The sequence below is a fragment of the Solanum lycopersicum genome, chromosome 4 (assembly GCF_036512215.1).
Source record: "Solanum lycopersicum chromosome 4, SLM_r2.1".
NCBI classification, from domain to species: Eukaryota; Viridiplantae; Streptophyta; class Magnoliopsida; order Solanales; family Solanaceae; genus Solanum; species Solanum lycopersicum.
In genome coordinates, this window is record NC_090803.1 from 62,236,433 (window position 1) to 62,288,982 (window position 52,550).

Here is a 52,550-nt window from a genome sequence, read left to right on the forward strand (position 1 = left end):
GAATAGGTGGATGAGAAGAGTATTTTGGAGCCAATAGGTAGATGGAGGATAGTTTTATACCATTTCTGATATTTTAAAGGTATTTTAGGCCCTTTTCCGTTTTTAATACAATAGACATATTAAAGTGAAGGAAGGAATGATAAACTAATCTTTTTATGTCATCGTTCAAGTCAAGATGGTGGAGTATAAATAATAAAACTCATAAACAAATCATTAAACTTGTTGGATTTTTTTCTTCAGATACCTCAACCATGTCATTTTCCTATTAAATCATTGAACAATCCATAATTTATTCCTTTTAAACATTGTTGGTTGATTTTGATCGGATTTTTCTATTGCAAGTGTCTTCAATTATGTTCAAATGGTAATAATTTTGATTGAAGGAATAAAGACAAACTTTGTGTTGGTCTCATTTGTTTTCTAACGTGTTCAAATGACTTGAAATATAACACAATTGTTTCTCAAACAATTTCATTATTTATTGGATTAATGAGTTCTGAAACAATAGATTTATCCTCTATCAATATTCCTCACAAAATTTGATTCCACATTAGCCAACGATGTTTAAAAGGAACAAATTATAGGGTGGTTCAATGATTCAGTAGGAAAATAGCATATTTGAGGTACCTAAGGAGAAAAACCCAACAAATTTAGAGATATGTTTAAGTATTTGGCCTAAATATTATAAATGCAATTCTTAATATATCCTCATATTACCGATTAAATTTTAATAGTATAAAAGTATATAATTTGAATTCTTTATTTAATTTAAAGTGATGGAGCAATTATTACGATAACAAAAACATTTTTTAGCGACAATTAATATATATATTTATAAAGAGTGCTTAAAAAAATCTATCGGCACAAAAGCTGCTAATTGAAATTATAAATATATATATTTAGTTACAATTAAGTTACTGTCTTTAATTGATTTTCGCTAATTATTCTTGATGTAATGTATTTTTACTATAAGCAAAGTTGTAGACTTGTAACAATAAACTCAAGAAGATCAATAGCCTCAAAAGTAGCTCATCCAAAAAGTTGAGGGAAAGTTCAGCCCACCCTAGTAACACTTTATTGGAAAAATTAGTAAGCTAGTCAAAATAAATAACATATTAAGTATAAATATTAGCAATAATGTCAAAAATGTCATTATTTAAAAAATTTATGTGTCCCAATTTTCTTCCTATTTTATCTCTCTTTTTCAATTAATTCTTATGATTCTCTCTCATATTTATCTTTTCAAATTGTTAATTCTCTCTCTCATTTAATTTTTTTTCTCTCTCGTGGTTATCTTTTCTGATTTTCCTCCAACATTCAAGTTGCAAATATTTTTTTGTCATATATTTTGGTTGTTTTTTTAATCCAAAATTGAGTCAACAAGAATCTCTTTGATTAAGGTATCTCTAATCTTTATCCTATTTTCAGATTTCTTTTCTAATTTTATTTTTGTTTAAATCTTAAAAAATGTTGTTTGTATTTTTCAATTTCCGTTATGATTTACTCTTCAATGGCTGAATCCAAGAGGCTTACTAGAGGTATTCATTTTAATCAACCAATTTCTAGTGATTTTTCATCCTTTAATTTATTTATTACTTAACAAATAGTGTATAATGTATGATCCGCTGCTAAAATGAGGGAAGAAAGAGGGTAAGAACATTTACAAGACTCATTGGTGTGCAAAACCTTCCTCAACTTTAGAACGCAAATGTAGAATCTTTGTCTACTCATGAGGATCTTGAAAAAGATGACGAAGATCGGATAGTTGTCGAACAATTTTCTATTAGTTTGTTTTGTATTTATAGTTCTTTTTTAGAATTTGGTATGCTTTCTTAATTTGTATTTAAATCACTATGTATACTATCAATATTTGTATTTATTAAAAATTTCATGTTGCATGGTTTATGAATCTTGTATTTGTCCCTAATTTGTATTCATCCAAATGTATGTCAACTAGTTATGTATTTTATTTATAAGAAGAACAACTTTCTATTAGTTTATTTGTATTCGAATACAAATACAAATACATATTGGAATGAATACGACTTAGAAAAGGAAACAAGATTTTGAAAAGAAAAATAAATACACAGTGAAAATATATACGAATAAAAATGTATTTCTTAAATAGCTACATTTTATTTGACATACATATTGGAATGAATACAAACTAATAAAGGTATGTCAACTGAATTTGACATTTTTTTCTAATTTGTATTTATTCTAAAGGTATGTCAACTAGTTATGTATTTTATTTAAGAATGAGTACACAAAATATTCAATTATTTCTTTTCAATTTTATATTTCATTCACTTTTTCATCATACTAATTTTATGTATTTTATATATTATTATACAAAATTCTAAATAAAAACTAGAATAAATAGAAATACATATTGAAATGAATACATACTGGATTTTTGAAGAAAAAAAAACTATATAGGGAAAATATATATGAAAATACAAATATATTTCTTAAATGACTATATAGATAAATTCGACATACCTATTGGAATGAATACAAACTAATAAAAAACTATAATAAATATAAATAGAATATATTGTGGAATGAATATATTAAGGATGCTTGCCTTTTTTTGAAATATTCCCCCCTTAATTTTCTCCTTTTTGTTATTAAATAATTATATTCTTTAAATAAAAATAAATAATAAAAACATAAATAAGATACATAACAAACTAAAATGACATTTTTACTAAATATTGAAATTGTTGCTAATGAGTCCTCTTAAATGCTAAAATATTGACATTTTAAAAAATTCCCATTTTTATTTTTTGAAATCTGTAAATAAAAATTCTAGTCTCTACATCTATTCTTTGAATTTTCTGATTGAAAATGTTAGATTCTACGTATTAGAGTAGACAAATGTTCCTAAATACAAATATATATATCTATAGGAAGAATATTAGTATAAATTGACTTATTAATCTGAAATGTTCTCCCTTACTCACAAAACACCTCCACCTGTTACCATCTTTTCGAACTAGCTATTGTATATTCATATATATATTATATGTATTTAAGTATACTAGCTACTATCCCACGGTTTCAACCTAAAAATGTGCAATTTGCTCATTAATATTCTTTAGGTCAACTATTCAATCGTCATATTTTTCATACTTATTTTATCAGGCCCCCAACATGCTCGTCACCCCTATTCAACAATACCAAATCTTCCCCTTTTATTTTATCGACTTTCTTAGCACTTTCTCTCAACCTTCCCTCATATATATAGAGAGACGTAATTCAATATAATTGTCAAACTCACAACACAAAATAATCCTCTTACAATATTCTTATCAATGGAATCCTCTAAGCCTATCGTAACTATTTTCATCTTATTATTTTCACTCTTTGTTCTTTTCCCTAATCCTTCTTTAGCCAATTCAAGAATACTTGCTCTAGTTAAAGAAAAGCCCCTTGTCCTAAAATACCATAAAGGGGCTCTATTAAAAGGAAACGTTACGATTAATCTTATATGGTACGGAAAATTCACTTCCGTACAGCGTTCGATTATCGTCGATTTCATCCGATCTCTTAGCCCTAAGACCAAGAAAATTAAGTCACCACCTTCCGTTGCGTCGTGGTGGAGCACCACCGAAGCGTACAAAGGTGGTGCGTCGGTTATTTCCCTAGGAAAACAAATTTTCGACGAAAAATATTCTCTAGGGAAATATCTGAAAGACCCTCAACTCGAATCTTTGGCTTCTAAGGCTACTCGGGTCAACTCCATTGCTGTCATATTGACGGCGACGGATGTGGGGGTCGACGACTTTTGCATGAACCGATGTGGCATGCACGGGTCGACCCGGTTGAAGAAAGCGGGTAAATTTGCTTATGCATGGGTGGGTAACTCGGCGAGTCAGTGTCCGGGTCAATGCGCGTGGCCATTCCAAAAGCCGATTGTGGGACCACAGATTACGCCGTTAGTTGCACCTAACGGAGACGTGGGAGTTGACGGAATGATTATTAACTTGGCGACTGTTTTAGCGGGTACCGTTACGAATCCGTTTGATGGCGGGTATTTTCAAGGCCCAGGTAACGCGCCTTTAGAAGCTGTGTCTGCTTGCACCGGGATATTCGGGTCGGGTGCATTTCCTGGATATCCGGGTATGGTTTTGCTGGATAAAAAAACGGGTGGTAGCTATAATGCGCCGGGTATGAATGGGCGAAAGTATCTGCTTCCTGCTATGTGGGACCCGAAAACATCAAAGTGCAAGACACTCGTGTGAAATTACATATATTTGCCATAAAAGAAAAAGAAAAGTAAAGATATTGTAATATTTATTTGTTTATTCGATTTTGGAAATTGTGTGTTTTACAATACTATACTAATATAAAATTATAAAATTTTATCAAATACGTTTATAAAAAAGAAAGAGAAGTACAAGAAAGAAAAAGAAAAGTAAATATATTGTAATATTTATTTGTTTATTCGATTTGGAAATTGTGTGTTTTACAATACTATACTAATATAAAATTATAAATTTTTATTAAATACGTTTAAGAAAAAAAGAGAAGTACAAGATAAATGGATATTATATATGTTTTTTCAAAATGAATAAATTGGTGATTGTTATTATTTAAATTTTATACTTAAAATGTAAAATATGTGAAATCTGAAAAATATGTTACAATAAACTTTAATTACATTATTGTATCTCGGTTCAATTTCAACTTCTAAATACCTTAATATGGATCGAAAGGAATATCAATCGAAAAAATACCTTAATATGAATCGAAAGAAATATCAATAGAAAAAATACCTTCATATGGATCGAAAAGAATCAGTCGAAAAAATAAAAAATGTCTGAGCCCGGGTTCGAACCGGGGACCTCTAGTGTGTGAGACTAGCGTGATAACCGACTACACCACCCAGACATTCTGTCCTCGAATTGGCAATTTATGCATACAAAAAAATCAATGATAATAATAAAAAAAAGAATGAAACATATGTTAAAACTTATTAAGAAAAAGATTACTCATATTCCAGTTTGCTTTGCTTTATATGAGTGGAGTCGATCGAAAATAACTCCTTTATATTCAGATTGTATGAATAAAATTGCATACACATAAATCACATTATTATCAGATCACGCTTATAAAATTACATTAAATATATTATTATATATTAATTTTTTCCTAGTTAATTGGCCATTTAACTAAATTTACAATTGATATGTTCTATCTAGTACTAGTTAATCAAATCATATTACTCGAAAAGTACACCTATAATGCTTTATTATTTTCTAATTATTGAATAAATGTAAAAAATATTCATATGGTATTAATTCTAGCTGACCAACCAAATAATTATCTAAAATGACGTAAGAGTAAAGTTTGCGAAAGTGAAAAAAATGTGCAAAAAAAACTCGTCTCTTCTTTAATTTACACACGAGTCTAATATATTACAGAATTCTTTTTTTTATTTTAATTAATTCTAGAATCAGTCAAATCTTATCATATAAAAATTTGGGACGGATAGTACTGCTTAGGAAATCACACATTTTTTTTTTCATATATTGTTTAGATAACAAACAACAATTGACAGTTCTGTCACGATCATAAATAAGTTGTGATCGATTAAATGAATCTTCACTGATCATTTTTTTCTATTTAATTTCATTTATTTATTATTTAAATGATTGAAATCAAGACACTGTGATTTCTGAAACTTTTGTGTAGATTCTAATTATATGCATATTATTTGTTTGAAAAAAAAATCAATCTTCGATTTATGATTAAAAATTGAAAGGTGGAAGTTCTTTATTAATTAAGAACAAAGCGTCTAAGTATGTGATTTTGGGCTTCGAAATCCCAAAAAGTTCATAAACAATGGGCCATAATGGGCATGTTCAGTGGACGATTGTCAAAGATCCGGAGATTGGGCCATTTCTACTTTTGCTCTTATTTTGTGTGATCTTTAATTTTTTGTTTCTCGATGTACTTAATGTTTTTGCAAGATATAAGTTTATATTTTCGTATTATAATAATATATCAGACTTTATGGATCTACATTGTTAAAGATTATATTTTCGTTTTATAATAATATATCAGACTTTATGGATCCACATTCTTAAAGAACTTATGTCCACCTAGGCGCGGATAATTTTGCTTAACAGTTTGATCTATTATATATCAAGTTCTAAATTTATTAATCTGCTAGTCAACCTATGAAATATTGGTTGATTCTATAACGAATTAACAATTATCGAACGGTCATCGAATTGTTTATTAGCCAATCTCTGACATTTTTTCTCCATGAACGTAACTTTAAAAATAACTTTTTTCATTATTTTGAATGGAATTAAATTATAAAATTCTTCTTTATTACAAAATAAATATGGATTAACAGTATTATAATAGTTAATAACGGAAAAGTAAGCTTTTAGACTTTGGGACTAACAGTATAGAATTATTCATGAAAAAATTTTAAATGATGTAAATATATCTAAGTTAGAATTGTAAGTATGGTAACTTTTAATAAAATAATGATTTATCCGATAAGAAAATTGAATAATCCACACCATACTAAGAAACCATTAAATATAAAAAGTTTAATCATTTTATCAACTATTTATTCGATAATCTAATACTAATGAACTAATAAGACAATTTTGCAATTGACTTATCGACTGCGGTTTGATATCAAACATCCCTATTGCTAAGGGCAAATTATAGAACAACTTAAAGAGAAAACCATGAATTAAACACTAGGAATTAGTTTACGTGAATAGTTGATAATGGGCTTATGCTAATTGAGATATTATTTTTAATTGATATTTGATAAGTTCGATCTAGCACTATAAAATATATATCATACCATTTGCATCTACAAAGCTATAAAAGAGAAAAAGACTTCTCGTAATCTTTTTATCTCTAATTCTCTGTCGATCTTATAGTAAACTATCAAAATAGAAATTGTGTCAATTTATTGTTTGAACTATCACCTTGTTAGTGAAAACTCAATTTACCTTCCGTAAATTTTTTTAAGAAAAAAACTTTAAAACTTTTACATCAACTTTTCTAGACCTTTTACTTCTTAACTTGTTTAAATTGAGTATCGCCTCTACAAACACAACACGACATGCACATATTTTTTTAAAAGAATAAAAATAAAAATCTAGCACGTGAACTATAAAAAACTTGTATTTTCCTTTTCCATTCACATTTTTAATATTAACAAATTACTACCACAATGGTTTTAGTGTAATTAGGTTCGACGCCTGGACCCACGTATATATTTGAATATTTGATTTCTTGTTCTGTGACTGATATTTAATATTTATATTAAAAATCAAATATTTAGCACACAAAATATATAAAGCACTATGATGAAGTTTGACGTAAAATTTTATCAAATTTTAAAAATATAATTTTTAAGTATTTCAAATTTTTTAAAAGTTAGTGCACATCAGTTTTTGAATTAAAGACTTTCATAATAAAAATATCAAATATTCTTTAAATAAAATATATATTTAAACATAATTTCAGTTTTAAAATTTATGACGAAACGGTGCTAACCTCTGCTCTTCTAGGTTTGATGTTACATTCTTAGCACCTTTTTTTGATATTTTTTTTAAATTTCTTTTAACCTTTTTAAAAACGTGATGATTAAGTGCCTTTAATTTTTTTTCTCTCTTATTGGAGGTTCTTAGCACCATCATTTTAGTTGGTGGGTCTTTTTGTATTTACATTATCATAGGCGGCTAAAGGATAAAAAAAACAGCATAAACAACTATTCTATCAAATTGGCATATTTTTAAGGGAAAATTTCAAATGACAATTTTATTTGATTAAATAACATTATATGGATATAGTTTATCTAATTATATTTTATAGATATAGTTTAGTTATTTTAGGTATTTTTAATTTTGTATATAAGGTTTTTTTTGTTTTTTATTTATGTAATTTTATTTTAAAAAGTGGTTTGTAATTGAAGCGTTAAATATGCTAACAATAAATATAGACAATGACATAATTTAAGCTAAACGTTCAAAATTGTCAACAAAATTGACATGCAATAGAATACCTCGGATAATCCTCATAGATGAACCAACCCCATTGAAAACGATTGTAAATTGTCAACAAAATTGACATGCAATAGAATACCTCTGATAATCCTCATAGATGAAGATGATTCATTCTGTGACTAATTTGAGATCTAATAAGAACAAACAATCGATTATTTCATAAGGAAAAAAAAAGAAAACGATTAAAATTTAGGAGTACCTATTAAAATTGAATTCAACTTCGGGAGGGAGTAATTGAATTTTGGACAATTTGAAATTCAATCGGATAGAAGTATTAATTGTGGGAGGAAAAGATGGAATATCAATAGGAGAGATAATATTGTTTTGTGTAAAATTATATACAAAATAAAAAAAAAGTTTTTTAATTATTGGTTATATAATAGGTGGTGGACCCCATTAATTATAGCAAAAAAAAACTATAATTATAAAAAGTAAATAAATTAAACTATACCCCGATCATATAATTACTTAGTAATGTTTGTCATTCGATATAATTTTCCCTAATTTAAATTGACATGTGCACTTTAAGAAGAAAACGAAAAATTATACAACTTGTGATTATATTATAATAGTCGTATGGTTATAAAATTTTCTAACTAACTAAAAATATAAAACAACAAAGGTAAAATTAATTATTTTACAAATTTAGAGATACGTTATTATTTTTTTTAAAGAAAATGATTTAAAAAAACATGTCATAATTAAACAAAAAAAATTAACAGAGTAAAGTGTCTTACGATAGATTTGAACAATTCAAACGGTACGAAAATGTTTTTGTTTCCTTGTTTAGTTATAAAAGTCTCACGCCTCAATTTGTAATCGACTTATGATGAACATTCAATGATTTAACTTGACCGAGTAGGCCATTTTGATTTTCTCTTGCATCTTAAAAAGAATTGTATTGAACATATTGTATATAACCCCAATACAATTCTTTTTTTTTTAAAAAAAAACCTTAAATATAATTTGATAAAAGTATGAAATAATTCTAAAACTTCTCAATCTATGTTTAATGTATTGATACACCCTTCATTTCAAATTAATTAAATTGTTGAGACATTTTCCAAATTAACTTAGTTGTTTGATTTTCAAGATTCCTTTTAGAGTATTTTTCTATTTTATCCTTTGTTAGTTAGTATTGAAATTAATGATTAATTAATATTTAGTTATTTTAATTATAAATTTGACAATAATTAATAAGGATAAAAATAAAAAGTTATGTTCAATTTATGTCTTAATCTTCTTTTCTTAAAGGGTGTGAAACACCTCAACAATTCAATTAATTTGAAATGGAGGGAGGAACAATTTATGTTAAAATAATAATAAAGTAATTCTTTAAAAAAACAAATTTTAGAAATAGCAAACATATTTTAGATATAATAAGGCTTTATATTTATAGTTTCCATAATTATCCTCCATGGATATAGGTTTGTTTACTATGGAGGCCCTGATTTGTATATTAGCGTGGTTTATCTTTCGCTTGCCCGTTTTTATTTCGCTTGCGGATATACAAATAGTGTTAGCAAATATATTTCGTATTTATACATTTAGGAATATGGCGAAATGATCTGGAAGACCCTTGTACTTAACTTTATTTGTAAGTTGGATCCTTCTACTTAATGATTTGTCAACTGAACCCCTAAAATCATCAGAACATAAAATATTTAACCCATTTGACCAATGACCGAACTTATGTATCATTGATAATGCTGAGTTGAAAATTTACGTGACAACAAACGTTTGACAGCGAATGAAAAAGTTATTTTATACTAAAATATTTAAATCTTTCGCTTGCCCGTTTTTATTTCGCTTGCGGATATACAAATAGTGTTAGCAAATATATTTCATATTTATACATTTAGGAATTTGGCGAAATGATCTGGAAGACCCTTGTACTTAACTCTATTTGTAAGTTGGATCCTTCTACTTAACGATTTGTCAACTGAACCCCTAAAATCATCAGAACATAATATATTAAACCCATTTAACCAATGACCGAACTTATGTATCATTGATAATGCTGAGTTGGAAATTTATGTGACAACAAACGTTTGACAGCGAATGAAACTTTTACATTAAAATATTTAAATTAAAATAATAATTATCAAAAAAATTAAAAACCCATCTTCCTCAACCATCCCTCTCCCCCCCCCCCCCCCCTCCTCCCTTTCTCTCTTCTTCTTCTTCATGAAATTTCATCTGCTTGCACAAAGTTCTTTTCATTCCATCCTTCAAATATAATCTAATTTCCATTAGCTCACCTCAAATGCATTGCTATTTTCTCTGATTCATCTTGTATGCTACAGGGCATTTCTATGAAGAGGCCTCTGGAGATTGGAAGAGCACACCATGGACTCTACTTTCTGTGCTCAACATGTTTACAAAAGAAGTCTTAGCAACTAATTAGCCTGTCTCTTCTTTAGCAACTAATAGTCACTCTTTTTCTAGCAATGCAATAGGTTGTCAATATTAAAACATTTCTATTCATGTTCATGTACTCATTTACCATTCATTACTCCATGTATTTCTTTTTCAACTGTAATGAATACCATTCATAATAATAAAATGTTGTTTCTATTTCTGTGGCATCACCACTGTCTCAGAATGTTAACACATATCTATTGTGGCATTACAGACTTGGACATGTACCATTTGTCAAAATGAAAAATATATCCACTATTCATGTGAAGTTTGGTTCAAAACAACCATTCTGTAGTGGACAAACTAGGTTACCTTTCCCATCAAAATCTCACAACACTACGAAAATATTTGAACTGCTTCATGTTAACCTTTTGGGATCCTATCATGTAACAACCCATGACAATTTCAAATATTTCCTAACCTTAGTGGATGATTTCAGTAGGTCTACTTGGACACATTTGTTGAGTTGCAAAAGTAATGTTTTGCACATTCTCAAGGCTTTTGTCCAAATGGTTGAAAATCAGTACAAAACCACCATTCAAACAATCAGATCAGATAATGGTTTAGAATTCACCAACTATGAATCTACTCTTTTCTTCCAGTCCAAAGGCATACTCCACCAAAAGTCATGTCCATACACACCACAACAAAATGGTGTGGTAGAAAGAAAGCACAAATACCTCTTAGAAACAGCTAGGGCCTTGCTGTTTCAATCCAAACTACCTATGAAATACTGGGGCGAGTGTGTCCTAACAGCAGCATTTATCATTAATAAAGTTCCATCTACTAATCTCCACAACAAAACTCCTTTCACATTCCTAAATAACCATGAACCTCATTATTCCCATATGAAAAGCTTTGGTTGTTTATGCTATCCAATCACTTCAATACACCATAGAATCAAATTTGATCCAAAAAGTAGCCCACATGTATTTGTAGGATACCCTTTGGGTACCAAGGGTTATAATGTACTCAATCTCACCACTCACAAGATTCATGTATTCTCTATGATTGATAAATCTCATTCAAACACATTGAATTCTTCACCATCTTTTGTATTTGATTACTCTCTTGTTCCTACAGTTGAACCTTTTGTTGATTTGCCTATCATTCCTCCTATGAACAATGTGCATAATGGTCTTGAAACGACAGAGGTCACATTTTTAGTTATGTCAGCAGATCATTCCAATTTTACTAATCACCAATCCAACGATCATGTGCCCTCATTAAGAAGATCTACTAGAATTCCCAAGACCATAGCCTATCTCAATGACTATGTTTATACTGGACATCAACCTACCACATCAGAACCTTATGTTTCCCTTCATACCTCATTTTCTAATCATCATCATGTGGGATCTAAAACCTTATATCCTGATAGTCAGTTTTTTGTTTTGAATGTTTCTAATGATTGTGAGTCATTTTCATATGAGGATGCAGCTATGATATAGACTATACAATAACTTTTTTTTTCTGTTATTAAAATGACAACTGTGAGGGCTTTGATTGCTATTGCTGTGAAAAGACATTGAAACATCTACCAACTTGATGTTAATAATGCTTTTCTTCATGGTGATCTACATGAAGAAGTTTATATGCAACCATTTCCAGATCTTGAACTTCCTGAATATGTGTTAGTGTGCAAGTTGAACAAGTCCTTGTATGGACTGAAACATGCCATTAAACAACGGTATGTCAAGTTGTCTGATGCACTTAGATCAAGGGGCTACACTCATTCTCTGATTGATTATTTTTTGTTCTTCAGAAAGAAATAATCTTCCACTGTTTTTATAGTTGTGTATGTAGATGACATATTGCTCACAGGTACTGATATTGAAGAGATAAACAACTTGAAGGAGCTCTTACACAATCAGTTTAAGATTAAGGATCAAGGAAAGCTACATTACTTCTTAGGTCTAAAAATTTTGTATACTGCAATGGGAGTTATCATTTCACAAAGGAAATTCGCCTTAGATGTTCTAAAAGAGTACCAGCGCACTCAATTTTCCAGCTTTACTTCACCACTTGATGCAACTATTAAACTTAGAGATAATGAGGGTAAACTTCTATCAAATCCTAGATCCTACAGAAAACTGATTGGGAAGCTTAATTTCTCACTAATACTACGTTGGATATTGCCCATGGAGTCCTACATCTTAGCCAATTTATGCAGCATCCTAGAGAGTCACACATGCAAGCTGCTTACCACATGCTATGCTCAGGTATCCTAAAAAGGATCCAACACTGGGCTTACTTATGACATCTACTGATGATTTACAAGGTGCAAGTTTTTTGTAATTTTGACTGGGCTACATGTCCTGATTCGAGGAAGTCAGTCATTGGATATATTGTGCTATTAGGCTCTAGTCCTATTAGTTGGAAATTCAAAAAGCAAGAAAACATTTTACTTTATTCAGCTAAAGCAGAATACAGGTCCCTACAAAAGGTAGTTGGAGAGTTGACTTGGTTGGATCGACTGTTTAATGAACTCACCATTTCTAGAAATAGACCTTTCCCAGTTTATTGTGATAGCCAATCTGCTCTGTATATTGCTCGAAATCTAGTTTTCATGAACATACAAAGCATATTGAGGTCGACTGTCATTTTGTATGAACCAAGCTTCACAAAGGCCTTATTTCTTTACATCACATTGGCACGGGTGACCAGCTCGCTGACATGCTCACTAAGGCCCTTACTGGAATTAAACATACCACTCTACTGGACAAGTTGGCTGTTTTGATATCAACTCCAACTTGAGAGGGGGTATTAAGATATTGATCAGTCATATTAGTCATTTCCATTTAATTGTTATTCCAATTGTTAGTTAGTCCACATTACTATAGTCAGTAGAATTGGTTAGAACTTTGTTAGTGTATTATCTGCAACTTTCATGAAGTAGTTAGATTGCTTATTTTTCATTTATCTGTTTAGTTTTATAAATAGATTAGATCACAAGCTGTAAAGTTCAAGTTGATCAAAGCAATACGCATTCTTTTCTCTCTATCAGTCTTCACATGTTTCTTCTCCAATGAGCAGTATTCACCATTATAGGTAAATGCTTAATTGATTCAAATTTACAAATCATATACATATAACTAGAATAAGCTATACAAATTATAGATTTATACAATTAAATATCGAATCATACATAATTCTAATTACATATTAAGCAAATATAGCAAGATTTAAAAAATTATAACTGCAAATCACAATATTACAAAAACAGTGGCCAACATTCACTATAATTTAAATATTTGCTATTCTCCATGATTTTTCCATTTTTTTGGGGGGCAAAATCTATTACAAACGTGGAAATCATAATTCAATTGGCACTTGCCTATAAAGTCTTTAGCAAGAAAATGATAAGACACATTAATTACAATATCCGCTCATAATTATCATGGATCTTCAAATTTATTTATTTATTTTTAAAAAAATAAAATAAAAATCTTAGCCGATGCCTAGTACTCCCTTTGTTCGAATTTACTTGTCAAATATTAATTTAACACATTAAAAAATAATAATTAGTATATTAAATTTATCATTTTATTCTCATTAAATAATAAGACTCCAACATATTAACTCACTATATTTTTAAAATATATTGAAGCAATATAAATAAATTGAGAATATAATAAAAAAAATATATATTTTCTTAATTCGTCTAAAAAGACAAAAAGAATATAAAATCAAATTAAAAAATATTTAACTCGTAAAAATAAATTATAAGAGTGACAGAAACTTAATTACACCAAAGGCTCAAGTCCTACATTGTGTGAAAAAAAATTTCTGTACAAAAATAATTTCATCCCAAAAATTCAAATTCAAAAACTAACTTATCGCTAAAAAATATCAAAAGTTCAAATTCAAAAGCTAACTTATTGCTAAAAAATAAAAAAAATATTTATCGTTACCTCAGAACTACCGCAACCCTTTTAATTGATAAGTTTTTCCTGCCATTAACTAGGAAATTACAAGTGGACGGATACCAGCTTGTAAAAGTTTTAACGACGATTTTCTTTTTTCCCACACATCTCCTTCTTTATAGTTTATTTAGTACATAAATGTGGTTCTATTCGTTTGCGATTCCTAAGGCTTTTCTGTTTAATTTATATGATTTTTTTTTAATTAATTAAAAAATAATATATTTTTATGAATTTTATAATATTTATTTTAAAAATGATTAATTTATTGTGATACAAATATCTATAATTTATTCATTTTTACTTGTTCTTATTTTTAAAATAAATTTTTATTTTTACTTATCACTTTATGAGTTATGACATATCAAGAAAAGACAATATTTTTTTTCATATTTTACCTCAACATTAAATATTTATTTTCAAATTATTTTTCAATACATCATTTAATAGAGAATAATTTAATAAAATACCTATATAATTAATTATTTTTTTAATGGGTATATCAAATCAAACTAGTTGGCAAGTAAAAGAAAGTGAACACAAAAAGTATTTACGATCAAATATTTCAATTTTTTTTAAAAAAAAATTCTATGTCAAACCACAAAAATATCTAATTTTCACTCCATGACAAAAGGCTTTGCTTATATTGACTTGTTTAGGAGGCTTTTGTAACACCTTAACAAATGATACAATTCTCATTAGGGTAGCTCCCCAACTCCCACCCCCACCTCACACACCTACTTATTTGTAATAATCACATGGGTTCAGTCAAGTTCTATAAATTTCATTTAATTGCATAAAAAATATCATTAAATATGTATAAATATTTAATTCAAAACTTAACTTTCTTTTATTATTTAAACTTATCTTTATTAATTTTAAATTTATAAAATTGAAATCCTAATTCGCGTTTGCTTTTATGCAAAGTTTGGAAACGAGTTCAATACAGTTTTGAAATTTGACCATTATTTAATAATGGAGAAGATAAGCTATCTCATTAGAAAGAGGACCAACAAATAGTTGGTAAAGTTGCCAAATATAATGGATATTATACATTACTATTAATAATAAAGGAAGATATAATATAATACAAAGAAAGAAAATGGGGTTGGTGAATTGAAGACTATATAGATCCTTTTGTTGTTGTTAGTCAAGAGATACATAAGTTGGTGAAGTTGATGAAGACATTGTGACATCAACAATTTACCAAAATATAATTATGTACAAGAAAATAATAGTGACATCGCTAGAAAAACAATTTTTTTTTTTCAAAAAATAAAGAGAGGTTCAACGTATAAGGTTGGTCAAAATTTTCGACTTCCTATGTCACTTTGGACATTAATATCTTAAGCATAGAACTTTAAAGATCATTATTATAAAAAAAGTTTTAGGCAAAGCAAATAAATTAATTCACTCAATAATAGTCTCTTTATATATAGTGTACATATAAAGTGGAGCATAATGGTGAAAACTAAAAAATAAAAAATAAAAAGAGGTTTTGGGTATCCTATCCATAAGATGAAAGAAAAAGGTTAAAAAGAAGAGGAAATAGAGTTGGTAAATCATTAAATTACCAACTTTGATTACAATTTTTTTCGTAAACAAAGATAATATATTACTCCCTTCTTTTCATATTAAATTGAATTATTGAGATATTTTTTATTTTTAAAAGGAACTTAATTGTTTAATTTTGAAGACTATTTTTAGAATGCTTTTTAAATTTTATCCTTCATTAGTTAGTATTGAAATTAGTTATTTTTTTATGTTTAGTTATTTTAATATAAATTTGATAATAATTAATAAGTATTAAAAATGAAAAGTTAAACCTAATTTATATCTTAATTTTTTCTTTTTTTAAACGATGTGAAATACATTAACAATTCTTAATATGAAATGGTAATAGTAGTTGGATTTAACTTAATAGGCGTTATTAGATATAAAATGAATAGGCACTGCTAGCTTTGTTCATATTAAATTATCAACTTTAATTACATATGATTAAGTTTCAAATTGTAAATGCATATTAATATTACGTGAGTTAGTGCTTATTCACCTAATAAACTCACAAGTGGCTCTTATGTTTTTTTTTTTTAAAAAAAGTAAATTAAATCATAAGCTGGCATTCACATATTGATTACTCCTCTAATCCTCTAAGTTAAACATGTATGTTAAGGGACCACAACCCCACCCCTTTTAAATTCGAAGGGTGGAACACACACTAATACATAATATACAAATTATAAACAAAAGTTAAAGGAAGAAGTATAATATGGTTCATCCGAAATTCATTTGATTAAATACAAATACACACTCTCACGAACACTCACTATCTTTTCTTTTAATTTTTGCGTAGCAAAATTAATATAATTTATATAAAAAGTACGTAAGTCACAATTTTAATATTATAAAAATCATTTTTTATCTTCAAATAATAGCAACTAAAACACATTATAGGCAGGAAAAAATATAAATATTTGAATTTCTTTAGCTTTCTCACCTTTTTTCGTTTTTAGTTTTGGTCAAAATTAATTGATAATTTCAAGTGTTCAGAAAGATTCTCAATTATTATAAACTATTGTTATTCATCTCGTATTCATAAAACACTTCAAATAAAAATTTTGAAAATTTTAATAAGAAATTACAAAATTTAAAGAGTATTTTCAGAATTAGAAAATTAAAACAAGCAGAGAAAATGAGTAATCAGAAACATATTAGAAACAATATAGTACAAAATATTTTTCTCAAAGAAAGAAAATTGAAGTACATTATATGCACAATGTTCCATAAAGATTTTATTCCCTCAAGTACTCGAGGTTAATGAAATATATCCTCCCAAGATAGAACGATCTTACTCACCGGTGTATCGATAGCTAAAACCAAGATACCATCAAACCACTCAACGACATTAAAATATACCTAGAATAGTAGATTAGTAATAATATGGGAAGTCCCAATTTTTTTTTCACTCAATTTATAATAAACAAATGATAGTGTGAAAATGTTTTAATTATGCCTTACCGGAAAGGCCACAATTCTTTGAAAAAATCACAATATTTCAAAAAGATCACAACCTTACATAAAAATCATAACTCTTGATAAAAGTCGAAACTTTTTTTTAAAAAAAAATCACAACTCTTCATTTTTCATTCACACGTTTTAAAACTCAATCATAACATTTCATAAAAATTACAATTTTAAATTCTTAATTTTAGCATTGAATTCCATGCATACACCATATCTATTTTTCGTACATTGATCGAACAAATATTCAATCCACTATTAACTTTTTAAATCATGTTTTATAAGAAAGCATTGAAAGAAAGAAAATACTTATTCTAAATGATGGTATTTCACTTTGTTAAGTTTAATTACTATACATATTATTATAAATAAAAATTAGATTTTTAAGTAGGTGTGGTGTACATAGACTTTGTAGCAGTCCAAATTGAGTAACACATATTTTTCCTAAAATACCCTTTACCTAACTATTGTCCACTTGTACCATTTTCTTCGACCACTTCCCCATACACAAAAACCTCCTTATAAAACCCCATTCCATTTGCTTCCTCTTCTTCAGGTACCCATCCATCCATCTCTCTCCATAACACAAGGTGCCCAAACAAGAAAATTACACTTCATAAATACTCACATTTTGTGTTGTTTTTCTTCACAAAATAGCAATGGCTCTTTCAACTAATACCACTACCAACTCTCTTCTTTCCAACAAATCTTTGCTTCAAAATCAACCCCTTTTGTCTTCTCCTTCAAAGAATGCATTTTTCTCCAACAAATCAACCAAAACGGTTAGATTTGTTCAACCTATCGCAGCGGTTCATTCGTCTGATTCAAACAAAAACCCCATTGTTTCCGATAAGCCCACCAAGTCTTCTCCACCGGCGGCCACTGCAACCACGGCTCCGGCTCCGGCTGTGACCAAAACTGAATGGGCGGTGGATAGCTGGAAGTCTAAGAAGGCGCTTCAGCTACCGGAATACCCAGATCAAGAGGAGCTTAGATCTGTTCTTAAGACGATCGATGAGTTCCCTCCTATCGTCTTTGCTGGTGAGGCTAGAAGCCTTGAAGAACGACTTGGTGAGGCTGCTATGGGAAGGGCGTTTTTGTTACAAGGAGGAGATTGTGCCGAGAGTTTCAAGGAATTCAATGCTAATAATATTAGGGATACTTTCAGAATCCTTCTTCAAATGGGTGCTGTTCTTATGTTTGGTGGTCAGATGCCTGTGATCAAGGTTAAATCTTTTTTTCTCTTCTACTTTTTTTTTTTTTGGCTTTTCTGTCTCTCTCTCTGTGTTTTAATTTCATACCCTATTTATATATTAGATTCTTGCTTGTTTGTTGTTCCTGTAAGCTTTTAACTTTATATGTACTTTTTAGACCTTAAATTAAGTGGAATTTTGGTAACATGAATATATATGGTAAGGTACCTTTTACAATTGTAGTATCTAATCTAAAATCCTGCTGGAAATGAATCTAACTTGATTCCTGGCATCGACTGTTTTTATCGTTTACTTATTTGTAGATTTCCATGTTTTTAAGTATATGCTTGTATTAAGCAAGGTTCTTCCTTGGGTATAGGTTGGAAGAATGGCTGGGCAATTTGCAAAGCCGAGATCAGATTCATTTGAGGAGAAGGATGGTGTAAAGCTGCCGAGTTACAGGGGAGACAATGTGAATGGAGATGCATTTGATGTCAAGTCCAGGACTCCTGACCCTCAGAGGCTGATCAGGGCCTATTGCCAATCTGCAGCTACTTTGAATCTGTTGAGGGCTTTTGCTACTGGAGGATATGCTGCCATGCAGAGGATCAATCAGTGGAACTTGGATTTCACAGAGCATAGTGAGCAGGGTGATAGGTATGCTCCTCTGAATTTTTCCTATCACTTACAAATACATCACTAATGTGAAGAAGTATATTTTATGACATACTTAGTAAATTCTAAAGAGCTTAGTACCATATTGGCTATAAAAGGTGCTCTTTTGTGCATGCTATTCAGGACTAGCTAACAATTGATCTCCATTTTCTAACTAAGATAGTTCTTGTTGAGTGGTTAGTTTTGTGGGCTAATAATGCAACTTTTGACATGGTAGGTACCGTGAACTAGCTAGTAGAGTGGATGAGGCCCTTGGTTTCATGACTGCAGCTGGACTTACAATGGACCATCCTATTATGAAAACCACTGAGTTCTGGACATCTCATGAGTGCTTACTTTTGCCCTATGAACAGTCACTAACACGCCGGGATTCAACTTCTGGCCTTCACTATGATTGCTCTGCTCATTTCCTTTGGGTTGGAGAGAGAACCAGGCAGTTGGATGGTGCCCATGTTGAGTTCTTGAGAGGAATTGCCAACCCTCTCGGTATTAAGGTGACTGCAGTGCTGTACTTTAAATCTTCTGTAATTTCTCTTTTTTCTTTCTTTGAATGTTGAATTTGGGGGCTTATGAGACTTGGTGTTGCAGGTGAGTGACAAGATGGACCCAAGTGCATTGGTCAAGCTCATTGAGATTTTGAACCCACAAAACAAAGCTGGAAGGATTACAATAATTACCAGAATGGGAGCAGAAAACATGAGGGTTAAGCTTCCTCATCTTATCAGGGCAGTCCGAAGAGCAGGACAAATTGTGACTTGGGTATCTGATCCTATGCACGGAAATACCATCAAAGCTCCATGCGGTCTAAAAACTCGACCTTTTGATTCCATCAGGGTAAGTACTCGCGCCAGGTTCAGAAATACCTTATTTGTCATATCCTTATTATCAGTTTTCTTAGTTCAATAAGATAAGCATAATTAAAGAGGCGACTCTTAATGGACAACCCTTAAATTCATAAAATAGTTCTTTAAGTAAATTGCATAGTTCGTCTGTACTGATCAATCATTGCATCCAATTAAGTGGTGCACTCTCATAAATCATTGAAAGGGTCACTCAGAAAATCAAAGTATAAGTTCTAGTATGATAACATTCATTGCACTGGGGGTTGCTCAATGGGTCCACTCCCTTGAACTACTCTCATCATTTGATAAGCTAATGATATGGATCTTCCAACCATATATGGTGACACAGTAGGTAGTTAATAGAATGCAAGACTAGGACTAAAAACTAACAACAAAAAACAAAAACTGTGTAATCCCACATGTGGGGTCTAGACTAAAAACTAGTAGTCCTTTAATAAGGTTTTCTCATTGTGATACAAAATGGACCAGTTGACCATCAATGATGAGAACATGGGTAGCTGTTAGGAAGAAGTGTTGTCATTTCGTGGCAAGATCATGATTAAGAAATTGAGCATAGTGGGTTGGTGGAGCTTGGAAAGGGTTTCTTCAGTGATACAGTCAACAGAATATATATATTTTCTATACTGATGGTGGATTTAGAAAATGTATGCAACTACTTTAGTAGGTTTGGTTGTTGTCTGTCCCTTTCGATGAGTTTGATTATCGGGCCCCTATTTTTTTTTTTAAATGAAAAGCTTTTCCATTGCTACATCCCCCAAAAAATAGATTGGAAGTTTGAGATCCTATGTTACAGTTGCGAAAACAGTACATTATAAAACAAAGCACATATCTCACATGACTCTTTCTTGCAACAGGCTGAGGTAAGAGCATTCTTTGATGTTCATGATCAAGAAGGAAGCCACCCAGGAGGAGTTCATCTTGAGATGACAGGCCAAAACGTCACAGAGTGCATTGGTGGATCACGAACTGTGACCTTTGATGATCTGAGCTCACGTTACCACACTCACTGTGATCCTAGGCTCAATGCATCTCAATCCCTTGAGCTCTCATTCATTATCGCAGAACGTTTGAGGAAAAGGAGGCTCGGATCGCAAAGCACATTAGGGCAATAGATATTTGGAAATGTTCAAGTACTGCCTTTTTTTATTTACTTCTTCACTTATATTATGAATGTTTGTATTAAAAAAAATTGTATTTTCTTAAATCCTATTTGGAGGATATATGTTATGTTTACCCTACGTGCATACTGAAATTGTTTTAATGTAATGAGAGTTTGGTGAGACTAAGCAATAAAGCAAGGAAGTTACTCTATATATGTCTACTAAATTTATTTTTGGCCTTTATTTTCATTTGACAAGTGTGTGTATACCATCTACTTGATATTTCTTTAGTACTTATATATTTCTAATTGGAAATTTTTTCTATTTTTTGTTGGTGGGTTTGGTTGTTGGCATAGTTATAGATCAAACGAGAATATGCCTTCCAATTATACCTTGGATTTGGCCACCTACCACTCAATTAAACATATTTTATATTGAGATATAGTGGTAGTAATCTATTTTATATTCTTTACCTGTTTTCCAACTATGCAAGTCAAGATTTTAGATCTGGAAATTCAAGTTTCCTTTTTTATTCCCTCTCTAACAACTCACACTCTTTTTATCCTCTTTTACTTATTCGAACTAACAACCTAGAGACTGATAGTGCTTATCGGTCCGAGCAACCCCAATTTAAATCAAGTGAGTAGTGAAAAAACTAATTTTGCTTCAAGTTCTAGAGCGGCTAAACCTATAAATATTTATATACGATTATTGGTCCGAGCATTTACAACTTCTCATTTAATAAACATTCCCTTCAGCTATTTGTAATAATAATGTTTAATGCATTTATATGCAAAAACACGGTGAGGAGCTATTCAATTACAAGTTAAGCCAAAAAAATTGACTATAAATTAGGAGCAAGATGTCTTGAATCAAATTATCAAAAAATAACCACTAGTACAAATAAAGTTGTGAATAATATGTCATCATTTATAGATGTTGTATAAAATTTGGGATAATGCACAAGTATCCGCTCAATTTATATCTGAAATTTCAGGGACACACTTATGCTTATATTAAAGTCTTATTTCCTCTAAAATTATTTTATTAATAATTTTCTACCCCTTTCGGCCTACATGACACTATCTTGTGAGTCCAATGTTGATTGAATTTTTTTTTAAGCTAGTACCACATAGGCCAAAAAGAGATAGAAAATTACTTATAAAAATAAATTTAGAAAGTAATAGAACCTTAATATAGTATAAGTATGTCTCCATGAAGCATAGATTGAGTGGCTATTTCCATTTTTTTTTCCTAGAAAATTTAGATAACACGTGAAATTTTTAGTTTCAACACAAATAAAAGTGCTACTGCTAAGGTTGTCTTTTTCTTTACTTTTGTTGACCTACTTAGATATACTCCAGTTGCCAATCTGAGTGTAATCAGACATTAGTATTTGGACAATTTTTAGGAAAATGAATCCTATAAATATCAAGTGGTCATTGTCAAAAATAATACTCCCTTCCTCTTCCAATTCATATCACGCTTTTGAAATTTTGAGATTCAAACAAATTTTTTTATTATTATTATATATTTTAAGAATATTTGAAATTATCAATTATTATGACTTAGAATAGTTTTAACATAGTTTATAAATATGTAAATTTTATTTTAAAAAATTAAAAATTTCATATGCAAATTCTCAATTAAACTTATATTATTTGAATCTTGTATATTAAAAATAATAATTATATTTTATATTTTTCTCTCGATATTAATAACTTATTTTTCAGATCATTCTTAAAAGTTAAAGTTAAAATTATATATCAATTAATATGAAAATTATAATAAAACACTCATATTAATCATTGTTTCTTCATAAACATTTAAAATAGACAAATAAAAATTAACGGAAAAAAAAAACATTCAGATATATCCAAATTTATATAAACATATGAAACAACTTGCCCATACTGCCAAACACACGGAATAAATATCTGTATGTACCATCTACAAGTACAACAATAACATCACATGTTTTCTCAACAAATTAAATTCTGAAAAATTAAAATTATTTATTTTCTTATTATTCGAGAAATAACATACTAATATATGCTTAAAGTTATTTTAAATAGAGGGGTGATAATTAATCACCTTTTAAAAGTTATTTTTAAGTAGAGGGGTAATAATTAATCACCTTTTAAACTTATTGTATATATATGTATATGTCAAATATAATAATTGTTTAAGCTATACAATCGATAAAAAAAAAAAAAAGTAATATAAGAAGTTGTCTCAAATTTTTTACAAACATTTTTAAATATAAAATATTCTATTACTCTCTTAAATAATGTATATTATTACATCATTTTTTGTTCAGAGTGTATGCATTCTCTTAAAGATAGTGAACAACCTAAAATGATAAATATGATTTTATTTTTATGAGTATTTTATTATAAAATATATTTCTTATATTTTAAAAAATTATTTTAACTTTCTTTTTCTTATTACTTTCTCTTTTTATTCTTCAAAAATTCATTGCCTTCTCTGTTGAAATTCCTCATTTTTAATGTCACCATTTTTAGCATAACTCTACCCTCTTTCTTTTATAACTATTAGTTTAACTCTCTTCACTTTTAAAACTTTATCTAGATATATTTTTACATTGTGAACTATTTAATATATCCATTAAATTTTAAGATGATCAGGATGTATCATTTTATTTTTATCTGAATTTCAATCAAGCTTCTTTCAAATTTTGGTGAATTCATTAGTTCTTACAAGTTTCAAGATTATCATTTCTAATTTTTTGTTAGTGAAGAAGAAGAAAAAAGAAAAGAAATAGGAGGAGGTTAGCTTAAACGTTGAAGTGAGAGGTGAAGTGAAATTTAATGTGAATTCAAAATTAAAGTAAAAAAAAAAGTCAAAAAGTAATAGAGAGAAAAATACAAAAATAAAATAATAAAAAAATATATAAAATGAAAAAAATATATATATTTAAAATTAAATTAACACATGTCATCCATTGATGCCTTATAGCATATGTTTTTCTAAAATTTGAAACTAGTCAAAAAATAAAGCAATAATATTACTTTATAATTATATAATAAGTATTTTTAAAAAAATTTACAACAATTATATCTTTCTAGATACAATTTTCTTAGAAATAAAATAATATATTCAATTCAAAGGACGTAAAACACGTAAAATGCATAAGCTAAAAGAGAAAACATATACATATATATATGTTGGTGTCTTCGTAACATGAGAATATATATATATATATATATATATATATATATATATATATATATATATATATATATATATGAGAATTTAATGAATTATATACATTGAAAAAAAATGTAAGAAACTTTTAAATTACCAAATATATTTTAATTTGTTATGTACTTATGTCCTTAAATAAAAATAATAACATATTATCAATACACTAAATTCGTACTATATTTATTTCATTCTGCCAAATCTTGTTCTAAAGCTTGATAGGTTTGAATTCTTGCCGTTACAGAAACTCAAGACAGATTTTTTTAAATTTTTTTTATATTAAGCATGTAAAATTTTCTAATTACTAAAATTGGATAACACAACAATTTTGTTGAATGTGACACGTTTTTGCCACGCATAAGAAATCGAAAAAGTTAGCAAAAAGAAGAAAGGAATAATCTAACGCGCTCGGCTTGTTGCTTAAGTTTTACGCGGCAGATTTAACAAACTATCGTATCGAATACTGGAAAATCTAAGTAGAAGAAAAATCCCCAATTGCAAATGCGACCAGAGTCATCCCCGATGGAAATTGACCAAATTGATCGGAGGCCGGCGGCTCTCGGAGACCTCCGCATTCTTCCTGACGAAATCCTCTGCTCTATACTGACTTATCTCACTCCTCGCGATGTCGCTCGACTTTCCTGTGTTAGCAGGTTCTTTCAATTCTCCAACTGATACTTGTTGCCAAAAACTTAGTCTTGTGTATTTTTCTTTTTATGTTTTTGAATGTGCAATTTGTAATATAGTTGTAAATATAAGGTTGCTCAATAAGTTATTTGGATTGGAGCTCAATTTCTGCTAATTATATGTTGATAGGGATGAGTGTTAATTTTGAATTTAGCTAAGCTTTTATTCATTCAATTGCATGATTTGTTGCTTCTTCTGAAGTATTGCTTTTTGTTTAGTTTTTATTTGATTCCTCTGAATTAGTGGGATGTTGATCTTGTGTGCGCCTGATGCATTTCTTTTTTGCATACTAAATTAGTTTAGGAGAGAATTTTGGTTATAGCATTAGAGACTTGCTAAATTAACTAGTAGCTGACAAAAGAACAGGTATTTTTTCCTTGTTCTTACATAGGTGTGTTTAATATTTATTGGGATAATGCCCAAATACCCCTTCAACCTATGCCCAAATTTTCAGAGACACACTTATAGTATACTAAGGTCCTTCCTATTAACCCCCTGAACTTATTTTATTAATAATTTTTTACCCCTTTTTAGCCTACGTGGCACTATCTTGTGTGCTCAACGATGGTTGACTTTTTTTTTCAAACTAGTGCCGCGTAGGCTAAAAAGGGGTAGAAAATTACTTATTAAATAAGTTCAGGGGGGGTGATAGGACCTTAGTATAGTATAAGTGTGTCTCTGGGATTTCGGCACAGGTTGAGGGGGTACTTGTGCATTTTCCCATATTTATTTGATTTCTACAATATAGTAGAATGTGCATTTTGTGTTGTTTTCATGCAGCTTAGGCTTCTCGATGTGTTTGTGTGTGCGTATTTCTTTTTCAAGCAGAAAATCTGTTCAATAGGGATTGCTAGTAATGAACGTAGGAAATTTTCAAATTTTAAATTATAGATGATAGATGACTGATTACGCTGTTTCTGTCTTCTCATTTTCGGTTATCATTGGTCTGTGGACGGGTTGATGCAGATAGTTTGCTTATTTCATATTGTGTGATCAAATTTCCAGGGATTTACTTGTAAGCATGTTTGTAGAAATATGATTTAGTACTTAGATTATCTGCTTAACAAAGCTACAGATGATAATGACGAAGTTACTACTTCTAATGGTTGTGCCACCTATACCTGTTAATCACTCTTAGAGTCAATAGGCCGAGCTTATTGATTGGATATGATTTCCTGAGATACAGCTCCTTATTTGAAGTTCTGTCAGTGCCTTCCATTTTCCTGAGTAAGCTTAACGGAAAACTCAGTGACTTTTTCCGATACCTTCTTCAAATACTTACTGTTTTGCAGTGTGATGTATATATTATGCAACGAGGAGCCCCTATGGATGAGCTTATGCATTGATATTGCTGATCGTCAACTTCAGTATAAAGGCTCTTGGAAAAGAACAGCCCTGGATCAGTATGGTTATTCATAGTATTTTCTTCTGCAATGAAGTTATCCTTCATTGACTAGATTCAAGTTCTCTGTCAGTCAATTCATTGTATTTTACCTGTTGATGTAGATTGAATGTGACTTTCGAAAATAAGGAATCCTGCCAGAAACCGCTATACTTCAATGGTAATATATATTGTTATTGGTTTGTTGGATATTCTTCAACTCCGCAATGCTACTGTACATGATATGCTAATGGAAGCTTAACTTTGCAGGATTCAACTCTTTATTCCTTTATCGTAGATTATACCGGTGTCATACATCATTGAATGGATTTTATTATGATTCCGGAAATGTTGAAAGAGCAAAGAACCTTTCTGTAGATGAGTTTCGTGATAAGTATGATGGACAGAAACCGGTATGCTGTTTGCAACTTATAAATGCTTTTGAAGCACATGGAGTTGTTGTTAGATTGTTGATAATTTGTTAGATTGTCTTTGTATTTGCTATCTTTTGTCAAATAAAATATGTGATAAATTATGTTTTAGTGTGCTTCATTTCAAGTTATTTTTCCTCCTTCCCTTTGAATATACTGCCTTTCTCAAACTACGTCATATATTCTCTTCTCTATGTCGCCCCACAATTGTGTCTATTTTGCTTGAAAGGACACCGTTACTCTATTATCTTATCTCTTAGTATCAGAACTCGAAAACTGACTAAAATGTTCAAGTTCTTGCAAAGTTAGTTTTATGCTAAGTTGCATAGATTCTTCACTTTCAATGCCGCACCCGTGTTGGAATCTCCAAAAATACACTAATTTTATTCTTCACTTTTGATGCCGCATCCGTGTCGGATTCTCCAAAAATACTCTATTTTTTTTGTAGAATCCGCACGCACCCATTGACATTTTAAAGAGTCCGAGCAACATAGGTTTTATGTAACTTTTGGACCCATTTCTACTTAACTACTTTAACATGTCAAGTGTTACTTAATAGTTGTTCCCAAGTCAAAGCAGAGACTTGAATAGATGAAGGTAGAATCTACTGTCTTGTAATTATTAGTTTTACATGTGTACCAGAAAACAAATCACTTACTGATTCTTACTTATCAAAAGAAAATTATATGGCGATTCTTGCTGCTGCTTCTTGTTATTTTTTTCTCTTCTCCTTTATTTTTGCTGTCTTTCCCTTCCTTTTCTTTCTTATATACATTGAGTTCATCAACTTATCCCGAGGATTTATATAGCTAGATGCCAACTAGCTTAGGAATATGAGGGTGAGTTGATTGATTGATATACACTGGATCTTTCTCTTTAAGTCTACTTGGCATTTCTAGCATTTGACCAATGTCGTTCATATGTAATTCTTGAAAAAGGGGCAAATGAATGGGCTTAATCTGTCTGGACCTTTTTTATGTGCTGATAGCTTATGTGCATGATTTTCTTCATAGACAGTCATATGAATATGTCATGATGTTTTTCAAAAAAATGAATACGTTATGATCTTCAACAAGCTTATTGCTTACACTATCACAGGTTTTAATTGGTGGATTGGCCGACACTTGGCCTGCAAGGACTACATGGACAACGGAGGGGCTTTTAAAAAATTATGGAGATACAGCATTTAAATTATCTCAAAGAAGTCGTCACAAAATTAGGATGAAACTGAAGGACTATGTGGCATATATGAAAGTTCAGCATGACGAGGATCCTCTTTACATTTTTGACGAGAAGGTTCCTTTCCAATCCTGCTGCCCTCTCTGTACAGTTCTCCGACAATAGAATGTTCTAATTTGAATTACTTTCTCTCAGTTTGGGGAAGCTGCACCAGAGTTGTTGAAGGAGTACACTGTTCCAAATATGTTCAAAGAGGACTTCTTTGATGTGCTGGACATGGACCAGCGACCTTCCTTCAGATGGCTCATTATGGGACCAGAGAGGTCTGGTGCCTCTTGGCATGTTGATCCATCCCTAACTAGTGCTTGGAATACACTTCTATATGGCCGTAAAAGGTATGTTATGAGAACCAGTCTATCACTTGCCAGTCATCTTGTCTCAGGATCTTGCTGAATGCTTCACTTGATGCATGCTTTGTTTGATAATATGACCGATCAAACTCATCCTCATTACTGCCTGAGTGCCTGCTGATAAATTCCCTTATCGGTAATGAAGTTGTGGTAGAAACCGATGGAAGTACTTCTGGTTCGCTCAGTTCTGGGTGGAGATAGTTGGGTTGATCAGAAAACAGCTGCCAGATTGTTGAAGAAAAGAAGTCAAAGATACAAAAGAACAACCAAAATAAGAATTCATTTAGAAAACATACTTTTGAACGATGCATTCTTAAGCTCTCTCTTCCCTTCTGGGTCTATAAGTAGCGGGAATGAGCTAAAAAGAAACTCACCAAAGAAGTGGATGGTGAAAAACATAGATTCTGGTTCGCTGCTGGGAGTCTTGCTTAGAGAACTAAATTGATGTTGTTTGCTCAAAGTTCTACAATGTTAAGACATGGTGCTAGGTTGTCTACTTCTTGAGTTGTGACTCCTCCCACCAAAGGTGGAAAGGAAAGAAGGAATTTTTTTTTATAGCATGTAATAAATATCATTAGGAGCTTTTGATATATTTTGGTGTATTCTCATTTTACACTGTCCAAGAATTTTTCTTCTCCTGTAGTTTGAAAGAAGTGATCAATCACCATTGTGATACTTGTTGGGAGACAAAAAAAAAGGCCCTTATTCATATTTATTTTGCAGGTGGGCATTATATCCCCCTGGAAGAGTACCATTAGGAGTAACAGTGCATGTAAATGAAGAAGATGGTGATGTCAATATTGACAGTCCATCATCTTTGCAGGTATTAATGATTTGGAGATGCAAATAGTTTGCTTCTATATTGTCAAATATTGTTATAGGTCTTCATTTATTTGAACCATGTGTTATTTTCTGTCGTGTTCATCTAGTGGTGGCTGGACTTCTACCCTCTTCTTGCTGAGGAAGACAAACCAATAGAGTGCACTCAACTGCCTGGGGAGACAATATTTGTTCCAAGTGGATGGTGGCATTGCGTGCTAAATTTAGAGACTACTGTTGCTGTGACACAGAATTTTGTGAACTCCAAGAACTTTGAATTTGTGTGTCTGGATATGGCTCCTGGTTATAGACATAAAGGAGTAGTCCGTGCTGGGCTTCTTGCTTTAGATGACATCGGCATTGAGGATGTCAAGAAAAATATGTTGTCCTTAGAAAGTGGTTTGAGCTACTCTGACCTGTCAAGGAAAGATAAGAGGATTAGAGTTGACCAGCCTAGAAGTTCAGAAGATGGCATAAATTCGACAGAGTTGGAATTTTCTTATGACATAAATTTCCTAGCTATGTTTTTGGATAAAGAGCAAGATCACTACACTTCGTTATGGAGCTCAAGCAACTCCATAGGGCAGCGAGAAATGAGAGAGTGGTTATCAAAGCTCTGGGTTGAAAAACCAGAGACTAGAGACCTTATATGGAAGGTATTTATATGTCATTTCTCTGCTTGTTTATGGTTAGTGTTTTCTTCTCTTTTTATTTTTTATCAATCAAACTTTTCGTCTCAATTCATGGCTCTAATTTCACGAAAAAGAAAATCCTGTTATTTGTATCAACCATCATATGATGTAGAGCGGGATAGGGATATCAAGAGTTATAGTAAAGCGATAAGGAATTTAGAATAGAGCCCACTAGAAAGCAATTATTAGAACATTCAGTTACAAATGAACACTCTATTATGCAAACAAAAAAAAACTAAACTAATGAGCTACTTCAAGTGGGAAATTTTTACTCGGAAACACCCATTGCAAGTTCAGATCAACCATGGCATACAACCATCACCTCTAAAGAGAAATCTCATGTTCAGAGTTAGCTACCTAAAAATGGAAAGGAAGGGACTATTTACACTAGGTCTTTTCTTAGTATTATAAATACCTATGAGTCCCTTGACATAAGGGTAGAACGGAATTCAGATGAAATTGCAGAAATTGGCCAATTGCAGAATATAACTTACAGGACATGATATTGATCTGGGACCCGCGATCGCAGCCTTCATGATGCTGCCTTCTTCATGATTGGGTCTTCACTGTAGTAAAAATTGCAGCTTCTATATTTTTGACCTTCTAATTGCTTTGGTGCTTGGCGCCCTTCCTTCAAATATCCACTTGAGCATACTTTAGACCTTGAGGCCATGCTTCCTCCAAATCCTCCAAGCTCATGGTGGATGGAAGAATGCACCAAAATCCTTGATCTACATCATATGAGACATCACGGCCTATGAATTTATATGTGCCTAAGGCAAGAACCTTGACCTTTTTCATCTGCACAGCTGATCACACGTAGTCGCAGGTTATAATTGTTCTGCATAATGAGGTGTTAGATGATTAATTGTTCATCTCTCATCGGGTCACCTTTTGTGTAATTTAAGCTTCAGTTATTGCTTATGACCTTAGATTCACTTCTGCTAGGGAGCCTGTCTGGCGCTGAATGCTGATAGATGGTATGCACGCGCGACAGAAATTTGTACCTTCCATGGGTTGCCGTTGCCTACAGATGATGAGAGGCTTCCTGTTGGAACAGGCAGCAATCCGGTAAGTCTTTGTGCTTAGTTGATCTTCTACTTATGTGGTTATTTCATTAGTGTCACATTTTTATCATGACTGAAGTTGAAGGAAACTATTAGTTATTTTTGGCGCCTGACACCATTACCTTTGTGATAGCGTTGAGGTTTTTATTCATCACTACTCAAGTAGGTTTTTCTCATCTCAATGAGTTAATGGTAAAGTTGAGATTCTTAAGAAAGGGTGGAAGATCAATTTTTCTATTACAAAGATGTTTTGTAATCACTAACCTAATAAGTGGTAATACCTGTGTACAGGTTTATCTAGTTGGGGACAATGTTATAAAAATACTTGTTGAAGAGGGATTAGAAGTTTGTCTTCATTCTTTGGGCACTGAGGTATATCTGTCCTTCTGACAGTTATTTTTCCAGCTGATATATTTCTTTGTACTTTATTCATTCAGTTTGGTTTGATCTTTTGTAGCTCGAGTTTTACAGTTCACTCCAGAAAATGAACTCCCCTTTGAGGAATCACATTCCTAATGTTTTATCCAGTGGGATTCTCTATATTGAAAATGGCTTGTGTAAGGTTCAGTGTTGGGATGGCAAAGGAATTCCAGAGGTGATTGCTAATTTTAGACCCATTGTGGAACATGGGGAAGCTGATTATCCATTTGGCTTATGGAGTAAAAGGCAGCTTGATTATACAAAAGCCGGGATGTCATTAGCCGAACTAGTAAGCACTGGCAGTGGCACAACAATATGGCCATATGTTATAACACAGAGATGCAAAGGGAAAATATATGCTCAAATGTTAGTGAAATCGATTTCTACAATTGCGTGTATCATTTATATGAAGTACTTGCTGTTGTTTCTTGATGTACTGCTCCTCTTTTTCATTTAGCTTGTGTTTGCTTGCAGAAGAGATTCCATCTCATGGGAAGACACTCTAAATTTGGCCTCGTTCCTGGGAGAACAAATGCGCAACCTTCATCTTGTGCCGTGCCCAGCTTTGAATGATTTAACGTTATTGGAAACCCAGCAGAAAGCAGTACCCACTGCTAATGGGAATCTCGAGGATGACAAGGACAAGATTTGTGTCCCTTCAGAGTGGAATTTATTCCTGAAAACTCTGAACAGAAAAAAGAAGGATGTTTGTGACCGCTTGACCAAATGGTAAGCATTTAACAACAGAATACTTTATTGATCATAAAGCAGCATTCTAAAGTCTCAATATTATGTAGCAAATGTTCTCCACTGTGATGCTTGAGACCATGTGTCTTAAGGGGCGTTTGGTATGCTGGACAAGCATAGATGGTCCTGGGATTAGTAATTAGTACTGGGATATCCCTGCTGCGGGGGAATCTCAGTAGCTCAGTTGGTTGAATATTTGAATTTTCACCTTGTTGGTGAGGGTTCTAATCCCCACCCTGTAATCCCCTTCCCCTTCCCCTACCCCTACCCCTACCCCAATTTTGAAAAGAAAAAAAAAAGTTATTCCTGCCAGAGGGTGGAAAAATAGTACAGGAAATAGTTATCCCAGGATTAAACATTGAAAATGACAAAAATTACCCCTGAGGTCCCTCAAACCTAAATAAGGTGAAAGGCATTTTTGTAAACAAACAACTTCTTTGTTAGAAATTTTGCAATGCATGTTAATATTTAATACAACAAGCCGAAGAGTCAATAAGAAATAATACCAACATAACTTGTCTTCAAGCCAAACGGCTCATTAGAGAATTTCTTGGGTTGATTGGCATTACATCAATGTAAATTATATGTCAGGAATTATATGATTTTTTGGGGGGAATCTTGGTTGTATCTTCATTTGGTGTCAGATCAGCCTATATGTTACTCTGTGACCAGAGCCTTAGCTTGAGATCCACTTTTATTTCAGATAATCTTCAAAGTCTCGAAAAAGTTCCTTTCTTGTTTGACTGATTTTGATCGAAATATAGTAAGTTTCAACTCTATTAATAATACACACACACACGTGTACACACAAACATATAATATGATTCAACTCATCCTTAATAGTAGTGGTGAGATAATTTATAAAGATGAACCAATTTAAAATTCCGTGTGATACCTAAATCTGGACAAAGAAAGTACCTTGTAAAGTCATTTCTTGATTTGAGAAGATAAAATCCTTAACGACTAATTTACTACTTATATATTGCATAACCAAGATGGTAGAGGAGGCATATTAGCGTAGCTTAACTCCCAATATACACCACATTAAGGACATGATATATTCAGTTCTTATTTAGAATTGGGAAAGAATTATATTTAGTCAAACACTTCCTATTAATCTGTTTGTTGGATTTTGGACTGCTTGTTTTCTACTGGATTAATGTTCAACTCTCTTGCTAAGCTCATCAAAAAGTTCTTTGTTCCTTAGTAAAACAAAATCTATTTAGAGAATTCTTTTGCCTGTTAATGTGTATGTGTTGGGTACTGCTCTATTTATACATGAGTTTTTTCCTGTGCATTTACATATGCTGGCACAAGCACCGTAGATTTGAGCTGCTACTGCATAGTTGTATCTGAGACTTTTCTGTTTCAATCTGTAGGGGCGATCCAATTCCTAGAGAGCTGATTGAGAAAGTCAAGGAATACATCCCTGATGACCTCCAAAAGGTTCTTATATTTAAAGATGAAGTTGATTAGACTTCCTTCAGTTGGCTAGATACTCCATAGTTTTTTTATCCTTTTTCCTTCCTGCTAGTGACAATGGAACTTATGTTCACTTTCTGATGAAAATGCATTTCTCTGATTCTTGTTTATGGTCTCCTATTTAAGGTTGACATGGGAGTCAGATCTTGTACCTGGATACACTCTGATGTGATGGATGACAATATCCACATGGAACCGTGTTCCCTCGCTTCTCGCTCTGGAGGGACTACTGATGATCCCCAGTCAATTGACAATGTTTCTGCAAATGGATCTAATTTGAGTGAGCCTATACGTGCATGGAGACCTACTCATATACTCGATTTCAGTGGTCTATCTGTTGGTGAGTTATTGAGCAACTATTAACTTGCTTTTTTGTGCTTGGTCTGCTGGTTGTTTTTTATTTCTTTTCCTGATGGATGAACCATGTTCTTATATGAACTGTATTAGTCTTCTACTACTTGTCCCTAAATAATATATAATTTGTAGAAGTTAAGATATGTCTACGAATGGAACTGTTTTATTATTGTTCATGTCATATGAATCTGGTTAAGTTTATGGTGCATATTAGATGGATGTCAATGATTATTTAGCACAAAAAGAAATAGCTAAAGAAAAGAAAATGGAAATTAATATGGAACTGAATTGGATCTTAGAGTTTGGCACCAGTTTAACAGGTAGGCTTTGCCTATTTAAACAAATAAGTAAATAAACAAAAAGAACAAAAAAGAGAAGTTTCAGAGTCATAATCGTAGGTACTTCAAATTTACTGCTTATTAAGTACAATTTGTGAACTATTTTCTTTTATTTTAATGTTACCAGTTCTCAAAAAAAACTATTTTCTTTTATTTTCTTGTATGTTTGGCACACCGATTCTAATGTACAGTTGAATATTGCCCTCCTTAAATTTTGAAGATTAGCTTTGCTTACTTAAACGCGAGTGCTAATCAACAAATCTTAAGGACTTAGTGGGTCTGTTTTTTTAAAAAGGTTTTACCTTATTTTGGGTGGTTTGTCTGACTTTTGACAAGAGAAGCTTTTTGGTGTATATTAAATTGGCAGTCTTGTGTGAAAATACTACACTCGCCATCACTTAACTTCAAGTAGATCACTCGAGTTAGCACAGTAATCCGGTCCTAATCCCTGCATCACTAAAAACCTCATATGCGGAAAGTTGTAAAATGCTGATTCCTTGCATTTTATTTTTCAAACATTGGAGTTTCTGTGATTAGTAACCAGTTATTTTTTTCAGGGGACCCGATTGCTGACTTAATCCCAATACACCTGGATATCTTTAGAGGAGATCCGCATTTACTGAAGCAGTTTCTGGATAGCTATCAACTTCCATTTATTAAAACAGAGGTGAATGCATCAGCTAAAATCAATGGATTTCAGAGACTTTCTTACCGAGCCATGTGAGTACATATGTTCTCATGTCATATTTCTTCTATATTGTTGTCATTGGTTTTCATTAAACAATTGGAGACATTTTTTTCTTCAAAGTTAATTGCACTACCAGAGCTTATACAATATCCGACCATATGAAGATAGTAATACGTGTTTTGATGACATATAAACTCGTGCCTTAGAATCCATAACCCTCGACCTTCACCAAATCCATGCATAATTTGTCATTTCCCGAATTGTTGATTCTCTACCAATATCATATTCTCAATCTGACCCCTAAATCACTTTCAAATTCATTAGATACGCTGCATTACTGTTTAACGTGCTGAATACACTAGGTTTGAACTTAAGATCATTCAGTGGAGGTTTTAGTCAATTATTAGAACTAGAGTCCAGATGTTCTGTGTTAGCGGCCAACATGAGCTTTGTGGATGAAGATAGAACAGATTGGAACCTCATCCTCCTTGACTCTTTACAACCGTTGTTTCTATCCACTATTATCTAATCAAGTTTCTATCTCACACTTTATTCGTACATGGAGTGGTGGTTTGAACTCACTTTGAATGACTTTTATCTGTACAGGTGCTACTGTATTTTGCATGACGAAAACGTTCTGGGAGCAATTTTCAGTACTTGGAAGAAACTAAAGATGGCTAAATCATGGGAAGAAGTCGAGGAAGCTGTATGGGGAGATCTTAATAGTTACACAGGCTCCTGTTGAACTTTCTTTTGTTCTTTTTAATTTTTGTCTCTCAGTTTTATAGATGAATATTGAATAAGAGTCCAATCGCGTGTACAATAACATTTGTTTGATGTAATTTATTGATCTTTTCCCCTTTTTCCTAGTGATCATTCCTTCAGAACTTTCACAAATTTATTATCTACCATAATCTGGAAACAATATTGTGGAGTGAGTACATGGGTTTAGGCTTGATGGTTGTTCTTACAACCTCTTATTAAACTCATCAATCGTTCCTGCCTTCGAAAACAGCTCATCTATGCAACTATACTGAGAACTTGGTGCTAATAGCAACTTCTGTCAATCCCTCTTATTTTATTCACCAATGTAGAAAACTGCTAATACTAGTTCTACACGGTGTGAAAAGGATGTAATTCCAGAATCTAAGCAAAACTGTTGTTATCTTGTGTTACAAGCATGTGTTTCTAAAGACCAGATTTCCACTAAGCGAAGATTTCAAAAGTAGTAAACACCTTTTAGTCGAAATGAAGAAAAAAAAACTATCAGCAAATCATTGGGTGATCTTGAGTGTCTACTCAGGATATTACAGCACTTGCCAATTGTTCTCTTCTTTCACCCTAATGGTAATTACAGCATTGTGTAACACATCACAGTAGACCAGCAAAATCAGCACTTGTTTCGATTACATCTTCAATATCAGCTTCATCCAGTTCATCCAGTTCCATACTGCCCCCGAAAGAATGTGTTCCAACCTGCAGAGGAACTCTAGCCTCTTGTATTATTGCCAAAACTTCTTCCATGCTCTGGGATGGGTTATTTACATCGACACATTGGTAACTTCCTCCTTCCATCAGTTCCACTGGTAAGTTCTTTAAAAACCAGGGATGCATTTTAATTTCTGGAATAGTTATTCTCTGCAAAAGATAATCAAAATGCATTTATGGTTTTGGCACATTCGCAATATAACATAAAACAAGAAACATGAAAGCAAGTTTATGTAAGGCCTTTGGTGGGAATGAACCTTGCACCTAAGCAGAATATATATATATGTACATCGAGAAAATGAGATAATTACTGATAATGATATTTTCACTTGGACACGACGCAGGAACTATTCTATGATCAGCAGAAGAGCATACCTTTTCAGGGTCTGCTACAAAAATCCTGGTTATGAGATGGCGGCATTCAAGGGAAATTTGGATTTGCTCAGGAATTGAGTAGCGAGCAGTGAGTATTTTCTGTCATGGAAACTAGCCAATCATAATGCTGCAGTAAATTTTTCAATGCTTCACACTTGCATGAACAATAAATCTAGCAAACTGATAAACTAAATTCAGAGTAAAGCAGGCTTCTTTTTCATCTACAAGAAATCTGATTATGTTGTCATCACTCACAGAAATAGTCTTCTTAATGTTTTTGGGATCACTTGAATCTTGAAATGGATAAGCTCCAACCAGCATTACATATAAGGTGACTCCACAGGACCAAACATCTGCAAGCTATAGTTTCAAGAATTAACACGAGGAGAAATGAGTGAACACGACAAATATTATGACAATTTCAGCAAGGAAGAAGAAAGATATAGCACCTTTCCATCATATTCTTTCCTTGTTAGGACCTCTGGTGCTACATAAGCAGGTGTCCCCACAGTGGACTTAGGTTGAGAATGAAAGACGGATGACTGCAAACAAATGTAGCAATTTTATATGAACTTAAATCTCGAATAGATGTAAGAATCAATAAGACCTCAAGAAAAGATCAGTAACCTTGGAGTATCCAAAATCACATATTTTGACACGTGGTGCAGCACTTCCATCAAGTAACGTGTTTTCCAATTTGAGATCTCTATGACAGATTTGCTGCAACGGAAGACCAAAGATACACTAAGTCCCAAAAGGAGGACAGAACGAAGTTCACAGCAAGACAAGTATTGATGTTGTACCATGAAATGGCAGTAGCTAACCCCAGATATCAGTTGTTGAAAGAAGAACCTTGCCTGAGTAAAAAATAAACATAATCGCATTGAGATGATTTAAACTAGAAAAGAGTCTGCTCGGAAGAGCTGACATAAACACACGGAGATAGTTAACTGATAACATTTTTAAAGGGACACTTCTCATTGCATATCACTCTGTGCTTTCAACTTATAAGATGGCATTCTTGGAAATTGCCCCCGTCCACCGGAACTGGGTTTGTTTGGCAACAACCAAGCACTAACATCTGAAAAGGACGAAGAACAGACTCGCTCAACCACCGGAAGAAGGAAATAGGGAGAACAACATTGATTGAGAGGGAGGACAACCCTTTCTTGATTAGCTAGGAATAGAATCGAGATTCACCTACGAAAGAAAGATTCTTAAGTGCTAACGTAACTCCCCGGGTATAGAATAGAGGTTTGGTTGCTCACCAAAAGTCCGGGCCGGGTCCAAACCAAATTGTGCAAGACCCCATTTCCCTTATGTCACTCGGGAATGGGGAAACTTATGTGAAACTCCCCCCCCCCCCCCCCCAACCTTAAATAATCATATATTGAGATCTCATATTCGATCAATAACGAACGAGAACTAGCTCACCAGTAAAGGAGAGGGGCGGACTAACTTGAACGGTAGAAGGTGAGAATAGTCAATAAATAGGTGTGTTCGAAGGTCAATTGTGTTGTAGCTGTTAAAGGCTACTTCATTATTGGTCAAGAACTAATATCTTGTTATAGTCTCTAGTTCTATCCCAATATCGATTATCCTTCCCAGAAGCTTCGGCTAATGGAAAAGATAATCTTTAAAGGAATAAAACCCCTGGTCCGACAGGGAGAGTGGAAAGCCTTAGTGGGATCATCGAAACACACAATTAAGAGTATAGTTTCACTCATCTACAGAGCCCATGACTTGGTAGACTACTACCCAGCGGACTTCCCACATCAAAGGACCATATGAATGTCATGGTAGACTTCTACTTTACCATGAGTATAAAAGGCATATTACCCAACCCAACCAAGTAAAGAGGCAACATAGATCTCTCTATCATAAGCACAGGTTATAAAATCAAATGAAAATACACAGTTTGTTTGTTCTAAGCCAAGACTAATTGCGGGATCTGGTGTAAGTATCATTCTTACCTCATCTTCATTAAATCTTCCAGCATTACAGATCCTCGCAAAGAGCTCTCCTCCCGCAGCATACTCCATTACTATTGCTAGATGAGTAGGTGTAAGCAAGACCTGGAAGTGTCAAGTCCATTCATGAAAAAAAAAAAAATATAAACAAAATTGACAAGTCTGTTAGCCATTTCGCTACTACTTTGGTCAGCCACTGTAATCCCACTAATTGTAAATTGCTATCATCAAACACAAAATATAATATGCAAATCATCAAATTACAGATATCGTCCAGAATAGTTGATAGATTTCAATCCATTACATTAGATACCGAAGATTGCATTTAATTGCGAGCAGCAGAGTCCTTCAAAAAGAAATCACAACATAACACAGTTGTTATAGATCAAACAGGAGAGGCCAACCAAAAAGACTAATCTGATAGGTGGGAAGCCCATTTCGCCTATACACTCATTAGCATTTCTCATTTCTCTTTTATCCCATGAGGGACAATTGGCACATAACAATAAAAATCTTGTCACTGTCATTACATTACCAACCAGATCTTCTGTTCTAGTAATTAAACCCATTAACATTTTTCATCATATCATTATGTGAAGCTATCTCCATATCAAAAAAAGAAATCTTTAACTTAATGAAAGTTCCTTATAAGCCTAATGACAGCAATAACCAGAATCTCAACAGGTATCAAAGCAGATTATAAGAATAAAGAAAAAGGAAGATTCTTTCTAGCAGAAAAAAGCAGAGCATACCTCTTTAAACCTCACTATATTTGGATGTTTCAATGATCTATGATTCATAATTTCCCTTTGCACATGTTCATCTATCTACAAACAACCTCAAAACATCAAAACAAATAAATATACAACTAAAAATACCGTAGATGGATTAAAGACATCAAATTTAAGTTGATCAAAGGTGAAACCTTTTGGCCTCTTTCAATAAACTTAACAGCAAAGAGTTCTTTAGTGTTCTTATCACAAACAAGCTTTGCTACTCCAAAATTACCAGAACCCAACTCCTTCACTATCTCATAACGCTCCATCATCAAGAAACAAAAGGGGTTTCAGATTCTTCAGAAAGAATCAAACTTTTTTTCTCCACTACTGTTATTGACTTACAGAATTGACAATTTTCAACAGTAAAAGCAAAAGGGGTTCAAAATATTCATAGGTTTACTAACTGAGAGTTTATTGGACACATATTCTTGGCAGGTACTACGTTTGTTCAACTATTGTCGTCAATAATTAGCTCAAGTGGGTTGGAAGAATTTTTACTTTTTATCTTTAATTGGTGAATTTCAATAAGAATTTACCCATAGGAATCAAAAGCTTAGTCCAGATTACATATTTTTATATGTAAAAAAGGAGAAGAAAAGTCTGGTCACGTCTGTAAGATTTGCAGAAAAAGTTGCCACTAGTTGTGATTAGATTGGACAAATTGATTAGAGTTGTACAAGTTGGTCCTGCTCCTTTGAATGTGGGCTCTTTGATCAAACTGGAATACAATTTTAGATAACTAGTCATTCGTAATCGACTCAAATAAAATGAAAAAAGTTTATCATTTTCCTTTCTAATTTTTTTTTCTCATCTTCTTTTCATTCTACTTAACAATCTTGAACTAATCGAAAATTTCTCTAATATATTTTCTTGTGCTATTTCCTTCCGTTATAATAGTTTGAGTAGTAATTGTATAAGGTGAGTTATATGGATGGTTGTGGGTTTTTTTGGGTGGTGATCTAGTGGTAAAATTATTAAATACCATATGTATGTCATTATATATTATATTTATCTTGTGCATATGTCAATTATATGCCATATGAATTACTGTATATCTAGTGAAATATACATGACATACAAATGATATACATGTCAATACATATCATTATATACTCACGTAAAAGAATGCTAAAATTGTTAACCACATATGAAAGCTAGTTTAAATTCATTACAGTCGCAACTTTTTCATGTGGAAAATTGAGACTAAAGAATTAAATGAAAAATGACTTTTTTGTTAGATGTACTGAAAATTAAAGTAAACAATAATAATTGGAACGGATGAGCTACTATTTAGGACCTAAATGAGACCCTCTAAAATATGGGTCAGATCACCAAAAAAAATGGAGGAGGCCCATTATAATGGACAGCTTGAATTAGGAAACTAACGAGGAAAAATTACGCGAAATGACAAACATCTAAAGTATATTATATAATATAATTATGGTTTTGATTATTTTTAGTCTTCAACTAAAATTTCACATAATTTTTTTATTCGATATCTTGATTGCTTAAATTCAGAATTTGTATGATTCAGACTCTGATCGTATTAATCCATAATTTATATATGTTTATCCTAGTTATTTATATACGGAGTATGAAAATTTCATAATAAATTTCCCTTGTTTGTTTATTAGCAAGCGAAATATATAAATGGAGCTTTGAGAAAATAATGTATAAATACATAATTAATGCATACTTACCTTGTTTGTATAATCGCAAGCAAAAAATACAAACGAACAGTGAAAGTAAAATGTATAAACCGCAATCTCCATTTGTATATATTTATCATGTTTGTATATTTTCAAGTTAAGTATACAAACCGGCAAGCAAAATATACAAGTTGCAACCTCCATAACAAATATAACTACCTATTGAGTATAATTATCTAAACTGTAGCTATAAAGCGTCTATTATCTTTGCTACTTCCGAAATTTTTTCAATGAACATTTGAACATATACTAATACGATAGGCATACAATTATTTTGTGTCGTACATTGACTGGTTGACTAGAATTTTTATTCAGGGAGTTTGAAAAATAAAAGTATAAACGTGTAAATAAGCTAATAATTTTTTTTTCAAGAAATGTGACCCTTGAATTCTTTTGAATTTAAAATCACACTTTTAGCATGTTTTATACATATAAAAACGTAAAAAAGTAAGAAAGTCAAATGTTAGGCAAGAGATTCAAATTGTGGACGTCCGACATAGTTGCAAGGGAATCTGCCGCTATCTCATTTTCCTTGTCAATGAGAGAGTTCAAAATATATCTATTCACATAAATACAGAAAAATTTCCTTATATATACGGCGTAATTTTTATCAAAGAAGATTCGGACGAACCTTACATATCGCTCCGCCCCAATTGGAGAGTCTTGATTAAGTTCATATGACTATCCTCAATATGAGTCGTACATTCAAAAGCAACAAGCCTCATTCTTTCCTAGGCATCTTGTCTAATGATTAAATTAGGAAGTACACTTTATTTATAGCTTTATACTTCTTCTTTCCTTTTTTTTAAAGGGTTGGCAGTGTATCAAAAATTGCTATAAATGATCGAATTCATTTAGACAATCAAGTATGATTGGACTTCTAGATACATAATTAAAAAAATTGATAAACAATTTAAACTTTAAAAAGTTTTAAATCTATACCTAAAATATCTCATATTCTTATTATAAATATTTTAAAAATAATAATAAAAGATAGACAATCTATTCCAATATCAATACATATTAAAATTTATAAAAATATAAAAACCACATGTAGTGGACCGAACAAACTCGCACCGTCCATGCCCATCACCCGCTACATTCGCCTATAATGGCGGGGACCTTCCCATTTGACCCCACTCCACTTTTTTTCTCCTTCTAATATTAAAATATGAAAAGCATAATTTCCTATATACTATATGATTCTCACTTAACTAATATTATATAATATAATATATTAAAATACAGATGAATTCTTATATTGAATGAGGTTTTCAAAACTATCTTTGATAGTTTAAGCGTTTATCTGTACAAATCGTTAAATTGAAAAATATTTATGTATTTAAGTCAACATAATTTTATGCACGAATAGGCACGTTTTAGGGACACTAACATTCCCCATCTCTTTCTTCATTCCCTTTGATTATTTTTTTTGTATAGCTCTAAGCCAATAAAGTTGGAGGCACATGGATATAAATATTCAATATGAATAAATATTTATGGAGAAAATGTTGATAACATTGAGGGTAGGCAAACTTGACCACTTAGAAACAAAAGTTTTGTTCCATGCCCTCAATATTCCCGCTGAATAAATTAGAATTTCGTCTCAAACTTCACTAATACTGTTCTAGAAAGTTAGTAATAGTATCTATTACTTTTTTCTTTTTCTTTTTTTTTTTCAATTCAAACTTTAGAATCAGATCTCTAGGATAACTTTTGGAACATACAAAGATCTATTTATGAAGTCGATGTTAAAATTGAGTTATTTTTTATTATATTTCTTGTAGTAATATATAGAATTACATTAATATATAAATTATTTTTCAAATTGAATTTCATCACCAAACATGAATTTATAAATAATGTGAATTTTTTTTTCAAAAAAAAAAATGAATAAATTTTATAGCCAAAGTGTAGTTAAAAGCAACACACAATTTTGTTTGTTTTTTAAAAAAGTTGTTAAAAGCAACAAAAGCTAAATGTTACAAATGGTGGTAAAAACAATGGGCCAGACGTGATAATCAATGTAAGCCCAATTATGGCCCAAGAACAACTGACCTGGGCCCAAATCAGCCCCACTTACGCCTTTAAATACAGCTCAAATCCCTGCTGTCAATCACTTTACATAATCAACGGTCTAGATTCACTCTAGAAATAAAAGAAAAAACGAAATCCTAAAATCTCTCTACTCCTCTCAATTCAAAAAAAGCCCTCTTTCTCTCAATTTTAAATTCAATTCAGAAAATCGAAAAACTCTCTCATTTCATTCAGATCTCAAAATAATTATTTCCGAGCACACAGAAGGAAAAAAATCTAAACATGGCGGTGGCACCGACGGCGCGTGAGGAGAACGTGTACATGGCAAAGCTGGCGGAGCAGGCCGAGAGGTATGAAGAGATGGTGGAATTCATGGAGAAGGTCTCCAACTCCCTTGGCTCGGAAGAACTAACCGTGGAGGAGAGAAACCTTCTCTCCGTCGCGTATAAGAATGTGATTGGAGCGCGTAGGGCATCATGGCGTATCATTTCATCGATCGAGCAAAAGGAAGAGTCTAGAGGAAATGAGGAACATGTTAACTCTATCCGCGAGTACAGATCTAAGATTGAGAATGAGCTATCTAAGATCTGTGATGGCATTCTCAAATTGCTTGATTCTAAGCTTATTCCTTCAGCAACATCTGGTGATTCCAAGGTTTTTTACCTGAAAATGAAAGGAGATTACCACCGTTATTTGGCTGAGTTCAAGACCGGTGCTGAACGTAAGGAGGCCGCTGAGAGTACTCTCACAGCCTACAAAGCTGCTCAGGTTTGTTTTTTAATTTCCTTAATTGAGATAATGTTTGATCTCTTTATCGATTTGATTAGATTTTACGGATCTGTTTGCTGCAGATTTGAGCCTCCTAATTTGTATAATTCTCTGCAGATCTTCTATTTATGAAACTTTTTCCATAATAATATTTTTCCGGCAAGATCATATTTTTAAAAAAATATATATTTGGGGTTAATTAACGAAGGAACAACATAATGTATTGAAATGCTCCTCCGTGATGACTAGTTGACCTTTTGCTGATTCACAACTGCAGTGTACTTGTGTGGATATTTATAACATTTCAGCTCTTAATATTTTTTTTGCTCGCACTATATGTTAATTGATGTTATCTGGGATATGTGGTCATGGATTTTCTAGTCTATGTAGACTTGGGTTATTAATTTATGTATGTTTCTGGCTCTTGGTAGCTATATCCCTTCAATATAATTAGAAGGTCATTCTTATATATAAGAGTTGTATGAAAGTTGTGGCATGATTAGCCATGACTTCTTGGTTATGGTATGAACAATCTTGTTTTGTTTATGTTCAGTTTTTCTCATTTTCTACTATGCTTGTAGGATATCGCATCTGCTGAACTTGCCCCAACACATCCCATCCGACTTGGACTGGCTCTCAACTTCTCTGTGTTTTATTATGAGATCTTGAACTCTCCTGACCGCGCTTGCAATCTTGCCAAACAGGTAAGGCAATCTCCATATCGATCAGATGTTTTTAACTTCCAGGTTATCTTAGATTTGTCGACACCTTTTGTTCTCTCATATGCATCTCAGCTGCAGAAAAAAGTGTCTTCCTTTTGATACCATGTTCTTCCTATGAAACAGGCCTTTGATGAAGCAATTGCTGAGTTGGACACATTGGGAGAGGAGTCTTACAAGGATAGCACTTTGATCATGCAACTTCTTCGCGACAATCTCACTCTTTGGACCTCCGATATGCAGGTAATAATCATGATCATGTTTGTTTTCTTGACAAGGGGTGTTTGCGGTGTTAATGTTGTTCATAATTCTGATCTACTTTTGGTTTGCAGGATGATGGTGCTGATGAAATCAAGGAAGATCCCAAACCTGAAGAAAAAAATTGAGGGGAATTGAAACCTTCTAATTTGCTTTTCACTTCTCCCCTAGTTGTTTTTGTTGGGAGAAGCTGATTATCATAATTTCCTTGCTAGTATTATGATTTTCCATTAAGAGGTTCTCTTCTTATTGGCTACAAACAACTTTTATATTAATGTTTTAAAAGTTCCATCTTTAATTTTCTGTGGTTCTTGAGGTTAAAGAGGTTTCTTTTGTTTTCAATGTGGTTTCCATCTTGATGTTTTCCATTAAGAGGTTCTCTTAGTGGTGTAACTAAAGCTTTTGAATTGTTATTGTGTACTTCACATATCAAATACAACAGAAGTGAAACGCAACAATCTGTTTTTGGAAATAATAAAGCTTTATTTTTGTCTTATCATCCTTTTTAACAAGTAGTTTGCAGTGAAATCAACTTCATTCGAGCTTCTCACTGTTTATTCAAATATATCAAGAGAATTCACAACTATTATTTTGTAAATCTTATGGCTATTGGAGTTGTTTGGCCATATCCATAAATTGGAGGCTGTTTTCGAATTTTTGTGAATAGTAGGAGTGAAAAATATGAAACAAACTTCATAATATATTTCGACCGAACATGTTTTTGAAGAAGAAGAGTTTTTAATCAATCAAAACAGAGCCTATAGAGTATATGTCATATGATTAAGTTTTATCTTACATGCAGAATTATATTAGTCCCAACTCCTGAGTTAGGAATGGATCATTTTCTCTGTTACTGTTTTTGGTGCCATAAAATATACACATCTACTCATATACAACAACAAACAAAATCATTAATTAAAAAAAGTAGTAGTATATTATCAATAAATGAATTGGAAATAAATTTATGTCACAATGAGAGTTAAAAAGCAGACATTTTGTACACAACATTCTGATAGGCAGCTGATATGAGTCGGATGGAGACAATTTAACTAATGATCATCAAGTGTCAGATGACGATAACCGTGCAAATAAGGATGGAGAGAAATAAAAAGAATTATAATTCACCTATTTATGGATGAACTATCTTTAAAATTTGTAATATTATTTTAAATAAATTTGAAGTTAACGATGATGACAGTCAGCAATTTGTTATGTTAACGGTGCCTAAAATAATAACTTGTCATGTTAAAGATGTTATAGGTTATTTAATCATTTCTTATATAATTTTTACTTGTATATATGCTTTTTTTGCCTGACAGAGGGTGTCCAGTCACCCTTCACACTATGTGGCTACGCCACTTATGACAGTGTTATAAAATAGTATTTATTATGTATTTTCGAGAGAGTATAATGTATACCTTTTGATGTTCAGGGTTCAAAAATTGTCCATTTAAATATCGGACTCCTACCCAATCAATCTCGAATCATGAACTTAAGAATTGCTTTCAATATCTATAACCAAATGAATTCTTCAGTTTTTGGCGCATTGCTTCCGTGAATCTTCGTAACTAATTATAACTAATAGCCAATAATTATGTATCGGTAACAAATAATTTTTATTTCAAAATCTATAGCGAAATGCTAGAAGAAAAAAAGTGTGGTCCAACAACAACTATATCTCTATCTCAAATAATCAAAATAAAGTGTATGTAATATTCTCATTCGCTCCATTAAAACACATCTCGGTATAGCTTGTTCCTTAAAGGAGCTGGCGTTTGGATGCGGTTGCTCTTCTTAAACCAGATAATTGATTCACATTGGGTCATGGGAGTCATAAGTCATAGCCTTGAATGGGAGTTAGCCCCACTGGCCACTACAATGACCACACACACTAAAACATTACTCATAAAGGAAGGATTTTGAAACCAACCAGTCAAAAGGAGGTTCAAAATTAATAGATCAGAAACTAGAAACACACAGGTCCACATATTCTACTCTTTTCATAATAAAATCATCAACCAAATGAATTACTCAATCTCCCCACGTCACTCTCCTAATTCAGCTTTTATCTTTACAATTAAACAACGTTCATACTACAACAGACATTTCAAAATGATTACACCATAAGACTACAACAAGTATTTGCATACACTTTGGCAATGGATAGAGATACATTTGATAGAGTCCGGATTAGCACGAGCTGCTTGAATACCACGATGTCACTAGGAAAGAATGTCTTTGATAGAGTCAAGACGAACACAAGACATCAACATTATATTCCATTCTAAAGTAATGCAACTTAAAGATGGAACTAAGATGATCACAAAGAATGCAGTATATTATTATTTTCTCAATGAAGATGATAAGAAGAGCTGGATGAACAAACAAAAAATTCTTCTCTTCATTGTCCTTTTAACATTCATGTACAAAAATCAAACCCCTAATTAGCTATTTAATAGCTAGCTACATCATATTTGGGCATAAAAGACTACTCTTTTCAATATAATCCAATGATTCCCCCAAAATGTACATGTACAAATTATAAACTATATTCCTATTATAAAAAAAAAATTAAAATTGAAAAACTACTAAAAGACTTACTTTTTTTTTTTATGTTAATATGAAATTCCTCAAATACCCTTCCACTTGGGGCTTGCCACTGGAAGTGTCGGCGACAAAGGGAGCTGCTGAAACCCTAGTTGACGGGACGGTGAAAGCAGAAGACCGGGAGACAGCAAGCCGTACGGCGACCTTGGTGACGGCAAACACCCAAATGGCAGTGGCGATGAGGGAAAAGCTGGAAACGGTGGTAAAACAAAGGAGGAGTTTGTTGGAGGCGGAGGAATGTTCTGTTGATGCGGCAGCGGAAGCGTCTGAGGAGGCGGAAATGGTGGTTGCTGCTGCGGCGTACCAAAGTTGTTCCACCGCGGAGCAAGTGGTGATAGCCCAGTAGAGAATCGCTTGCTATCGGAATCAGTCGAAGCAGAACCAATTGAGCTCTGTAGAAACCTCATGTAAGCGGAGATCGGCGATTCCGCCGACGCATGCACCGCCGGAAACGGCGGGAGAGGAGATAACGGCTGTGCCTGAACAGGCCGTTGACCGCCAAGAAACCCACCACCACCACCAGCAACGGCGTTATTAGAAACATTCACAAACGGAGGTGGGCGGTTGCTAATCTGAGCAAGTGGCGGAGGACGGATCCTCTGCAACCGTGAACTTGCAGCCTTGGGTTGTTGTATAGGCGGAGGAGTCGAAATCCTTTCATGAGCAGGGGAACCCGTAAGCTTCTGAACAACATCCCTAAAATCACTCTTGTTAATATTATACACCGGCGGCTGTTGCTGCGGCTGTTGCTGCAAATTTTGCGGCCCAGCTGGTGGAGGCGGAGGCGGAGGAATAGGCGGTGGAGCGTGTTGGGTCTGCGCCTGTGGAGGATTCTGGTTTTCAAAATAAGCAGGTTTTCTAATGGGTTTGGAGATCTTATGAGATATTTTGTTTAGGTGCTTCAAATACATATCTCTATTGCCACTGCTACTACTACTTGCTGAAGTAGCAGTAGAATCCCCCTCACCAGAAGAATTACAGCTTTTATCCATTAAACAATAGAGCAGCAGAGCTTCCCAAACCACTCTTTCTCTCTCTAGAATATATAAAAAAACAGAGTATCTATTTTCTTCACTAAAAACAGAGCAACCAATTTAAACTATACTATATTCCCTTTATTTTATATTACCAAAAAAGTAGTAGTAATGAAGATTCAAACTTGATACAGTAAGTAAAGAAAGTGAATGAAAAGAAGAAAAAGATGGAACTAAGAGGGTAGATTTGTTTTGCTTTAACTTTTGGGAAATGGGGATTTTAGCTTAAAAGAAGAGAAGGGGAGCTTTGTAAATGAAAGAGCTTTAATTAAAGAGGACAAAAATGGAGCCTTGTGGGGGAGGATGATACACTGTAGATTTGGGTGTTGCATAGAGCAAGAAGAAGATGATGATGATGAAAAGATGCGTGTGATATCAGTTTTTGCTAAGATAAGAATGGCTCTATGTGACTGATTACGTCTTACTTTTGTCTTCTTCGCTACTTCTCAACCCCGCGCAAAGTTCTTCTAGACATCTCAACTCGTTTTTAACGTGAAGTATTTTTTATAAATTTTTAAAATTATTTGTAGTTCGATAATTAATTATTCGTTAAAATTAAATTAAAATATTTAAGTTTCACACTCTCAAATTAAAATTAAATTTGAATAATTATTATGTATTATGTCTATCTAAAATTACCTAAAAGCTTGAACGTTTTATTTTGATGCAAATCAATTTTGTATTATTGTATTTATTTTTCTGGACTGGATTATTTGTGGAGTGTCCCCTACAATTTTAATATGACAATTGACAAACAAGCAAAGATTGTAAAAAAATATAATCTTTTATAGATACCGTACGGACATTTTAAATTGTTAATTATTGTAATTACATAAAAATAATTTATTTATTTTAATTATTGCGTTACAATTATCGTTGGTAATTATGAATTATATACAAGTATTAAGTAGGTACCAAATGTTCGTGCATTTTTTATGGACGGTTTTGACGAAGACATATATATCTCATATTATAAAGTTAATATCTTTCAAAAATTCTAGTGACATGATATATGTCATTATATTCGATTTGAACTGGACATCTAATTATCTTCAAACCAACTTTCTTTGTTTATCTTAATAGATATCATAGGGGAGATTAGTTTTATAAAGAAACTGCAGTCAATTTACTTTAAATATTTTTTTATATATAAAAAAGGACCTTGAAATAATAAATAACTCATTAAATTACAGTATGACTAGCGTAGAAAAAATAATTTCCAATAATGTGTATACAACTAAAATCAATTGAAATAAAATGCAATCAATTCTTAAACGGTCTTCTTTTTCTCGCTCGATATTATTGATTTATGTACAATTTGGTTGGGCTTTAAAGAGCAAAATAAAGTTAATACTTTACTTAATTGCGAGGCAATAAATGGTTTTCCATTATTTTTAGATTAACCGGTAGAAATTAATTTTATTCTTGCTTTATGAACCCCTTTGTCCAACGATATTGGTTTATTTTATAAAATTGACGAATAATTTTATATTTAATTCTAATTTATTTTTATTATTAATTATAGGAGTATATTTTTTTTTACATTTTTCAAAAAATTCTATTTATTATAATAAATAAAATTGCACTTTAATTCATAGTTTTTTAAAAGTATGAAAACTCAATGATTTACAAAGGGAAAACGGTCTGATATTCTCTTCAACTTCGTCATATAGAGTTGATATACCCCTTGTTACGAAAGTGGTTCATATATACCCCTATTTATAAACAAATGACTCACATATATCCTTTTTCTCTAACGGAAATGAAAAAAAAATTAATCTAATTTTTTATTATCTTTTTCTAAAAAATATAACTCCATATGAGTAAATTTAATTCTCGTCAAACATATTTTTTTACTTTTTTTGTTTCAATGACCAATTTAAAATTATTATTTTGATAATCAAATTTATTTATGTTTCACTAATATGCTTGTAAAACTTATTGTAGATATCAAATTTTTTTCTTCGAATACAAAAATCAAATTACAATACAGAAAAAAAAATAGTTTAATTTTTTTTTCTTTAAACTAAGGAATGAAAGAAAAAAAATAAGAATAAGAACAAGAAACTCAAATAATTATAATAAAAGAAGTCAAAAGATAATTTATGTATGAAAAAAAAATAAAATATAGCTTAAACTTTGATAGAAAAATCATATATACCCCATAATAATTTTTTTAAAAAAATAAAAGTAGAAATATAAATTTAAAACTAATCAAATATAAATTTAAAACTAATCTTTTTACTTCCGTTAAATAAAGGATATATGTAAGCTCATTTTGTAACGGCAAGGGTATATGTGAGCCGTTTTTATAATGGTAAGGGCATATACGAGTCACTTTCATAACGAGGAATATATCAGCTCCAAATGGCAAAATTGAGAAATATATCAGACCATTTTCCCATTTACAAATATTATTGGATATAGAGAATATTGTATCTTATCGTTTAAGTTTTCTAATGTCTATTTAAAAAAAATACAGAATATAGTTTACTAACATATTCCTATGTAATAGAAGTAGATCGATTTATCTTTTTAAATATTGTGCATATTTCTTTTTGTTATGTTTTGATCTTGTATTTTTAATGCGTAAATATTTTTTAAGCTAAAATAATCGTGAAAATGGGACGTTACGAATAATAGTTGTAATAATGACCCTTATGAATAAATTTGTTTCCAACACATGTAATTACTGCGCAGCCTAATTAAGAGTACTTTCATTTGCATTGGTTAATTTACCAAAGGTTACAACCCCAATGACTCTAATTAGATATCCTAATTTGATTAGATTAATTATTTCTACATTAAGGTAATCTTTGACTGAGTCAAATTTAATTTCGACCGAATGATGTTGGACTATTTTTTTAAAAAAATGGAAACATCGATAAAGCATAAAGGTATGGTGATTCATGTTAAAATTAATCTCACATTATTAAAATTTATCCATATCAGAGGTTTACATTAATTCAATATATGTATGTTATGTGTTTTAATTTATAGTTTATTTTACTTAATTTTTAATTAATCAATACATATTTTATTTCATTAAATCACATAATAATAGAAATTAAATTAGTTTGATGTTTACTCGATATTAATAAGTTTTTTCCATCCTACATCTGTTATATTGAGCAAAAACAAATCTTGTTTATTAATCAAATTATATGGTAACAATCTTTGAGAGGCACATCACTAGATGAATTTCCAAGATATGTCAATTTAGTGTTTCGTACAATGTAGAGTGTATTTTCAAAAAATATTACTGTGATAATGATTTTCAGTGTTTGATCGTTTCATACGTTGAATTAATTTTTTCAAAAAAATACATTTTTAAATAAAAAATATAATACATTTTTTGATGCAAATTATAATTATTCAATTAGAAAGTGTTAAATCGGCAGAAAATTAAATTTTTTTATAATATTCACTTAAATATTTATCTCAACTTAGAAAATTAATTAAACAAGCAGTCAAAATTCAAGAATAGAAAGTATAGTACTAGTAGTAATAAACTAATAATTATGTGACCCTACCTTCTTCTTTTTTCCCTCAACAACAAATACCATTTTATTACAAGTTAAATATTAATCAGTTTCTTTATTTGCTTTCTCAAATAGTGAATATTGACATCCTTAATAAATT

The 52,550-nt window shown here is 31.8% G+C and overlaps 6 protein-coding genes and 1 non-coding gene across 7 annotated transcripts; 4 read left to right on the top strand and 3 right to left on the bottom strand.

The window, feature by feature from the left end:
* Nucleotides 1-1,492: 1,492 nt before the first annotated feature.
* LOC101261513 (protein EXORDIUM-like 2) lies at nt 1,493-4,375 on the top strand. The gene has a single exon (XM_004237886.5). It carries the CDS (start codon nt 3,318-3,320, stop codon nt 4,245-4,247), a length of 930 nt encoding a protein of 309 aa, XP_004237934.2. The 5' UTR covers nt 1,493-3,317; the 3' UTR covers nt 4,248-4,375.
* A 447-nt stretch (nt 4,376-4,822) lies between these two features.
* Nucleotides 4,823-4,896, bottom strand: TRNAV-CAC (transfer RNA valine (anticodon CAC)). Its single transcript has one exon. It is a non-coding gene; the product is annotated as a tRNA-Val (tRNA).
* A 13,086-nt stretch (nt 4,897-17,982) lies between these two features.
* Nucleotides 17,983-21,456, top strand: LOC544153 (phospho-2-dehydro-3-deoxyheptonate aldolase). Its single transcript, NM_001247489.1, has 5 exons — nt 17,983-18,639; nt 18,986-19,263; nt 19,499-19,775; nt 19,870-20,115; nt 20,999-21,456. The coding sequence occupies exons 1-5, from the start codon at nt 18,073-18,075 to the stop codon at nt 21,254-21,256; spliced, it is 1,626 nt and encodes a 541-aa protein (NP_001234418.1). The 5' UTR covers nt 17,983-18,072; the 3' UTR covers nt 21,257-21,456.
* Nucleotides 21,457-24,454: 2,998 nt separating this feature from the next.
* Nucleotides 24,455-36,033, top strand: LOC101261810 (lysine-specific demethylase JMJ21). Its single transcript, XM_004237887.5, has 16 exons — nt 24,455-25,122; nt 26,449-26,559; nt 26,663-26,718; nt 26,808-26,950; nt 28,067-28,264; nt 28,343-28,542; nt 29,281-29,380; nt 29,487-30,032; nt 31,017-31,139; nt 31,427-31,507; nt 31,593-31,921; nt 32,030-32,284; nt 33,682-33,748; nt 33,911-34,124; nt 35,034-35,196; nt 35,771-36,033. Exons 1-16 carry the CDS (start codon nt 24,971-24,973, stop codon nt 35,907-35,909), a joined length of 2,877 nt encoding a protein of 958 aa, XP_004237935.2. The 5' UTR covers nt 24,455-24,970; the 3' UTR covers nt 35,910-36,033.
* Nucleotides 36,034-36,355: 322 nt separating this feature from the next.
* LOC101262107 (serine/threonine-protein kinase SAPK2) lies at nt 36,356-40,443 on the bottom strand. The gene is made up of 9 exons (XM_004237888.5): nt 39,923-40,443; nt 39,750-39,824; nt 39,001-39,102; nt 37,831-37,884; nt 37,655-37,747; nt 37,477-37,569; nt 37,283-37,387; nt 37,028-37,126; nt 36,356-36,802 (listed from the first exon to the last, which is right to left on the bottom strand). Exons 1-9 carry the CDS (start codon nt 40,043-40,045, stop codon nt 36,536-36,538), a joined length of 1,011 nt encoding a protein of 336 aa, XP_004237936.1. The 5' UTR covers nt 40,046-40,443; the 3' UTR covers nt 36,356-36,535.
* A 3,246-nt stretch (nt 40,444-43,689) lies between these two features.
* Nucleotides 43,690-45,597, top strand: TFT3 (14-3-3 protein homologue). Its single transcript, NM_001247748.2, is given in 4 exon segments — nt 43,690-44,290; nt 44,872-44,994; nt 45,136-45,252; nt 45,342-45,597. Coding segments are annotated over 4 exon segments (780 nt in total). The 5' UTR covers nt 43,690-43,804; the 3' UTR covers nt 45,396-45,597.
* A 1,987-nt stretch (nt 45,598-47,584) lies between these two features.
* Nucleotides 47,585-49,397, bottom strand: LOC101262412 (VQ motif-containing protein 9). Its single transcript, XM_004237889.5, has one exon. The coding sequence runs from the start codon at nt 48,864-48,866 to the stop codon at nt 47,898-47,900; it is 969 nt and encodes a 322-aa protein (XP_004237937.2). The 5' UTR covers nt 48,867-49,397; the 3' UTR covers nt 47,585-47,897.
* Nucleotides 49,398-52,550: the final 3,153 nt, after the last annotated feature.

Coding starts and splice junctions, on each gene's coding strand:
- LOC101262107 (XM_004237888.5), bottom strand. CDS start 40,045: ATGATGGAGCGTTATGAGATAGTGAAGGAGTTGGGTTCTGGTAATTTT. Junction 37,570..37,654: donor GTGATTTTGGATACTCCAAG/GTTACTGATCTT, acceptor ATTTGTTTGCAG/TCATCCGTCTTTCATTCTCA. Junction 37,127..37,282: donor ACATTAAGAAGACTATTTCT/GTGAGTGATGAC, acceptor TTTCCATGACAG/AAAATACTCACTGCTCGCTA.
- LOC544153 (NM_001247489.1), top strand. CDS start 18,073: ATGGCTCTTTCAACTAATACCACTACCAACTCTCTTCTTTCCAACAAA. Junction 18,640..18,985: donor GTCAGATGCCTGTGATCAAG/GTTAAATCTTTT, acceptor CCTTGGGTATAG/GTTGGAAGAATGGCTGGGCA. Junction 20,116..20,998: donor GACCTTTTGATTCCATCAGG/GTAAGTACTCGC, acceptor TTCTTGCAACAG/GCTGAGGTAAGAGCATTCTT.
- LOC101261513 (XM_004237886.5), top strand. CDS start 3,318: ATGGAATCCTCTAAGCCTATCGTAACTATTTTCATCTTATTATTTTCA.
- LOC101262412 (XM_004237889.5), bottom strand. CDS start 48,866: ATGGATAAAAGCTGTAATTCTTCTGGTGAGGGGGATTCTACTGCTACT.
- LOC101261810 (XM_004237887.5), top strand. CDS start 24,971: ATGCGACCAGAGTCATCCCCGATGGAAATTGACCAAATTGATCGGAGG. Junction 25,123..26,448: donor CGACTTTCCTGTGTTAGCAG/GTTCTTTCAATT, acceptor ACTGTTTTGCAG/TGTGATGTATATATTATGCA. Junction 31,922..32,029: donor GGGAAAATATATGCTCAAAT/GTTAGTGAAATC, acceptor GTTTGCTTGCAG/AAGAGATTCCATCTCATGGG.